This window comes from Heteronotia binoei, unplaced genomic scaffold (assembly GCF_032191835.1).
Source record: "Heteronotia binoei isolate CCM8104 ecotype False Entrance Well unplaced genomic scaffold, APGP_CSIRO_Hbin_v1 ptg000721l, whole genome shotgun sequence".
NCBI lineage: Eukaryota > Metazoa > Chordata > Lepidosauria > Squamata > Gekkonidae > Heteronotia > Heteronotia binoei.
This window is the reverse complement of record NW_026800077.1, coordinates 1-62939: the sequence shown is the minus strand read 5'-3', so window position 1 is coordinate 62939 and position 62939 is coordinate 1. Positions and strand designations below refer to the sequence as shown.

General features: G+C 49.8%; 1 protein-coding gene across 1 annotated transcript; it reads right to left on the bottom strand.

Moving 5' to 3' along the window:
* Positions 1-16164: 16164 nt before the first annotated feature.
* On the bottom strand, positions 16165-51795 carry LOC132590779 (protein ENTREP2-like; the record flags this gene model as incomplete). Its single annotated transcript, XM_060263700.1, has 2 exons — positions 16165-16272; positions 51664-51795. Coding segments are annotated over 2 exons (240 nt in total), but the record flags the coding sequence as incomplete, so codon positions are not given.
* Between the last annotated feature and the right edge of the window lie 11144 nt (positions 51796-62939).

The following is a 62939-nucleotide window of genomic DNA, read 5'->3' as shown; positions in this document are numbered from 1 at the left end:
GAGCAAACAAAACTCGCTTACAGAAAGTTGGAAGATAGAAAGAATTCTTGTGATTGGTGTCTCAGCTCAAAGGTGGGCATTTGACTTGTCTAGTCCGGCCTCCTTCCCCTCTGACTTGCCAAGGCTGAAGAAGTCCTGAGACCCATTTCCCACTCGCCTTACGCCGCCGCTCTCGCGCTCCTCTTCTCTCTGCGGGGCTTCGGTCGGATTTCACACTATCTGCCCCCCCGGGCTGCAACAAGCTTTGCCTTTTTTGCATTGCAAACAGAAACTGGTTTTTAGAGGATCTTGTTTGCTGTGTGAAAGAGGGTGAGTGAGTTGCAGCCCCGGGGAAAGATCGTGTGAAATCCAAACTGAAGCCCCGCGGAGAAGAGGACGGTGAGAGGGGCATAAGGGTGGCGGGGAATCGGTCTCAGACTTTTCCAGCATCCCACAGTAAGGACCACTGAAGAAACCATGGACTAGTTGGAAGGAAACTGGGAACGGGTGAAGGTTGGAAGGGGAGGAGGAATAAATTGTATAAAGAGTTGGAAGTCTTCAGTTTCATCCTGGGAAAGATTTTTGAATGGGGGTTACAGGCATAAGAGTTGGCTCATGCCTCTACAGAAACCACAACAGGCTTCAGGGATGTAGGCTGCAATTCAAGAGCCTTCTGGATCAGATCAATAATGCATCTAATCCCACCAGCCCGTTAACCACTGTGCAAATCAGGTATACTGAGAACCAGTTTGGTGTAGTGGTTAAGTGCATGGACTCTTATCTGGGAGAACCGGGGTTTGATTCCCCACTCCTCCACTTGCAGCTGCTGGAATGGCCTTGGGTCAGCCATAGCTCTTAAGTGTGCAGACTCTTATCTGGGAAAATCGGGTTGGATTCCCTACTCCTCCACTGCAGCTGCTGAATGGCCTTGGTCAGCCAGAGCTCTTGCAGGAGTTGTCATTGAAAGGGCAGCTGCTGTGAGAGCCCTCTCAGTCCCACCACCTCACAGAGTGTCTGTCGTGGGGGGGAGAAGATATAGGAGATTGTAAGCCGCTCTCAGTCTCTGATTCAGAGAGAATGGCGGGGTATAAATCTGCAATTCTTCTTCTTCTATTACTGCCTCTTTGAGCCAGGTTCATTTAGCTAACATTGCTAATGTCACTGGATCCTTCTCCTCTGTAAATATCCCCCCCCCCCCCCGGATTTTCCTCACTTTGATTCTCTGATGCTGGCTAGCCAAATGACTCTGGGAAGAAGAAGAAGACTGCAGATTTATACCCCATCCTTCTCTCTGTATCAGAGACTCAGCGCGGCTTACAATCTCCTATATCTTCTCCCCCCACAACAGACACCCTGTGAGGTGGGTGGGGTTGAGAGAGCTCTCACAGCAGCTGCCCTTTCAAGGACAACTCTTGCAAAAGCCATGGCTACCCAAGGCCATTCCAGCAGCTGCAAGTGGAGGAGTGGAGAATCAAACCCGGTTCTCCCAGATAAGAGCCCGCACACTTAACCACTACACCAAACTGGCTCCAAAATTCTCACAGGGCAGCACAAAAGTCCTCCCCACTACCAGTATTCTGTTTGTTCTCATGCCTACTTAAGTCACTCACAGAGTTATCCCTCTGAATGTATCCAGAACTTCCTTAAAGCCATCTAAAGCAGTGGGGTCCTCAGCAGATCATGTGGCAGTGAGTTTCCACAAGTTAACTAGGCCGTGGTGTGGGACAATGTTTCCATTTATCTGTTCTGAACCTGCCGTGGTGCAAACGGGTAATATTAATTATCCCCATAAATGCTTCACTATCTTCGCTCAGGGAGTTATTCTTAATGAGGACCAGAGAAAACCTCACCAGGTAACAGATCCTGCAGTGTGTTAAACCTTCCTTGCACAATTTTAAAATATTGGTGAGCATTCTGTCTCTACGTTCAATCCCCTCAGCGTGCAGCTCTGCCATAAACGTTTCATTTGACACCCAAAATCCGTGACCCTCCGTCTAAAAGGTTAGTAACGGCCTTGACAGCTATCTGTGGATTTATACTGCTGGAAAAAAAGGACTGCGGTATTTGAAATTAAAACAGAAGATCACCTTGATCTTGTCAACAAAACATTAACTGTGTGAGATAAAGGCGCATAGCGAGTGTTTGCGTAGCCTACTATGAAAAGGAAGAATGAAAAACCCAAATGTGATTTACGACCGGCTCAGGCTACTACAAGAGGTTTCAGGAACTGGAAAAAGATTTATGTATCCCCACTGGAGGTCCTGCATTCTACCCAATTTCACCCCGTTGTCCTGGATAAGCTAGAAGGAAATCCCTGGCAGGCGGTCAAGTCTGATTCACATGCAACTGGGAACCATCTTTGCTTTCTGCCAGTCTCAGCTGTGCCAGCAGAACTATGGCTCAGTGGTAGAGCATTTGCTTTGTGCACAAAAAAAATACACAGGTTTGATCCCTGGAACAGCCAGTTAAGAGGCTCAGGGGACGTGAAAAACCTCGAACTGAGACCCCGGAAAGCTGCTGCCAGTCAGAGTAGTCTTGCTAAGTATCCGAGTTAGAATGGATAAAAGGAAGTCTTTCTTCACCCAAAGGGTGACTAACACGTGGAATTCACTGCCAGGAGGTGGTGGCAGCTGCAAGCATAGTCAGCTTCAAGAGGGGATTGGATAAACAACTGGAGCAGAGATCCATCTGTGGCTCTTAGCCACAGCATATGGTTGGGACTCTCTTTCTGGGGCAGTGATGCTCTGTATTTGTGGTGTTGGGCAGGGCCACAGTGGGAGGGCTTCTAGTGTCCTGGCCCCACTGATGGACCTCCTGATGGCACCTGGTTTTTTTGGCCACTGTGTGACACAGAGTGTTGGACTGGATGGGCCATTGGCCTGATCCAAGATGGCTTCTCTTGTGTTCTTATGTCTGGGGCAAGTGATGCTCTGTATTCTTGGTGCTTGGGGCGGGGAGGGGAGGGGCAAAGTGGAAAGGCTTCTAGCCCCACTTGTGAACCTCCTGATGGCACCTGGGTTCTTTGGCCACTGTGTGACACAGAGCCCAGTTTCCCACAGACTGGATGGGAAACTAGCCTGATCCAACAGGGCTTCTCTTCTGTTCTTAGAGTGGAAAATCAACACACCGCGGGTCTTACGGCTTAAACGGCATCTTCCTGGGTTCAGCCAGACCCTGGCTGAAACCCAGTTGCACAGAAGTAGGCCCATTTTCCATGGGCTTGGAAAAGATCAAACCTGGCTGATATAAGAGCTTTGAAATAGAATGTTGGCAAAACCAGGTGGGGGGAGAAAGGCCCATTTCTTGAAACACACTTCCTCGAAACAGCTGCCCTCTGTGAATTATTGCTCTGGCTGACAGGAGCAGTAATTAAATGGTGGGGTTCCCATGTAGGGTTGTTAAATACTTCCCTTAACTATATATATAAAGAACAAGTTGCTTCAAAGTACACAGCCCACTGCTGGGACGGGGACAGTGATCAAGAAGAGACACGGAGGGCTGGGAGATGCCACGGGGAACACCTTTGTGGGAGATCATGGATCAGAAAGAGGCAGAAGGGCACAGCCCAGAACAGAGGGCTGCCAACCCCCCAGGGGAGGGCTAAAGATATCCAGTTCCCACCTGGTGGTTAGGTAACCCTGCTTTGCCAGTTTAAGTTGACTAGCATTTCCCATTTTGATTTGCAAGCAAAAAGCAAAAGGATAATAAGTGCTCCAAAAGAGAGCTCAGGATAACTTGAAGTGGAAGGTCTACTAGAATTCCAGGCCTGCTGGTGGACCTCCTGATGGCCCCTGGGTTTTGGCCTCTGCGTGACACAGAGTGTTGGACTGGACGGGCCATTAGTCTGATCCAACATGGCTTCTCTTATGTTCTTATGTCTGGGGCTGTCATGCTTTGTATCCTTGGTTCTTGGGGGGTGGGCAACAGTGGGAGTGCTTCTGGAGTTCTGGCCCAGTTGGTGGACCTCCTGATGGCACCTGAGTTTTGGCCCATGTATGACACAGAGTGTTGGACTGGATGGGCCACTGGCCTGATCCAGCATGGCTTCTTTTATGTTCTTGTGTCTGGGACACTGGTGTTCTGTCTTTCTGCTGCTTGGGGGCAAAAGTGGGAGGGCTTCTGGAGATCTGGCCCTGCTGGTGAGCCTCCTAATGGCTCCTGGTTTTTGGCCACCGTGTGACGCAGAGGAACTGGATGAGCCACTGGCCTGATACAACATGGCTTCTCTTATGTTCTTGTGTCTGGGACAGTGATGTTCTGTCTTTCTGGTGCTTGAGGGGCAACAGTGGGAGAGCTTTTGAAGTTCTGGGTCCACTGGAGGGCTTCCTGATGGCACCTGCGGTTTTGGCAGCTGTGCGACACAGAGTGTAGGACTGGATGGGCCATTGGCCTGATCCAACATGGCTTCTCTTATGTTCTTCTGTCTGGGGGCAGTGATGCTCTGTCTTCTTGGTGCTTGGGGGGGGGCAACAGTGGGAGGGCTTCTGGTGTTCTGGCCCCACTGATGGACCTCCTGATGGCACCTGAGTTTTGGCCGCTGCATGACACAGAGCGTGGAACTGGATGGGCCATTGGCCTGATCCAACAGGGCTTCTCTTATGTTCTTATGTGACACAAAGTGTTGGACTGGATGGGCCACTGGCCTGATCCAACATGGCTTCTCTTATGTTCTTCTGTCTGGGGGCAGTGATGCTCTGTCTTCTTGGTGCTTGGGGGGGGGCAACAGTGGGAGGGCTTCTGGTGTTCTGGCCCCACTGATGGACCTCCTGATGGCACCTGAGTTTTGGCCGCTGCATGACACAGAGCGTGGAACTGGATGGGCCATTGGCCTGAGCCAACAGGGCTTCTCTTATGTTCTTATGTGACACAAAGTGTTGGACTGGATGGGCCATTGGCCAGATCCAGCAGGGCTTCTCTTATGTTCTTATGTGACACAAAGCGTTGGACTGGAGGGGCCATTGGCCTGATCCAACAGGGCTTCTCTTATGTTCTTATGTGACACAAAGTGTTGGATGGATGGGCCATTGGCCTGATCCATCAGGGCTTCCCTTATGTTCTTGTGTGACACAGAGTGTGGGACTGGATGGGCCATTGGCCTGATCCAACAGGGCTTCTCTTATGTTCTTTTGTGACACAGAGTGTTCCACTGGAGGGGCCATTGGCCTGATCCAACAGGGCTTCTCTTATGTTCTTATGTGACACAAAGTGTTGGATGGATGGGCCATTGGCCTGATCCAACATGGCTTCCCTTATGTTCTTATGTGACACAGAGTGTGGGACTGGATGGGCCATTGGCCTGATCCAACAGGGCTTTTCTTATGTTCTTTTGTGACACAGAGTGTTCAACTGGATGGGCCATTGGCCTGATCCAACAGGGCTTCTCTTATGTTCTTATGTGACACAAAGTGTTGGATGGATGGGCCATTGGCCTGATCCAACATGGCTTCCCTTATGTTCTTATGTGACACAGAGTGTGGGACTGGATGGGCCATTGGCCTGATCCAGCAGGGCTTCCCTTATGTTCTTATGTGACACAGAGTGTGGGACTGGATGGGCCATTGGCCTGATCCAACAGGACTTCTCTTATGTTTTTATGTGACACAGAGTGTGGGACAGGATGGATCAATGGTCTGATCCAACATGGCTTCTCTTATGTTCTAATGAAGTAAAATCCTTTATCTGAGGGGGGGGGGGAGTTCTCCTGCGATAACAATAGGCAGATTGTGAGAGGCAGGGCAAGAAGGGATGATCCAATGTTCTGGCCTCACGGCCCTTTCTTACCTGCCCAGGGTGATGCCAATTGCTGCTTTGGGTTCAAGAAGGAATTTTCCTCCAGGTCAGAATGGCCCAGGGATCCTGGAGGGTTTTTGCCTTCCTCTGGGCATACAGCAGGGATCACTGGAGGAGTGTCAGAACTTAAGAACTCCAGGCAGATCCCATACTTAGTTTCCAAGCTAGGATTTTATTAGAGAGAACTAAGAACTGTTAGATACAAGGTACAAGATAACAGTGATGGCGAGAGCCAGCACTGGCCCAGTTTTATATAGTAAAACAAACAACCCACAAAGCTTTAATTCACACCGTTACAGGCACATCTGTCTTCCCACCAGTGCTATCAGCAAAGACATTGCCTCCTTACTCTGAAGGCCACACGATTCGGCTTCAAAGGGTGTCAGTGTGAGAAAGTACAGAGATACAACATTATTCAGTCCACAGCCCCCAAATACTTTGGATACCATCGGGGCAGGGTTAACTACTACTCAGGCACTTCAGGTTAAGAAAGGTTACAATATGGGGTCGGTCTGGTTCAACGTTCAGGTCCACTCTATGCATACTTGCCAACCATCAATTATACTGGTTCTACATTAAGCTAGCAATAGTAAAGTTACAAGTTCTGACATACTGCCCCCCCTAAGCGCCCTCCCCCGGGGGGTGGCGGCTTGGGCTTGTGCGGGTACAGCAGGTGAAACTTTTTTAACAGTTGCGGCGCAGCTACGTTCTGAGATTCGACCCATTCATCACAGCTCGGGGGGAAGTGCTTCCACCTGATTAAGTAATACAGCTTCCCCCGTTTGACTTTGGAGTCCAGGATTTCGTGGACTTCATGGTGACTCTGACCCCTCACTGTCGTCGGAGGGGGCGGCGGAGCCCTGGGATGGAAGGACGTGGCACCAGGGTCTTTCCGGAGTAAGCTGCAATGAAAAACAGGATGGATTTTGCTTAGAGACTTGGGCAGCTCGAGTTCTGCAGTCACTTTATTGATTACTCGTTTGATCCTAAAAGGCCCAAGAAACTTCAATGCAAGTTTGCGGCAGGGCTGAGGAAGGGGGAGGTTTTTTGTGGACAAAAAGACAGTGTCTCCCACTCTCAATTCCCATTCAGGAGAGTGTTTTTTATCAAATTGTTTTTTGTAAGCCTTTTTCGCTTCCTCCAGGTTCTCCTGAATTCCCTTCCAGCTCTCCCGAAGGCCCTCCCACCATTGTTGGCACGATGTGGGTTCTGAGGAGGTGGCAGGGAGGGGAAGCGTTGGGAAAGGCTTGCCCTCATAGCCATTTATGATTTGGAAAGGAGAGGTTTTAGTAGAGCTGTGAAGGCTGTTGTTGTAGCCGTATTCAGCGAATGGGAGTAGGTCCACCCAGTTGGACTGTTGGAAGTTAATGAAACAGCGGAGGTACTGTTCTAGAAGGCTATTAACCCTCTCCGTCTGTCCGTCCGACTGGGGGTGGTAGGCTGAGCTGAGGCCCTGCTCAATACCCGCAAGCTTGCAAAACTCCCGCCAGAAGTTGGCAACGAACTGCGTCCCGCGGTCGCTAATGACCTTGTCTGGGAACGAGTGTAGGCGTACAATGTGTGTAAAGAAAAGTTGGGCAAGTTTTTTAGCCGTGGGGAGCTGCTTGCAGGGGATGAAGTGGGCTTGTTTGGAGAACGTATCGACCACTACCAAAACAACAGTTTTGCCCTGCGACGGCGGGAGCTCCACAATGAAATCCATAGACACTACCGACCAAGGCCGGGTGGCTGTTGGGAGGGGCACTAGGTGGCCGGGAGGCTTACCCCCTCTTCGTTTAGCCATAAGACAGGTGGGACATGAGAGGACGAATTCGGAGACATCTCTTTTGAGCCTAGGCCACCAAAACTGTCGGGTAATGAGGTTGAGGGTTTTGACATAGCCGAAATGGCCCGCCAGGCGGCTGGAATGACAATGCTCTAAAATCTGCTTGCGGAGGGAGGAGGGCACATAGATCTTTTCGTTGTGCAACAGGAGGCCGTCCTCGCTTTTACGGAGGTTCGGTGGTTGGTCTGCCTCCCGAGCAGTCTCCGCAACTAACTGAGACAAGAGGTCCGGCTCCGGGGGGCCGATCCTCTTCCCGGAGCGGGTGGTGACCCCCCCCGCGATGGCCGAAGGGGGGATAAGGGAGTCCACCACCTCCTCGCGGAGGCTCTCGTGCTGTGGCAGGCGGGAGAGGGCGTCCGCCAAGAAATTCTTGGTACCTGGGATGTGTTTCAGTACAAAGTCGAATTTGGCGAAAAACCCAGCCCACCGGATTTGTTTTGCAGTCATTTTGCGGCGCCCGGTCAATGCCTCGAGATTTTTGTGGTCAGTCCAGATTTCAAACGGGACTCGGGCCCCCTCAAGCCAGGAGCGCCAGGTTTTCAAGGCAAACATGACTGCAAAAGCCTCCTTGTCCCACACTGACCAATTTTTCTGCTCGTTCGAGAACTTTCGTGAAATGTAGGCGCAGGGGCGCAGAACCCCGTTGTCCCCCCTTTGCATTAGTATGGCTCCGACGGCGGCGTCGGAAGCATCACATTGAACCACGAACGGTTTTAACTCGTCAGGGTGGGCTAACACGGGCTCCGAGGTGAAGAGGCGTTTCAATTCTGTAAAGGCTTTTTGACACTCGGGCGTCCACGTTAGGCGCGCGCCCGGCTTTTTTGCCTCTGCCCCCTTCCCCTTTGTTTTAAGGAGCTCCGTAAGGGGTAACATGATGGTGGCGAACCCCTTTATGAAGTCGCGGTAAAAATTTGCGAACCCGAGAAAACTTTGGAGCTGTTTGCGGGTTCGTGGGGGCTCCCAGTCTAGCACCGCTTGAACCTTTGCTGGGTCCATTGACAACCCTTCCCCCGATACTCGGAAGCCTAGATAGTCAAGTTCAGTCTTGTGAAATTCACATTTTGATAGTTTGGCATACAACTTGTGCTTGCACAGGGTGCTCAACACTTTTCTGACTAGGGGTACATGTGACTTGAGATCTGGCGAATAGATAATGATGTCATCAAGGTACACCACCACCCCCTTAAACAGGAACTCTCGCAGAACCTCGTTGATAAAGTTCATGAATACCCCAGGGGCCCCCTGTAGCCCGAAAGGCATAACCAAGTACTCAAATTGTCCTAGCGGGGTATTGAACGCGGTCTTCCACTCGTCCCCCTCCCTGATGCGGACTCGGAAGTACGCGTCTCGGAGGTCGAGTTTTGTGAATATTTTCCCTGTGGCCACAGTGTTCAATAGGTCCTTAATCAATGGGATCGGGTAGGCATTAGACATCGAAATCCCGTTTATCGAGCGAAAATCTGTGCAAAGTCTAAGCGACCCATCCTTTTTCTTTCTGAAGAGGACGGGGGCGGCATGGGGGGCTGTTGCCGGTCGTATGAACCCACGCTTCAGGTTTTTGTCCAAAAATTTGCGGAGTTCCGCTTTCTCCGCCCAACCCATGGAGTACAGTTTCGCCTTTGGCAGTTGCTGCCCCGGGATCAGTTCGATTGCACAGTCCGTGGGGCGGTGAGGTGGTAACTCATCCGCCTCCTTCTCACTAAAGGCCAGTTTTAAGTCCCGGTATTCCTTGGGGATCGAGGCGACCTCCTCGAGGGTGAGGCAGGCTCGCTCATTCCGGGGAGGCGGATGCGGCCCCCATTCGGGGCGCCAATGGTGGTGTTCGCACCTCCAGTCCGGGAATCGGACGATCTGCTCCTCCCACCTTATGTCTGGCTGGTGGCGGGCGAGCCAACCCGAGCCCATCACCACATCAAACGAGCAAGAGGGGGCAATTACAAAAGTTTCGATCCCCCAATGCTCTTCGGTCCCAACGGGGACCGCCTGCGTTTCTAGCTTACACGGCTCTCCCCTCATGGGCCCCCCGTCCATCTGCTGGAAAAGCATGGGTAGCGGGAGGGGGGACGTGGCTAATCCTAGCGCCTCTACTAGGCGGGGGGTGATTAAGTCCCGGTTGCACCCCGAGTCGATTAGTGCTCGGGCATGCATGAACCGTTTTAGGTTCGGGTTGAGAAGGGTTACGGCCATAAACAATAAACCCCCAGTGGCTCTCACCGTGAGGAGTGCCGGCTGTTGCTGGACCTGCTTCGCGGCACCCATTAAAGCAGGTCGTTGTCGTTTCCCGCCGACTCGGTGTCGTCCGACTCCCCGGTCGATTCCTCCACGGTTTCTGGTTCGGCGGTAAAATCCTCGTCAGTCGCCAAGGTGGTGGCGACGGAGCCCCGTCCGGGCTCTTTCGGCCGATTACTCTTTTTCTTCTTGGGCCCCGATGCGGTTGGCCTGGCTGTCGGCGGGGTGGACCCCGCTTTGGCTGGGCAGTTGGAGGCGAGGTGGTCCGGGTCGCCGCACCGGTAACACTTTCGGGCAGTGGTGGGGGTCGATGTTGTCGGGACCCGTCGCCCCTCCGCCTTGGTGGGTGTGGATTTCAACCCCTTCTTCGCCAGTTGCTGTCGGCGAAGCCCCACGTGCTGGATGTTGGTCTCGACCTCTCCGGCTAGCTGGATCCACCCGACCAAGGTGTCGGGTCGCCCGTGGCTGTAGCAGCGGTCGAGGACGTTCGGGTTCAGCCCGTTACAAAAAGCAGTATACTTCATAATCTCGTTCCACCCTCTCACTGCCGCGCAGTAGCCCAGGAATTCCGTGGCATACTCGCGAATGGATCGGTTGCCTTGTTCGATGCGCTGGAGGGCTGCGATGGCTTTCTCCTCGCGGAGCGGGTCGCCGTACTGACGGAGCATTGCGTGCAGGAACCCCGCTACGGTTGCTAGCTCGGGCTTCCTCGCGGTGAACAGCCCGACGTACCATTTGCGGGCTGGACCTCTCAGTCGGGACGCAATGTGGTACACCCGGCTGGCTTCGGTCGGGTAGTCCGCACCCCAGTGGGTAAAGAACGTGTCGCACTGTATGGTGAAGTACTCCACGTCTTCTGGACTCCCGTCGAATGTAATTTTCAGCTCTCTCCCCCCCCCTGTGGCCGGGGGTGCCGCGGGTTGGGGCACCGGGGCCGGCAGGGCCGGTAGGGCTGGTGCAGCTGGGGCCGGCGGCGCCGGCGGTGCGGGCACGGGGACCGCCGGGGGCGCCGGAACTGGCGGCGCCGGGGGCGCTGGGACCGGCGGCGCGGGGGCCCCCGGGGCCGGAGGCGCCACTGGTTGTGGGGCCGGTGGGGCTGGAGCGGGCACCACCGGCGGCGCGGGAGCCAGCGGGGCCGGTGGAGCCACGGGCGGTTGCCCCAGCGGCAGCCCTCCCACGGGGATCCCCAGGACCGCCGTTTGCAAGGTGCGGAGCTGGTCGTAGATCGCGCCAAGGTTCTGTTGCATCTCCTCGGCCATCATAACTCGGGAGGCGTGTACGTCGTTGTGAATTTCCCGTACATAGTCGAACAGGTCGTTGCGGAGGCTCCGGACCGGGTCGTCCCCGCCTCGCGGTTCTGGACCTTCGCCCTGGTCGTCGTCTCCGTCTCCGCTTGCCCCGTCGCCCAGCATACTTCTGTACCGCTGCTCCGCCGCGTCGATCGCCGCTGTGGACTTCCGCGGGCTCCAGGATCGGGGTGCGGCGGACGCGTCCACCGAGAAAGGTGCGGGCACCTTAATCTTGCGCCTCACCCCCGTCACCTTCGGGTCGAGCGGCGGGTCCTCCGTTGGAGTGGTGGGCTCTCCGTTGTCTGGAACCTTTGCAGCCATCGGGCTGGGTTTCCAGTTCAGATAAGCTCCAAAACAATAGCATCACTGTTATAATGTCAGAACTTAAGAACTCCAGGCAGATCCCATACTTAGTTTCCAAGCTAGGATTTTATTAGAGAGAACTAAGAACTGTTAGATACAAGGTACAAGATAACAGTGATGGCGAGAGCCAGCACTGGCCCAGTTTTATATAGTAAAACAAACAACCCACAAAGCTTTAATTCACACCGTTACAGGCACATCTGTCTTCCCACCAGTGCTATCAGCAAAGACATTGCCTCCTTACTCTGAAGGCCACACGATTCGGCTTCAAAGGGTGTCAGTGTGAGAAAGTACAGAGATACAACATTATTCAGTCCACAGCCCCCAAATACTTTGGATACCATCGGGGCAGGGTTAACTACTACTCAGGCACTTCAGGTTAAGAAAGGTTACAATATGGGGTCGGTCTGGTTCAACGTTCAGGTCCACTCTATGCATACTTGCCAACCATCAATTATACTGGTTCTACATTAAGCTAGCAATAGTAAAGTTACAAGTTCTGACAGTGTGTGGGAGAGATAACTGTGAATTTCCTACATTAGGGGGTTGGACTAGATGACCCTTTGGGTCCCACCCAACTCTGTTTCTAATAATAATTAATAATAACTCAGATAGTGCTCCTGAGGGAGAAACCGTCTTAATAACGAGTTGCTCCCTAAAGACCATGCTTGGAAATATTAACTCTCTTCTTTTGCAGAATTCCTATTGAGCTGAAAATTCCTTTCTTCTCCGTCTGTTCTACAGAGCGAGGCCTCTGATTGTGGATCAGGAGCAGCCCTTGAGGAGCGAAAGTGCTGTCAGAATAAAGCAAGAACTAAAATGTGTTTTTCCTCCCCTCTTCCTCAAGGCTCAGAGAAGGAACTTCAACTAATCCTCTTCCAATTTCAGAAATTCAAGGTGAGGCGAGAATAATTTCCAGCCGGTTTGCGTCTCCCGCTGGGTAGGGTCCTGAAACGACCAGCCCTGGGTTACATGCGAAGCACCGCAGAAGATTTAAGGATTTTCTTTTTAGAAGGGGGGGAGGGAGGGGAAAAGAAAAAGAATCGGCCCAGTTGGGATGGAGTGAGCCTGCAAGTCATAAAGACTCAGAAAACTCGGGAAACAGAATCCGTGGGAGCTCTGGGTTGCTAGGGAACAGAAGGATGTGCTGGTGGAAAAAGACACTGTCCATGAGGGAAGAAGAAGAAGATGATATTGGATTTATATCCTGCCCTCCACTCCGAAGAGTCTCAGAGGGGCTCACAATCTCCTTTACCTTCTTCCCCCACAACAGACACCCTGTGAGGTAGATGAAGATATTGGATTTATATCCCGCCCTCCACTCCGAAGAGTCTCAGAGTGGCTCACAATCTCCTTTCCCTTCCTCCCCCACAACAGACACTGTGAGGTAGAAGAAGATATTGGATTTATATCCCGCCCTCCACTCCGGAGAGTCTCAGAGCGGCTCACAATCTCCTTTCCCTTCCCCCCCCCACAACAGACACCCTGTGAGGTAGATGAAGATATTGGATTTATATCCCGCCCTCCACTCCGAAGAGTCTCAGAGCAGCTCACAAACTCCTTTCCCTTCCTCCCCCACAACAGACACCCTGTGAGATAGATGAAGATATTGGATTTATATCCCGCCCTCCACTCTGAAGAGTCTCAGTGGCTCACAATCTCCTTTCCCCTCCTCCCCCACAACAGACACCCTGTGAGGTAGATGAAGATATTGGATTTATATCCCGCCCTCCACTCCGAAGAGTCTCAGAGCGGCTCACAATCTCCTTTCCCTTCCTCCCCCACAACACACACCCTGTGAGGTAGATGAAGATATTGCATTTATATCCCACCCTCCACTCCGAAGAGTCTCAGAGCGGCTCACAATCTCCTTTCCCTTCCTCCCCCACAACAGACACCTTGTGAGGTAGATGAAGATATTGGATTTATATCCCGCCCTCCACTCCGAAGAGTCTCAGAGCAGCTCACAATTTCCTTTCCCTTCCTCCCCCACAACAGACACCCTGTGAGGTAGATGAAGATATTGCATTTATATCCCGCCCTCCACTCCGAAGAGTCTCAGCGGCTCATAATCTCCTTTCTCTTCCTCCCCCACAACAGACACCCTGTGAGGTAGATTAAGATATTGGATTTATATCCCGCCCTCCACTCCGAAGAGTCTCAGAGTGGCTCACAATCTCCTTTCCCTTCCTCCCCCACAACAGACACTGTGAGGTAGAAGAAGATATTGGATTTTTATCCCGCCCTCCACTCCGGAGAGTCTCAGAGCGGCTCACAATCTCCTTTCCCTCCCCCCCCCACAACAGACACCCTGTGAGGTAGATGAAGATATTGGATTTATATCCCGCCCTCCACTCCGAAGAGTCTCAGAGCGGCTCACAATCTCCTTTCCTTTCCTCCCCCACAACACACACCCTGTGAGGTAGATGAAGATATTGCATTTATATCCCACCCTCCACTCCGAAGAGTCTCAGAGCGGCTCACAATCTCCTTTCCCTTCCTCCCCCACAACAGACACCTTGTGAGGTAGATGAAGATATTGGATTTATATCCCGCCCTCCACTCCGAAGAGTCTCAGAGCAGCTCACAATCTCCTTTACCTTCCTCCCCCACAACAGACACCCTGTGAGGTAGATGAAGATATTGGATTTATATCCCTCCCTCCACTCCGAAGAGTCTCAGAGCAGCTCACAATCTCCTTTCTCTTCCTCCCCCACAACAGACACCCTGTGAGGTAGATGAAGATATTGGATTTATATCCCTCCCTCCACTCCGAAGAGTCTCAGAGCAGCTCACAATCTCCTTTCCCTTCCTCCCCCACAACAGACACCCTGTGAGGTAGATGAAGATATTGGATTTATATCCTGCCCTCCACTCTGGAGAGTCTCAGAGCGGCTCACAATCTCCTTTCCCTTCCTGCCCCACAACAGACACCCTGTGAGGTGGGTGGGGCTGGAGAGGGCTCTCACAGCAGCTCTGGCAGAGCTATGGCTGACCCAAGGCCATGCTAGCAGGTGCAAGTGGAGGAGTGGGGAATCAAATCCGGTTCTCCCAGAGAAGAGTCCGCACACTTAACCACTACACCAAACTGGACTCTGTTGCCTATATTTAATTTTTTTTCTTTTGCTCCTTGTTTCTTATGAAATGTGGTTTTAACTTCCATAAAAGGATGCCGGGGTGAAACTGCCTTATACATTCATGTCTGCTCAGCGCCGTTGCCCTGCTCGACTAAGCGTACTTCTTGTCATCGGGATCCGCAAAAAAGGGGGCCGCTCTCCCCGTCCTTACAGCAAGGTTTCCTGACCTAGACTTATTGGTCATCTTGATGTTCATTGCTGAACCCGCAGGAGAAGTTGAATGAGAAGGAAGATCTTGTCGATCTGTCTACTGACATTAAAAAAAGCTCTTTTCACTGGATGGCCAGGGCATGCCAAACTCTCGGTCGAAGTGTACTGTTATTCTCAAAAACCTCAAAGGCCCTGGGCCTGATTGCTACAATCTTTTCGGTTTGAAGATAGATCCAAGCGGGCAGCCGTGTTGGTCTGAAGCAGCTGAACAAAGCAGGAGTCAAGTTTCATCTTTAAGACCAACCTGTTTTTATTGAGAAGGTCAGCTTTCGTGCGTTCTTAAGCCCACTTCATCAGACGAGGAATCCAGCACAGGGAGCAAAGCCCTAGAGAGCTGAGCAGAGCCGTACATAGCTGGTAGCTCAGAATACCATGTTGCATTCTGAGCCACTGCCTACCAGGCTCTGCTCAGCTCTGTATGGCTTTGCTCACAGTGCCGGATTCCTCGTCTGATGAAGTGCTTACTATCAAAATCACGAGGAGTCCTGCAATAAGCGGTTCCTTACTTTCTCCGCACCCTCTGGAGTTGGAACGCGGAGTTGAAAAGTTTTCACCCACCTCTGTGCTTACTTGAAGAAGCCATTTATCAGGCTGTGGAAAGACTTTGTGGGGACATTTCATATATCGTATACTCAGTGTTCTGGACTTCTTGTTCTTTTCAGTTTTAAGAACATAAGAGAAGCCATGTTGGATCAGGCCAATGGCCCATCCGGTCCAACACTCTGTGTCACACAGTGGCCAAAAAAAATTATATATATACACATATATATATACACACTGTGGCTAATAGCCACTGATGGACCTCTGCTCCATATTTTTATCTAACCCCCTCTTGAAGCTGGCTATGCTTGTAGACGCCACCACCTCCTGCGGCAGTGAATTCCACATGTTAATCACCCTTTGGGTGAAGAAGGACTTCCTTTTATCCGTTTTAACCCGACTGCTCAGCAATTTCAGCAAATGCCCATGAGTTTTGCACTAAATATGCTCACACACGGTTTACGTGGGGTTTACAGTGCTTCCAGTGGTTTTCTTATATTGCTTACTCAATACACCGGCTCCAGTTGTGTTGATTATTTTCTCCAAGGGAAACTGATTTCTGCCGTCTGGAGATCAGCTGTCATTCTAGGAGACCTCCAGGGCTCCCCCAGAGATTGGTAACCCTAGGTGGCAGCATCAGGGATGCTAGTAGAGCAGCTGTCCCTTCCCACATTTCCCAGATCGAGCCATAGAAACGGAGACCAAGACTGGAGCCCCCCCCCCCGCCCGTATTCATTGCCCCACCCACAGAGGCAAAAGGAGGCGAGCGCCTAATTACGGACACTCACGGTCACGCACTCACCATTTGCAGCACATCCGAGGAGACCATTTGCATGCAGCACATGGCGGTGGCCAGAGCGCAGACAATCGTGGAGAGGATATTGAGGGCGCACACAGTAAACAACAGGTCCTAGGCAGAGGGAAAAGGGAGAGACAGGAGTCAAAACGTCACTGCTTATCACAGCCAAACAGACCAAGGGGACAAAGACTTTTCGGCTGATCGAGTACTAAAGGCTGTCGAGCGGTTATCTCCTTGATGTGGGTCTCTATTAGACCCCTCCCATCCCCCCCCCAGCACAACCCCTTTTTCAACTCTGGCTGCAGATATAAATACACAAAGGTTCACTGTGGGGTGGGGGAGAATTAGATCACCTCCCCCTTCCTGTGCCTCAAATATGAAATGCACCTTTTATACGATTCTGAAAGTTTCTTCAAGCAACACTGGAGAATCTGTCTATGAAGAAGAAGACGACTGCAGATTTATACCCTACCCTTCTCTCTGAATCAGAGCTCAGAGCGGCTTACATATGCCTATATCTACTCCCCCCACAACAAACACCCTGTGAGGTGGGCAGGGCTGAGAGAGTTCTCAAGGAAGCTGCCCTTTCAAGGACAACTCTGCGAGAGCTATAGCTGACCCAAGGCCATTCCAGCAGCTTCAAATGGAGGAGTGGGGAATCAAACCCGGTTCTCCCAGATAAGAGTCCCCACACTTAACCACTACACCAAACTGGCTCTTCATCAAAGATTAGTAAATGAAGCAAGTGTGGATAGGGGGTCCAGACGGCAGCCAGCAAGGCTGAACTCTCACAGCCAAAGAATGTGTCCAATGCTCAGCTTCTCTCACAGTGCGCAGACTGCAGAGTTTTATGTTAAGATAAGATTCATGGCCCAGATTCTGGTAACATAAGAGCCCCACTGGATCATAAGAACATCAGAGACGCCATGTTGGATTAGGCCAACGGCCCAGCCAGTCCAACACTCTGTGTCACATAAGAACATCAGAGAAGCCATGTTGGATTAGGCCAACGGCCCCTCCAGTCCAACACTCTGTGTCACATAAGAACATCAGAGAAGCCATGTTGGATCAGGCCAATGGCCCAGCCAGTCCAACACTCTGTGTCACATAAGAACATCAGAGAAGCCATGTTGGATTATGCCAATGGTCCAGCCAGTCCAACACTCTGTGTCACATAAGAACATCAGAGAAGCCATGTTGGATTAGGCCAACGGCCCAGCCAGTCCAACACTCTGTGTCACATAAGAACATCAGAGAAGCCATGTTGGATTAGGCCAACGGCCCAGCCAGTCCAACACTCTGTGTCACACAGTGGCCAAACCCCAGGGTCCCTCAGGAGGTCCACTAGCAGGGCTAGAAATTCAGAAGCCCTCCCACTGTTGCCCCCCAAGCACCAAGAATATAGAGCATCACTGCCCCAGACATAAGAGAAGCCATGTTGGATCAGGCCAGTGGCCCATCCAGTCCAACACTCCGTGTCACATAAGAACATAAGAGAAGCCCTGTTGGATCAGGCCAGTGGCCCATCCAGTCCAACACTCTGTGTCACATAAGAACATAAGAGAAGCCATGTTGGATCATGCCAATGGCCCCTCCAGTCCAACACTCTGTGTCACATAAGAACATAAGAGAAGCTCTGTTGGATCAGGCCAGTGGCCCCTCCAGTCCAGCACTCTGTGTCACATAAGAACATCAGAGAAGCCCTGTTGGATCAGGCCAGTGGCCCATCCAGTCCAACACTCCGTGTCACATAAGAACATAAGAGAAGCCCTGTTGGATCAGGCCAATGGCCCATCCAGTCCAACACTCTGTGTCACATAAGAACACAAGAGAAGCCCTGTTGTATCAGGCCAATGGCCCATCCAGTCCAACACTCTGTGTCTCATAAGAACATAAGAGAAGCCATGTTGAATCAGGCCAATGGCCCCTCCAGTCCAACACTCTGTGTCTCATAAGAACATAAGAGAAGCCATGTTGAATCAGGCCAATGGCCTATCCAGTCCAACACTGTGTCACATAAGAACATAAGAGAAACCATGTTGAATCAGGCCAATGGTCCATCCAGTCCAACACTCTGTGTCTCATAAGAACATAAGAGAAGCCATATTGGATCAGGTCAATGGCCCATCCAGTTCAACACTCTGTGTCACATAAGAACACAAGAGAAGCCCTGTTGTATCGGGCCAATGGCCCATCCAGTCCAACACTCTGTGTCACATAAGAACATAAGAGAAGCCATGTTGGATCAGGCCAATGGCCCATCCAGTCCAACACTCTGTGTCACATAAGAACATAAGGGAAGCCCTGTTGGATCAGGCCAGTGGCCCATCCAGTCCAACACTCTGCGTCACAGAAGAACATAAGAGAAGCCCTGTTGGATCAGGCCAATGGCCCCTCCAGTCCAACACTCTGTGTCACATAAGAACATAAGAGAAGCCCTGTTGGATCAGGCCAGTGGCCCCTCCAGTCCAACACTCTGCGTCACATAAGAACATAAGAGAAGCCATGTTGGACCAGGCCAGTGGCCCATCCAGTCCAACACTCTGTGTCACATAAGAACATAAGAGAAGCCATGTTGGATCAGGCCAGTGGCCCATCCAGTCCAACACTCTGCGTCACAGAAGAACATAAGAGAAGCCCTGTTGGATCAGGCCAATGGCCCCTCCAGTCCAACACTCTGTGTCACATAAGAACATAAGAGAAGCCCTGTTGGATCAGGCCAGTGGCCCCTCCAGTCCAACACTCTGCGTCACATAAGAACATAACAGAAGCCCTGTTGGATCAGGCCAGTGGCCCATCCAGTCCAACACTCTGTGTCACACAGTGGCCAAAACCAGTTCTTCTGTAGGTCCAACAACAAAGCATAGAGGTTCAGGCCTTCTGCTGATGTTGCCTTCTTCTACTGGAATTCAGAGGCTGACTGCTTTGGAACATGCTGGGTCCTTGTTAAATGCACGTGTTGGGAACTCTCTGGGGCCAACAGCACTTCCTGTTCCCTTTTCTGAACATTATGTATTTATTATGGCCAGGGGCTTGCTTATCTTCAGGACCACCTCTCCCCATATGAACACCCCCCACCGCACCCGGCTCTGAGGTCTGCTGCTCAACACCTCCTCATAGTCCCTTGTCCTAAGGATGCCCGACTGGCTTCAACGAGGGCCAGGGCCTTTTCGGTCTGGGACCCTACCTGGTGGAATGAGCTCCCACTGGAGATCTGGGCCCTGCGGGACTGATCAAGGTTTCGCAGGGCCTGTAAGATGGAGCTCTTCCACCAGGCTTTTCATTAATCCAGCAGGCGTCGTCTGAAAGTCATCGCTTCTCCCATGGTGTGATGCTGTGCTGTCAGCCATCAGCCGCATGCCATTTACCGCCTGTGCCCACAAGATTGTTTACTGTGCTGCTCTTGCTTTGTAATGTCTATTTTATGATATTATTTTAACTCTGTTGTTTTATTGTTGTAAGCCGCCCTGAGCCCGCTTGCAGGATAGGGCGGGCTATAAATCTAAAAATTAAATTAAATTAAATTGATTTGTTTACAACATTTTTGTTAGCCACCTTTCTCCTTTGTGGAACTCAAGGCGGCTTACAACATAAATAAAACAAGCAGTATTTTTCTTTTTCTTTTTTAAAAAAAACCCACCCAAATGACCACAATTTAAAATCTCAATTAGGACTGCCAATTAATAAAAACTAAAATATTAATATCCAGTCCACCTGCCTCCTGAAGGTTGACAGTGAGGGGGTCAGGCACACCTCCTAGGGGAGGTTGTTCCATGATTGTGGGGCAGCCACCAAAAAAGCCCTGTCTCGTGTTTTCACCAGGCGGGCTTCTTTGATTGGCGAGACAGTCCGAAGGGTCTATCCCTGCCATTTTAATTCCAGGGACATGAACACATTGGAGAAGACAGTCCTTCAGATACCCCAGTCCCAAGTCACATAGGGCTTTTCATTTCAGAAACAACACCTCAATTTGGGTTGGGGAGCAGGTTTGAAAACCGGTGTAATTGCTGCACTACCAGGGCTGCATGCTCCTTGTTGCTGGTCCCAACCAGCATTCTAGCTGCAGAATTCTGCACTTGCTGAAGATTCCGTACAGTCTTCAAGAGTAGTCCCAAGTAGGATGCACTGCAGTAGTCCAGCTGAGACGGAACTAAGGCACAGATCACTGTGGCTTAGATCTAGGAACAGAGGCTGCTGATGTACCAGCTGAAGCTGGGCAAAAGCACCCCGAACCACCACAGCCACCAGGTTTTTCTAAGGTGCCAAGCTGTCGTCCCCAAATGTGAAGCTGACTTTCCGAGTGCTTCACCCAAGCGCTTCTGGGAAAAAAACAAACAAACAGTTCCAGCACCGTTATCGAACCCTTCGCTCCTTATCTCCAAAAGGCACCGATATCATGATTCCATTAAGGTGCTAATGTATTTAAATTTAATCAATCCACTAATTGGTTGACGAGCAGATGGTTAATCAACTAAAACTGCATTAACTGGCTGGCGGCCCTCTGCGCGCACACAGCCCTCCCCCCCCCAACCGCGTCTGCGCAATCCTTTCCTTCCAGGCCGGGAGGACACCATGACGCTGCAAATGGGAAAGGGGTTTCTACTGCCTTGCCCTTCTACATATTGCACCTGCGGGCAAACCGGTGACTCTTTCTGGGATCTTACGGTTCCGACCTCACTCACACTTACAACACAAACAAGCAAGCAAAGCAATGGGGTGCAAGGAAAATCCACAGGGAATAGAGGAAAACGTTACGCTAACCAATACCGGGCAGCAGCAAGAATGGAGGAGAGGGGTAGAATGTCTTTGTCTAAAAGACAGCCTCCGTTCCCATTCCTTCCAACTGCCGACGTAGGGTTGCCAATCCCCAGGTAGGGGCAGGGGATCCCCCGGTTTGGAGGCCCTCCCCCTGCTTCAGGGTCATCAGAATGTCTGCTGAGCACTCCATTATTTCCTACGGAGACTTATTCCCATAGAAAATAATGAAGAATTGATCCGCGGGTATCTGGGGCTCTGGTGGGGGGGCTGTTCTTTTAGCTAGAGGCACCAAATTTGACATATAGCATTCACGCCCTCTCCCCAAAATGCCCTCCAAGTTTCAAAAAGATTGGACCAGGGGGTCCAATTCTATGAGCCCCCCAAAAAGGTGTCCCTGTCCTTCGTTATTTCCTATGGAAGGAAGGCATTGAAAAGGAGTGTGGTCCCTTGAAATGTGATGGCCAGAACTCCCTTTGGAGTTCAATTATGCTTGTCACACCCTTGCTCCTGGCTCCGCCCGCAATTTCTCCTGACCCCACCCCAAAGTCTCCTGGCTCCACCCCCAAAGTCCCCAGATATTTCTTGAATTGGATTTGGCAACCCTATGCCGACAACCTCTATGGGGTTGTTGCTGTTCAGTCGCCCAGCTGAGTCCGACTCTTTGTGACCCCCTGGACCAAGTCACGCCAGGCCCTCCGGTCTTCCACCGTCCTCCGAAGTCTGCTCAGATTCATTTTAGTCACATCAGTAACGCTGTCCAGACATCTCCTTTTTTGCCGTCCCCTTCTTCTTTTGCCTTCTGTCTTTCCCAGCATCAGGGTCTTCCCCAGTGAGGGCTCCCTTCTCACTTGGTGGCCAAAGTATTTGAGCTTCAGCTTCAGCATCTGAGCTTCCAGGGAACAGTCTGGGTTAATTTCCCTTAGGACTGACTGACTGGATCTTCTTGCAGTCCAAGAGTCTTCTCCAGCATCACAGCTCAAAAGCATCTATTCTTCTGCGCTCGGCCTTCCTTATGGTCCAGCTCTCATAGCCATACATTACTACTGAGAATACCATCGCTTTGACTATACGACCACGGGGTTGCAGCCAGCTAATGCAGAAAAACAGAAAGCTCATGCGTCTCTTTCGGGCTTACGCATGTCTCTGAACAGCTGGCGTCTGCTGGTGGAAAGTTGCCAACTTCCAGGAAGCAGGCTGAGTCCAGAAAAATGTGTCAGTGGGTCCCTGCCGGTTGACAGCAGCCTGGGCCGGCCTTGCTGCCTTCTCAAACAACACGGAGGAGTAACAGATCAATTAGGAGGCTGCAAGAGAGCAGGAAGGAAGGTCCAGAGAGTGGGTGGATGCAGGTCTGCAACTCCCTCCTTTAGAGACAAGGGAAAGCTCGGCTGACCAAGCTTCAAGGCAAGGCAGCTCTTCAGAAACACAAGGAAGAAGGGAAAAGATCTGCACAGTCTTAAGGGAGGCGTGATGGCTCTGTAGCAGAGCATTTGCTTGGGATGCAGAAGGTCCCAGGTTCAATCCCCAGCATCTTCAGTTGAAAGGATCAGGTAGGAAGTGAAGAGGAAGACCTCTGCTTGAGACCCTGGAGAGCAGCTGCCAGTCTGAGTAAACAAGACTGGCTGTGATGGACCAAGGTTCTGATTATAGGGAGGGATGGTGGCTCAGTGGTAGAGCATCTGCTTGGTAAGCAGAAGGTCCCAGGTTCAATCCCTGGCATCTCCAACTCAAAAGGGCCCAGGCAAATAGGCGTGAATAACCTCAGCTTGAGACCCTGGAGAGCCATGAATGGGGCTGTGGGCTCAGCGATAACAGCATCTGCTTGGTAAGCAGAAGGTCCCAGGTTCAGTCCCTGGCATCTCCAACTAAACACGATCCAGGCGAGTAGATGTGGAAAAACCTCAGCTTGAGACCCTGGAAAGCCGCTGCCAGGTTAAGTAGACAATACTGACTTTAATGGACCGAGGGTCTGATTCAGTATAAGGCAGCTTCATATGTTCATATGTTAGGTATAGTGGTCAAGTGTGCGGACTCTTATCTGGGAGAACCGGGTGTGATTCCCCACACATCGACTTGCAGCTGCTGCAATGGCCTTGGGTCAGCTGTAGCTCTGTCAGAGCTGTCCTTGAAAAGGCAGCTTCTGTCAGAGCTCTCTCAGCCCCACCTGCCTCACAGGGTGTCTGTAGTGGGGGAAGAAGATAAAGGAGATTGTCAGCCACTCTGAGACTCTGATTCAGAGAGAAGGGCGGGGTATAAACCTCTGGCCTTCTTCTTGGTATATGGCAGCTTCATTTGTAATGTAATGTAATGTAAAATTTTATTTATATCCCGCCCTCCCCCGCTGAAGCAGGCTCAGGGCGGCTAACAGCATTTCAAGTAAACAATACAATAATAAAAACATTAAATTCACATTAAAATTCACATTAAAACCAGTCAATAGTCAATAATTAATTAAAACATTCCTAAATTAACACTGGCGGTAAACGTTATTAATCTGGCGGTAAACATTAATTCAGTTATTGGTGAACGCCTGTTTGAAGAGGGCGGTCTTGCAGGCCCTGCGGAACTGGTCTAAGTTCCGCAGGGCCCGCACCTCCTCTGGGAGTTGGTTCCAGAGTTGTGGGGCCGCAACGGAAAAGGCCCGAGTGCGGGTGCTTTGAAGTTTAACTTCTTTTGGCCCAGGGATATTCAGTCTGCTTTTCCCCACTGACCTCAGTGCTCTCTGGGGCTCATATGGGGAGAGACGGTCCCTCAGGTAGGTCGGTCCTTGGCCATATAGGGCTTTAAAGGTTATGACCAGCACTTTGTACTGGATCCGGTATACGATTGGCAGCCAGTGCAGTCCGCGCAGCCCCGGCCGTATATGTTCCCATCTTGGGAGACCAAGTAACAGCCTGGCCGCCGCGTTCTGCACTAGCTGCAGCTCCCGGGTCCGGTACAGAGGCAGCCCCATGTAGAGAGCGTTACAGTAGTCCAATCTTGAGGTGACCGTCGCGTGGATCACCATTGCTAGGTCCCGACGCTCTAGGAAAGGGGCCAGCTGCCTCACCCGCCTCAGGTGGAAGAATGCTGATTTTGCATTACAGGGAGAGGCCGTGGCTCAGTGGGTAGAGCTTGTCACGTGGAAAGTCCCAGGTTCAATCCCCAGTATCTCCACTTTAAAGGACGAGGCTGACTTTCAAGCCTCAGCTACTGAAAAAGCGCTTCATTCCTGGGCCCCCCGTTTTATGTTTCCCAATTTCACCATTTGTTTTAGAGCGCGCACACTGGAAATGTAATTATTAAAAAGGGGGCTCAGAATGGTGTGGGCTAGATAGTGGAGATATCGGTGCCGCACTTCGCACAGAGAGGATCACCCCTGCTCTATTTTAATGGCTGCGGCACCTAATTAAACAGAGCCGTCACTAAAGTTAAGAGGCACAAGAAATGTTTGGGAAATTAAAGCCATAAATAACCCCTCTCTCTCTCTCCCTCTCTCTCTCTCCCTCCCCTCTTCCAACAGATTTTAATTAACATCTGTCTATTTTTCAAGCACTCCGAATCAAGTTCAGGCATTTGTTTTCCTCAGAGACACAAGAGACAAAGCTAGCTTCGTTTAAGCATACCAGCCCAAGTTATTTATTTTTTTGTTTGTTTTAGAAGGCATACTGCGCACCTTCTAAGCAAGGGTGCTCTGCACAGAACGAAGCAAAAAGAAAAGTCTGCTGAGAAAAATTTGAACTCTCTAACCCAGAGTTGTCAAACGTGCAGACCAGAGACCAAATCAGGCCCTCGGAGGGCTCCTATCAGGCCCCCGAGCAATTGGCTGTCATCTGCTTCCTTCTCCCCCTCTCTTGCTTCCTTCTGCATCACAGCTTGCTTGGCCAGGCTTGCTCAACTGCACAGGAGCTACAGAGCAAAGCCTCTATTTTCTCCATTGGCTGAGGCTCCTCCCTTGTGGGGGGGAGGCACAGCTTGTTTTTTTAGGCTCAATCACACAGCAGAGCTATGGAGCCAAGTCTCTCTTCCTTCCATTGGCTGAGGCTCCTCCCCCTCCTGGGGAAGGAAGGAAAGAGCCAGAGCTTCCTTTGCCCAGTTCCCTGGATCCCATAAGAGAAATACAAAGAAAGCACCTTTAAGACCAACGAGTGCTAATGTTTTAAGCATGTTTTAAGGTTGTTGTTTTTTTTAAATATTGAATTGTGTTCGTCCGTGTCCTTTATAAAGTTTGTATCTTTGCTCCCTAATCTTAAATAGGTGTACATATAGCCTGGCCTGACATGGCCCGGCCCAATAAAGCCTCTTTTATATCAGATCCGGCCCTCATAACAAATGAGTTCGACACCCCTGCTCTAATCTGTATATCAATAGGGTGGGAAATCTCCTGGCACGGGCAGCAGTTCTCCTCCCATTATTGCAACTCAGATGCCAAGATCGACAAGGAGATCGACAACAGGCTGGCAAAGGCAAACCGTGCATTTGGCCGACTGCACAAAAGAGTGTGGAGCAACAAGCATCTGAAAAAAGGCACAAAGATCAATGTTTACAAAGCGGTTGTGATGACAACCCTCGTCTACGGCTCCGAATCGTGGGTTTTATACCGTCATCACCTGCGACTCCTCGAGCGCTTTCATCAGCGCTGCCTTTGCACCATCCTCAACATCCACTGGAGTGACTTTGTGACCAACACTGAAGTCCTCAAGCGGGCAGAGGTTACCAGCATCGAGGCACTGCTGTTGAAGACGCAGCTGCGCTGGGCAGGGCATATTTCCAGGATGGAAAACCACCACCTTCCCAAGATTGCTCTGTATGGCGAACTTTCCACCGGCCATCGAAATAGAGGGGCACCAAAGAAGACTTTTCCCTGCAGCCACTGTGGCCGGATCTGCCTGTTCCGCATTGGTCTTGTCAGCCACCAGCGAGCCTGCAGCAGACGTGGACTACTGCACCCTTCTTAAATCTTCGTTCGCGAAGTCAAGCCAAGAGAGAGAGAGAGATTGCAACTGTTCTCCAGGTGACCAAGATCAGTTCCCCTGACGAAAATGGCTGCTTTGGAAGGCAGGCTCGCTGGTAGGATTGCCCACTGAAGCCCCTCCCCCCAAAAACCCTGCCCCCCTAGGCTCCACCCTCAGAATCTCCAGGTCCTCCCCAACCCGGAACTGGGAACCCTTGTGGTAGATAAATAATAAACGTTAAATCTACTATCTGTCCCCGGACCAAGGGAGGCCAGACTGTGCTCCACATGGGCCAGGGCCTTCTCAGTGGCAGCACCAACAATGTGGAACGCCCTCCCAGAGGCCATAAGGACCCTGCGGGATCTCTCCCAATTCCACAGGGCCTGTAAAACAGAATTATTTCTACATGGGAGATTTCTAAATGGGAGAAGACTGCCAGCCCACACTGCTGAGCGACATCACTCGGGAGGTGGTGGGCTCTCCTTCCTTGGAGGTTTCTAGACAGAGGCTGGATGGCCACCTGACAGCAATGAAGATCCTCTGAATTTAGTGTGTGTGTGGGGGGGTGTTTGTGAGTTTCCTGCATTGTGCAGGGAGTTGGACCAGATGACCCTGGAGGTCCCTTCCAGCTCTATGATTCTATGATTCCACTAAACATTAGGAAGGGCATGTTTAGCCTGGAGAGGAGGCAGCTGAGAAGTGATAGGAGCATCATCTTGAAGGGCTGTCCTCTAGAGGATGGTGTGGAATTGTTTTCTATGGCCTCAGAAAGTAGGACCAGAACCAATGGGTTGAAATTAAATCAAAAGAGTTTCCGGCTCAACATTAGGAAGAAGTTCCTGACCATTAGAGTGGTTCCTCAGTGGAACCAGCTTCCTCCTCGGGAGGTGGTGGGCTCTCCTTCCTTGGAGGTTTTTCAACAGAGGCTAGATGGCCACCTGACTGCAATGAAGATACTGTGATTTTAAGGGAAGGTATTTGTGAGTCTCCTGCATTGTGCAGGGGGGTTGGACTAGATGACCCTGGAGGTCCCTTCCAACTCGATGATCCTAGGATTCTATGAGGAATTACGATTACTATAGGATCGCTGTCAGAAGAAAGAAAGTCATGATCCCGCCTATACTGAGGTTCTGAGCAGGACCATGAAATGTATTTTAATTGTTATTTTATTGTTTTGAATTGTAACCTTAAAATGGTTTTTAGATTGACTGTTAGCCGCCCTGAGTCTGCATGCGGAGAGGGCGGGATAAAAATCTAAATAAACAATATAATAGACTTAGGAGCAGAAGCTAAAATCGTCACCTGTGCTTTGCCACAAAGCCTTCCTCTGCGTTACGGAGTTGTTGTTTTTTTAAATCACGTAAATAAAATAAACTCTTTAAAAAGCTGTAAGCCAAATATCACGCTGGCTGTTAGGAAAACACAACTGGCCTCTTCCCGGTTGGGAGCCCATCATGGGCTTAGCGGATCTAGCTGATAAAATTACGGGAAACCATTGGGGAGCTTTAAAAATTAAGAACTCCCTAAGACGAAGAAAGGGTCTTATTGCCAAACGTCCCAAAGAGCAAAAGAAAACACACTGCCCTGGGTTCTTACAACCTTTCCTCCAGTGCTAACTGGCAAACTAACATGGCCATGGAGGTAAGAGAAATTCAACCACCAAAAGGCACTCCGATGCTGAATTTGCCCTCTTCCCCAGACCTCAAGCTGAGAAGTCTGTGGCTCAGTGGCAGAGCCTCTGCTTGGCCTGCAGAAGGTCCCAGGTTCAGTCCCCGGCATCTCCAGTTAAAAGGATCGGATAGGAGGTGATGGGAAAGACCTCCGCCTGAGATCCTGGAGAGCAGCTGCTTAATGTCAGAGCCGCCCCCAAATCTCCAGGAATTTCTCAACCCGGAACTGGCAACCCTGTTAGGAAGGAGCTTGGGGTCACAAGCAATGTTCCTTCTATGCTGCAGAGTCTTGTGAGCAGAAATTCTACTTTGTGAACGACTGGCATTAAAATCGTGAGCTCCTGCGTAAATCTGTTTGCTCTGGGGCCATTTTTTGTGAGCTAAGGCAAAAACGTGTGGGCCAGAGCTTTAAAAACTGTGAGCTAGCTCACACCAACTCAGCTTAGAGGGAACACTGGCCACAAGCAGTGTTCCCACTAAGGTGAGTTGGTGTGAGCTAGCTCACAGTTTTTTAGCCTCCGGCTCTCACGTTTTTATCTTAGCTCAGGAAAGACGGCCCCAGAGCAAATAGATTTTATGCAGTAGCCAAATGGCAGGCTCACAACTTTAATGCCAGGAGCTCACACAGTCGAATATTTGCTCACAAGACTCCACAGCTTAGAGGGAACATTGCTCACAAGAGACCAGGATCTAGAGCAGGGGTGCCAAACATCTGGCGTGGGGGCCGAATCAGGTCCCCGGAGGGCTCCTATCAGGCCCCCGAGCAACTGGCTGTCATCTGCTTCCTTCTCCCTTCTCTCTTGCTTCCTTCTACGTCACAGCTTGCTTTGCCAGGCTTGCTCAATTGCGCAGGAGCTACAGAGCAAAGCCTCTATTTTCTCCACTGGCTGAGGCTCCTCCCTTGGGGAAGAAGGGAGGGAAGGAAGAGCTTGCATTGCCAGGTTATTACAATCGCACAGCAGAGCAGCAGAGCCCAGCCTGTCTTCCTTCTATTGGCTGAGGCTCCTCCCCCTCCTGGGGAAGGAAGGAAAGAGCCAGAGCTTCCTTTGACCAGTTCCCTGGATCCCATGGGAGAAATACGAAGAAAGCACCTTTATGACCCACGAGTGCTAATGTTTTAAGCATGCTTTAAGCTTTTTTTAAAAAGGTCTTTGTGTTTGTCAGTATCCTTTATAAAGTTTAAATCTCTGCCATATAAAATAGGTACACATATGGCCCGGCCCAACGCGGCCCGGCCCGACAAGGCCTCATTTATATCAGATCCGGCCCGCATAACAAATGAGTTTGACACCCCTGCCCTAGAGGAGGTTCTGAAGCTGTTTTAACAGCCGCCAACACCTACCAGTTAGTACTTCTAACAACAACAAGAACAACAGCACGATGGCACCTCTCGTTTTCCCCCTTCTATTCTTTGCCTTCGTTATGAAAATGCAATTTGACAGAGTTTTCCAAACGGCGGCATCAGCCTCTGCCGAGAGCCCCTGCCCGCGTATCTCGGGTGCCGCAGAGTCGCCCTCCAAACCGAAACCTATAAAAAGAAGCTAAAATTATCCAGCAGCAGCTCAGAGAGGTTAAACGCTTCAGCGAGAGGCCTCGGCAAGCGATAACAATAATAAGAAAAATATCCCAAAGACGTCTTTTGCGCTCTTGGAAAATCTAAACGGGCAGAAGTCGTGTTTTTCGCACGGCGAGTCCCGCCTATCGTTCGCCTAAATCCGATTGCACCGTAACAATGTCTCTTCGGCACAATGACGGCTTAATACTGCAGGCGCCGTTCTTTCACAACCCTTAAAACTTGACCCCTGAGATTTTTTAAGAATAGAAAAGAGAAACGCACACCCCTCGTGGCTTCTTCAAGCATCTTGCATACAGTCTGAGAACCTGCTCATTCGAAACATGTTTACTTCTCTTCAAAGGAACTCCTTTTAGAGTTTCCATAGATGAGCATTCTCTATAATCTTGGGAAATTACAATGATCTGCAAACAATCAGATTCTTCTGACAACACAATTCTAGCAAGCCCTGGATGGTGGGGTAGGGTGGAAAATTAACTCAGGTGCCATTTCGTAAATATTAAAGAAACACGCTCCTATCCAAAGGTGAGTCTTATAGAAGAAAAAGAAGAATTGCAGATTTATGCCCTGCCCTTCTCTTTGAATCAGAGACTCCGAGCGGCTTACAATCTCCCATATCTTCTCCCTCCACAACAGACACCCTGTGAGATAGGTGGGGCTGAGAGGGCTCTCACAGCAGGTGCCCTTTCAAGGACAACTTTTGCGAGAGCTATGGCTAATCCAAGGCCATTGCAGCAGCTGCAAGTGGAGGAAGAAGAATTGCAGATTTATACCCTACCCTTCTCTCTGAATCAGACAATTCTCTCTGAATCAGACAATCTCCTATATCTTCTCCCCCCACAACAGACACCCTGTGAGGTGGGTGGGGCTGAGAGGGCTCTAATAGCAGCTGCCCTTTCAAGGACAACCTTTGCCAGAGCTATGGCTAACCCAAGGCCATTCTAGCAGGTGCAAGTGGAGGAGTGCGGAATCAAACCCGGTTCTCCCAGATAAGAGTCCACGCATTTAACCACTACACCAAACTGACGTCTTCTTCCCCAGATCTCTGTTCTACGAACGCAAACTTCTCCCACTTGGAATCTGTGTTTCTAACAGAGGTGGAATTCTAGTAGGAGCTCCTTTGCATATTAGGCCACACTCCCTGATGTAGCCAATCCTCCAAGAGCTTACAAGGCTCTTTTTTGAAAGCTCTCGGAGGATTGGCTACATCAGGGGTGTGTGGCCTAATAGGCAAAGGAGCTCCTGCTAGAATTCCACCCCTGGTTTCTAATATGTAACTCAAAGCGATGATTGACATTTCTGCATTGAGGGGATATTAGGAGACAGGCGGGAGGCTGTTAGAGGGGGCTCACCGGGGAGCTGAATAGAAGACTGCCTCAAGTTATTTCAATCCCCTCAGCAAAACCGTGGTGGTGGACCTAACAGCACCCCGTAGGACTTTCCAGACAAGGCGGTTTGCCATTGCTTGCCTCTGCAACCCTAAATCTCCCATCCAAGTTATGGCCAGGGGCAATATTCTCTCTACACTGTGGAGTCTTGTGAGGCAAAATTCTACTTCATGAGCTACCGGCATTAAAGTTGTGAGCTACTGCATAAATTAGTTCGCTTTGGGCCATTTTTTCCTGAGCTAAGGACAAAAACGTATGAGCTGGAGGCGACAAACCTAGCTCACACTCACTCAGCTTAGAGGGAACACTGGATGGGGAAAAAGAACAGTCCCCTGTGCAAGCACCAGTCGTTTCCGACTCTGGGGTGACGTTGCTTTCACAACGTTTTCACGGCAGACTTTTGACGGGGTGGTTTTGCCACCATTGCCTTCCCCGGTCATCTACGCTTCCCCCCCCCCCCAGCAAGCTGTGTGCTCCTTTTATCGACCTCAGAAGAACGGAAGGCTGAGTCAACCTCGAGCCGGCTACCTGAAAAACCCGGCTTCCGCCGGGGATCGAACTCAGGTCGTGAGCAGAGCTTAGGACTGCAGTACTGCAGCTTTAACACTCTGTACCAACCTCGGAAGGATGGAAGGCTGAGTCAACCTCGAGCCGGCTACCTGAAAAACCCAGCTTCCGCCGGGGATCGAACTCAGGTCGTGAGCAGAGCTTAGGACTGCAGTACTGCAGCTTTAACACTCTGTACCAACCTCGGAAGGATGGAAGGCTGAGTCAACCTCGAGCCGGCTACCTGAAAACCCAGCTTCCGCCAGGGATCGAACTCGGGTCGTGAGCAGAGCTTAGGACGGCTGTACTGCAGTTTCAACCCTCTGCGTCATGGGAGTAAGGTTTTATTACTCTGCACCACTGGATCGGAGTAAGGTTTTATTATGACCATTCTAATCCAAGAAGCATTTAAAGGGAGAGGTTGAGCTGATGTAAGTTAGCGCACCTTCCGGTGATGTCAGGGGCGTGTGGCAGGTGCCTAGGGGTTATGCTGATGAGCTCTGGCACCTCTTTTCCCACAAAATGATGCCCAGCTACACTGCAGCTGCAAAGCACAGCATCCATGCTTCCGCCCTCCCGTTTCCTGCTTCCCCAGCAGAGCAACTCCAAAACAGGCTGCAGCCTGACTGCTGAACCGCACAGGCGAGGAATTCTCATTGCCGCTGTGCCATTTTCCTCCGAACTCTAGCCAGAGGAGTTGCTGATTCCAAGACAACAAGGTTTGATTGTCAGCCTGGAGGGGGGGGGGGAATGCACAACAGGGCTGGGAAAACCTCTGCTGAGCAAATGACCCTGCAAAAGGGATCGAGGAGTGTCACCGGAGGAATTCAGGGGATGTCCTGCGTTAGAGAGAATTGCTAGAAATAAGTGCAGAAGAGACCGGGGTGGGGGGTGTGGGGTGTGGGGTGGGATGTCACGCTGGCCTGGGTTCAAAGAAAACAGGATGGTTCAGAGTATCTGAAATGGGGGAAGGGGGGGGGGGAGGAAACTAACATAAAATTAAAACTAATAAATAGAAATCTACATGTATTAATAAAAATAAATAGAAATCTACATGCAGTGTCCTTGCTGCTTATCCTATGGCCGGGGTGGCCAACGGTAGCTCTCCAGATGTTTTTTCGCCTACAACTCCCATCAGCCCCAGCCAGCATGGCCAATGGCTGGGGCTGATGAAAGTTGTAGGCAAAAAAAACATCTGGAGAGCTACCCTGCCCTATGACACTGATTTCTCGCTCAGGCTGGTCTATCATTCTTTTTTTAATTTATTATTTCAAACGTGAGCTGCCTTCCTCTCTTATAGGACCTCAAGGCAGCTTACAATGTAAATAACAAAGCAAGAGAGATGTAAATCTGCCCAATTGTTTTGTGGGGGCGGGGGGGGGGCGGAGAACTGCACCGCTACCAATCCAAGAAGGGGGCCTTTCTCTATCAAAAGCATTCCAGAACGCAGTCTGCCTTGCGACGCTCGATCCCATTTTTATCCCCTGGGCTTCATCACGTTGGCTTCCAGAGTGAAAACATTCTGCTGTGCTCCCTTGTCCCATTCAGTTTATGGATGAGCATGCAGGATGAGGAGCTGTGAAGGTGCTTACGACACTCCACTTCCTCTAGCGGTTACGTCCTTTAGCTTTCTCCCTCCTCCCCCAGGTAGCTTTGACGACAGCAGGGAAATGGATACTGTGAGCAGGGCTTTTTGGGTAGCAGGAGCTCCTTTGCATATTAGGCCACACCCTCCCGGATGTAGCCAATCCTCCGGGAGCTTGCAGTAGGCCCTGTACGAAGAGCCCTGGAAGCTCCAGGACAATTGGCTACATCAGTGAGGTGTGGCCTAATATGCAAAGGAGTTCCCGCTACAAAAACAGGCCCTGATGGCGAACATACCAATGGAAGCTCTATGGGAACTGTGATTGACTCAAGTTCACCCAGCTGGCTGCATGTGGAGAAGGAATGGGGAATCAAACTCGGTTCTCCGGGTGAGAGTCCGTTGATCTTAACCACAACACCAAACTGACTCTCTTGTTTCCTGCACTATGGCTGGACAGATCTCTGCTGTAAGCGCTACACGCCATTGTACTACTTTACCTCTAGAACTGACAATTCGCACTAACCCATCCATGGTTAGAGTGCAGTACACTCTAAGCGACTCAACATTAAGCTCTTGAGTTCTATAGCGATAGCGGCCCCGTGGCGCAGAGTGGTAAAGCAGCAGTACTGCAGTACTGTGATTTGAACTCTCTGCTCATGACCTGAGTTCGATGCCCGGCGGAAGCTGGGTTTTCAGGTAGCCGGCCCGAGGTCGACTCAGCCTTCCATCCTTCCGAGGTCGGTCAAATGAGTCCCCAGCTTGGTGGGGGGAAAACGTAGATGAGTGGGGAAGGCAAAGGCAAACCACCCCGTCAAAAGTCTGCCGTGAAGACGTTGTGAAAGCAACGTCACCCCAGAGTCAGAAACGACTGGTGCTTGCACAGGGGACCTTTCCTTTCCTCTATAGCGATACCAACATGGCTGACTCCACTGAAACACTATCGACTCAACAGGAAGACACTGCGCCAGATTTCCATGCATAACAGATTGGCTCCCTGCAGAGAAATGAGATTCGCTGCTCTTCTCCAAAAGCCGTTTCCAATTACCTTGAACTTTGGGAGGCTCGTTCGGCAAACATGGAAAGGGCAAAATTAGTGGGTGCCCGACGCTGATTGACATCCTTGTAATCTATCCCCCAAACGCAACCCCCCAACATCATTGCGGACGAAGGTTCCAAGGCCTGCCTGGCTCAACGACGCAGTAAAAGAAGACTTCTTTTACCCTTGATTGACTTCAATTACAGCGCGCCATTGCTTATGTGCCCACAAAAACCGGGGGAAGGAAAGATAATGAACAATAAAGCCTTTTCACCCATGAAATTGCTCTCCGCATACTCCTTTTTACGTGGGAAACTCAAGGATGGCTGTGCTTTTTTAAAAAAAAAAGAATCAAGATTTTAAATGAAGACGGTCCCTCTGGTTGGGGCTGAAAGAAGCAGCCACCCAAAGGGAGCCTGAGTTCCAACAGCTACTCAGTAAGGGACTCTCTCGGAAGCGGAGTTCTTGTTTATTCTTCTGTATTTATTTATTGGATTTATATCCCGCCCTCCCTGCCGAAGCAGGTTCAGGGTGGCTCACAGCAATAAAGCAATCAGAACAATAAATAACCCTTTAAACAATTCATCCGTTCTAAAAATTGACAGTTAAAGCAAATTAAACAACAAACAGTTCAAACAATTTTGGTGCTTCAAAACTTGAAAGGTTTTGATGCAAATAGTACTGACTTTGGCAGTCTAAAGGTAGCTGAGGTTGTATCTCGGGGTGAAACGTAAAAACATTTTCGTTCACCTTGGAAGCTTTTTTGCAGCATCCCTGATTTCCCGGTTAAGGTGAAAACGCTGTTCCAACAAAGTACAAAGACGACCTGACTCCAGTGGTCACAAGGGACAGAAATTTTACTTGCAAAAACAGAAGCACATCTTATGTGACCCATTCATGTGGAGGCATTATTGTGAACAGATTAACTTCCAAAAAGGGTTAACATTACAGCTCCAAGCCTGGATAAGAGAGAAGAAGAAGAGAGAAGTCCCACATAAGATGAAGCAGAAGACAACCACAGGCCAAAGAGAAGTCCTATATAAGCAACATACAAAGAGAGATCCTCTCTAAGATGAAAACAGAAGGCAAGCAATGGCCAAAGAGGCTCAGCATCTAGAGAGCCAGTTTGGTGTCGTGGTTAAGTGCTCAGACTCTTATCTGAGAGAACCGGGGTTGATTCCCCACTCCTCCACTTGTAGCTGCTGGAATGGCCTTGGGTCAGCCATAGCTATCCCAGGAGTTGTCCTTGAAAGGGCAGCTGCTGTAAGAGTTCTCTCAGCCCCACCCACCTCACAGGGTGTCTGTTGTGGGGGAGGAAGATAAAGGAGATTGTAAAGCACTCTGTGTCACGGGCTGGGGCCGGGTCAGGCAAAGTCCAGGGACAGTCCAAGGTCTGTAGCCGGTGAGCAAAGAGGGTCCAAGGCGCAAAAACCAAATCACAGTCCAGGTATCGCAGGTCAGAGGTTCAGAAGCCGAAGTCAGGGGGTCCAGGAGTCAAAGCCAAAGTCAGGGGGCCCAGAAGCCAAAGTCAAAAGCCGAACGTCAGGTAAGTGACTAGTTGCTTCCACAAAGCCTCCTCCCAAAGCCCACACCTATATAGCCCTCTGCTGTCTGTTGCCCATTTGGGCTGATTGCTGGCTCAGAGAGGCAGCCAGGATCCTGCTGAGACTCAAGCATCCTCACTCCTAAAAGGGCCAGAATCCTTTCAAAACTCAGGGCTCAGGGAGCGCCTTGCTCGTGAGCGTGCCGCCCTCCTCCCATCCCTGAGGTCCTGACGGAGGCGGTCACGCACACGAGCCACCCGAGAGGGCGAGGCAGGGGGGCTTGGATCTTCTCCAGCAGGAGGCAGGGGCACTGGTGCAGGTGGCAGGGGCCCAGTTTCTTCTGCAGGCTCAGCTTCTTCTGCAGGGTCCCCAGCACCCATGACACTCTGAGTCTCTGATTCAGAAAGAAGGGCGGGGTATAAATCTGCAGTCTTCTTCTTCTAACTGATGAAAGGGTGGGGCCAATCACCAAGTCTCCCTGAGAAAGGCAATTCCCTCAACTCTTTCCCTCTAGATCCCCTGGCATGCAGAGTTACAATATCCAACAGGAGCTGGATTCAAATCCAGCAGCACCTTATAGACCAACAAGATTTTCAAGGATTTGGAGCTCATACTCCAAAATTCTTCTTGGTCTCTAAGCAGCAAGCGGACTAGCTCTTTGACTGCACACCAACACAGATATCCTCTGAAACTATAAGGGCCGCCAGCTCTGGGGTGGGAAATATCTGGAGATTTGAGGGGGTGGAGTCTGGGGAGGGTGGGGTTTGGGAAGGGCAGGGTCTGATGCCACAGAGTCCCCCCCCCCCCAGGCAAGGCAGCCATTATCTCCAGGGGAACTGACCTTGGTTGTCTGGAGATCAAGTGTAATAGCAGGTCTCCAGGTGCCCCCTGGAGGTTGGTAGCCCAAGAAACTACCTTGGGTGGGGCACATGCACACTCTCTCTCCTAAGTTCGAGGCTCAACTGATAGTTATCCTGAAATGCTTTCCCAGAAGTCTTATTTAGTTCTGCAACAGGGCCAGTGGAAGAAGAAGACTGTAGATTTATACCCCGCCCTTCTCTCTGAGTCAAGAGTCAGAGCGGCTTACAACCTCCTTTCTCTTCTTCCCCCACAACAGACACCCTGTGAGGTGGGTGGGGCTGAGAGAACACTTACAGCAGCTGCCCTTTCAAGGACAACTCCTGGGATAGCTATGGCTGACCCAAGGCAATTCCAGCAGCTGCAAGTGGAGAAGTGGGGAATCAACCCCTTTCTCTTCTTCCCCCACAATAGACACCCTTGTGAGGTGGGTGGGGCTGAGAGAGCTCTCCCAGAATCTGCCCTTTCAAGGTCAGCTCTTGCAAGAGTGATGGCTAACCCAAGTCCATTCCAGATGTTCTGATAAATAAATGTTTGTGGGGCTCTCAGGTATGTAGGTAAGTCACATCATGTCAATTACTACAAAATAGAATCATGCACTAAACAAACAAACAAAGGGAGGAGGTTTGCAACAGAAGCAAACGCCACTGCTAACAAAACAGATCCACCAGATCATGGGTCCTCAGGCCTAGCTGGATCACTGTATCCACAAAGAAAATACTATTTCTCACAACTCGACACCAGGTTTTGCTTGCCCTTAAGAGTGAAACTTTTTGTGAGGCGTAGCACCGACTGAAACCTGGGAAGATCTTCCGGATAAAGAGCCAGTGGGTTTACTGGTTAAAAGTGCTGGACTCATAGACGGAAGACCCAGGTGCAAATCCTGACTCATGCCACAGAAATTCACTGAGTGACCTTGGACCGGTCATATGTTCCCATATGTCTAACCTACCTCCCAGGGTTGTTGTGAGGGGAAAATAGGAGAGGAGAAGGATGCAAATAAATAAAATAAAATTAGAGGGTTCAGCTTCGGGCCAAAGAGGGCCAACTGGCTATTTCTGGCTTGGAGCAATCCCAAACTGAAATCATTTCGGAGCATTAACAGCGGGAGAAATACCAAAGGAGCCAAATTAAAGCATTTCTTTTTGCTTAATATCTAGGAAGATCTGGAGTTATTCCATAATATAATTTTGATGCAGCGCTGTTACAGTTCCTCAAGGGACTCTTTTCCTTTTAATAAAGCCCTTTTTTAACCCGAAAAGGAGGGGGAACACATTTTAGTTCACCGCTTAATGATACAAGAAGGTCTCTGAGGAATTAGAAAAGTTAACATTTAGGGAGGTTTTTTACATAATAAAAATGTATATATATATTATTTTTAACTAAACCTTCGAGCTGCATGGAAATGCAATTTCATTTATTTTCCCTATAATTAGCCATACTAAATTTTTTTGGGAGCAACAAGGAAAGAAGATAAGGGGGTACCTTCCAGTTAGGGGTTCTCTCCCCCCTCAGCCCCACTGAAATGAATGGGAGATCCAGGAAAGTCCCTGTTTCCAAGGGGCGTGGACCGGACAAAATTCCCACAGATGGTGCCCCAAACCATAAGTGTTTCCCGTGATGTTCAAAAACGTTTAGCGTCACCCACTAAAGAATTATCCCTTGGACTTCAGTGCTGAAGATTCTGGAGCACATCCCAAGATGCTGCCCTGTCTAACTTGTTTGATTTCATTTTTAAAATATCTGCCTTCTCTCTGAATCAGAGTCTCAGTGCTGCTTGCAATCTCCTTTATCTCCTTCCCCCACAACAGACACCCTGTGAGGTGGGTGGGGCTGAGAGAGTTCTGACAGAAGCTGCCCTTTCAAGGTGGTTTCCCGTTGCCTGTCTCTGCAGAGCAACCCTGGGCTTCCTTGGTGCTCTCCCATCCAAGCACTAACCAAAGCCAAACCTGTTTAGCTTTGAAGATCCCACGAGATTAGGCTAGCCTGAGTTATCCACGTTAGATCAGACAAACAGAGGCGGATCGAAGAAGACGAAGAATTAAGAACATAAGAGAAGCCATGTTGGATCAGGCCAATGGCCCATCCAGTCCAACACTCTGTGTCACATAAGAACAAAAGAGAAGCCATGTTGGATCAGGCCAGTGGCCCCTCCAGTCCAACACTCTGTGTCACATAAGAACAAAAGAGAAGCCCTGTTGGATCAGGCCAATGGCCCCTCCAGTCCAACACTCTGTGTCACAGAAGAACATAAGAGAAGCCATGTTGGATTAGGCCAATGGCCCCTCCAGTCCAACACTCTGTGTCACAGAAGAACATAAGAGAAGCCATGTTGGATCAGGCCAATGGCCCCTCCAGTCCAACACTCTGTGTCACATAAGAACAAAAGAGAAGCCCTGTTGGATCAGGCCAATGGCCCCTCCAGTCCAACACTCTGTGTCACAGAAGAACATAAGAGAAGCCATGTTGGATCAGGCCAATGGCCCCTCCAGTCCAACACTCTGTGTCACAGAAGAACATAAGAGAAGCCATGTTGGATCAGGCCAATGGCCCATCCAGTCCAACACTCTGTGTCACAGAAGAACATAAGAGAAGCCATGTTGGATCAGGCCAATGGCCCATCCAGTCCAACACTGCATTACACAGTGGCCAAAAATTTATATATATATACATACATATATATACACACTGTGGCTAATAGCCACTGATGGACCTCTGCTCCATATTTTTATCTAACCCTCTCTTGAAGCTGGCTATGCTTGTAGCCGCCACCTTCTGTGGCAGGGAATTCCAGATGTTAATCATGATTTATACCCCGCCCTTCTCTCTGAATCAGAGTCTCAGTGCTGCTTGCAATCTCCTTTATCTCCTTCCCCCCCACAACAGACACCCTGCGAGGTGGGTGGGGCTGAGAGAGCTCCGACGGAAGCCGCCCTTTCAAAGGCAACTCTGCCAGAGTTATGGCTGACCCAAGGCCATTCCAGCAGCTGCAAGTGGAGGAGTGGGGGATCAAACCTGGTTCTCCCAGATAAGAGACCGCACACTTAACCACTACACCAAACTGGCCCTTTCAAGGTCAACTCCTGCCAGAGCTGTGGCTGACCCAAGGCCATTCCAGCAGCTGCAAGTGGAGGAGTGGGGAATCAAACCCGGTTCTCCCAGATAAGAGTCTGCGCACTTCACCACGACACCAAACTGGCTCTCTTGCTATCACCTGCCTCTGCGTAGCAACCCTGGGCTTCCTTTGTGGTCTCCCATCCAAGTACTTGCTAAGGCTCACTCTGCTCAGCTTCTGAGATCTAAGATGGGGCCAGCCTGGGCCATCCAGGTCAAGGCATGAGACGTCCAGAGGTGGTATTGCCAATGTCTGCCTCTGCAGAGCAACCTTGGACTTCCTTGGAGGTCTCCTGTCCAAGGACTAATCTGGGCCAACCCTGCTCAGCTTCCAAGCTCTGATGACATCGGGCTAGCCTGGTCCATCTGGTGGAAAGTGTCCTGAAGGAACAGCCAATTTATCGTGACCTGGTAGGGCAGGGGTGGCCAACAGTAGCTCTCCAGAGGTTTTTTGCCTACAACTCCCATCAGCCCCAGTCATTGGCCATGCTGGCTGGGGCTGGTGGGAGTTGTAAGCAAAAAAAAAAACTTCTGGAGAGCTACCGCTTGTCAGGCGTGGGCTCATTGAAGCTCACAAGTAAGCAGACTTAGTATTTGAAACAAAGGTGCATTCATTGGATACTTCAGAGTTACTCCAGCTAGAAAGGCATTGGAACTGATGGAGATCAGCTCGAATCATTGGCATTTAACCTTCTACATCAAAGCAATCTTTCCTACCCCTCATTTCCCAAAACAAAAGGCTGCTTTTTGCATGTGAGATTTTTCCCAACGCTCCCCCACCCCTTATCTCTTCAGTTGGTGCTTGCATTTCCCGGAGACAATGTCCTCGGTGCCTCTGGAGAGGAGGTGAGAATCTGGCACATACCGGCTACTTCAAAGAGACCTTGGCAACCTTTGATATTCCTGGGAAGCTACTCTCTACTTTCCCCCCTCCCTCCTTGCTACCCCGGCCTCCGTGTTAGTGAGCCTTTCTAGGCATTGATCAATACGGTTAGTAACAGCTTTCATCAATGTTGTAAATGAACAGAGCCCGACACCGCTGGCCACCCCTGCTGGAGGGTTTTTAAGGTGGTTTGCCCTTGCCTGCCACTGCAGAGCAACCCTGGGCTTCCTTCGTAGTCTCCCGTCCAAGTACTAAGCAGGCCCTGGTCAGCTTCGAAGATCTGATAAGAAGGGGCCAGTTTCAGGCACACAAGCCAGGGCTCGAATACAATCCGAGAGAGGTCACTATAATGGGTAACGCAACAAAAAATGCAAGCTGGTGACCAGTTTACTAAGACGTATATAGAAATCAGTCCAAATGTCCAAAACGTGTATATTCAAGTCCCAAAGCGGTGTGGTGACAAGCCAATCGATGAAGTACTTGTTTCTTTCCAATCTTCATCAGACCTGGGACCAAGGTTGATTCAATTATATAGATTCTTTACACAATTTTCAAAAAAAAAGAGAGGGGCGCAGAGCGTCTCCAGCAGCCATTTCACATCAGCTACAGCTCAGTATGTGGCTTCTTGCGCCATTGCCAGCCTCTGCATAGCAACCTTGGTCTTCTTTGGTGCTCTCCCATCCAAATACTAAGCTGGCCCTACTTAGTTTCCAAGATCTGACGGGATCGGGCTAGCCTGTGCTAACCAGGTCACGGCAGATAAGCAGAGGTGGTTTCCCATTGCCCGCCTCTGTATAGCACCCCTAGAGCTCCTTGGAGGCCTGGGCTCCCACCCAAATACTACACAGGCCCTGCTCAGCTTCCAAGATCAGGCCAGCCTGGCCCATCCAAGTCAAAGGTTCTACCGGACTCTAATCTTGTTCAGCGCTTTCCTGTAACTATTAAGTTGCAGAAGATGGCCGGTCCTTTTTTGTGCTGGTCCATCATTCTTTCCTTGCATTTATATTTTACCATTCCACAAAGAATACATCAACAGGGATGATCCCATTTTCTTTCCATCACAGGCCAACCCTGCGAGGTAGATCAGGTTGAAACATGTGGGGTCAAGGTCAGTCCAATGTGCTTCATGGCCCTAGTTGAGAATTGAAAACCAGGACCGATTTCACACTAGGGCTTGTTCCGGGTGGAGAATCCTTTCCCTCCCGGTGCTTCTCTCCGTTTTCACACCAGCTGCCCCGAAAGCGCAGCGCTTTCCCTATTGGAGCTGGCATCAAGTGGAATCAAACTATTGAATTTTAAATTCTGATATATTAACGCTGTGAAATTTTCATTGTTTGTTGTGATATTATTGTTGTGAGCCGCCCTGAGCCTGCTTCGGCGGGGAGGGCGGGATATAAATAAGAACATAAGAGAAGCTATGTTGGATCAGGCCAGTGGCCCCTCCAGTCCAACACTCTGTGTCACATAAGAGAAGCCATGTTGGATCAGGCCAGTGGCCCCTCCAGTCCAACACTCTGTGTCACATAAGAACATAAGAGAAGCTATGTTGGATCAGGCCAATGGCCCATCCAGTCCAACACTCTGTATCACATAAGAGAAGCCATGTTGGATCAGGCCAGTGGCCCATCCAGTCCAACACTCTGTGTCACATAAGAACATAAGAGAAGCCCTGTTGGATCATGCCAATGGCCCCTCCAGCCCAACACTCTGTATCACATAAGAACATAAGAGAAGCCATGTTGGATCAGGCCAGTGGCCCCTCCAGTCCAACACTCTGTGTCACATAAGAACATAAGAGAAGCCATGTTGGATCAGGCCAATGGCCGCTCCATTCCAACACTCTGTATCACATAAGAGCATAAGAGAACCCATGTTGGATCAGGCCAGTGGCCCCTCCAGTCCAACACTCTGTATCACATAAGCGCATAAGAGAAGCCATGTTGGATCAGGCCAATGGCCCATCCAGGCCAACACTCTGTGTCACACAGTGGCCAATATAGACACACACACACACACACACTGTGGCTAATAGCCACTGATGGACCTCTGCTCCATATTTTTATCCATTCCCCTCTTGAAGCTGGCTATGCTTGTAGCCATCACCACCTCCTGTGGCAGTGAATTCCACATGTTAACCCCCCTTTGGGTGAAGAAGGACTTCCTTCTATCCGTTCTAACCTGACTGCTCAGCAATTTCATTGAATGCCCACGAATCAAATAAAGTAAAGTTTCCCACAGAAGCGAGAGCCTCTTACAAGCGGTTTCTGTTGGCCGTGGAAAAGCGGCGCGCCAACTCGCAGTTCTGGGGCAGCTTGTGTGAAAACGGAGAGAAGTGCCGGGAGCAAAAGGCTCTCTCCACCCGGAACAAGCCCTAGTGTGAAATCAGCCCAGGTCTTTCTAGCCAAGCAACCATACACGGCTGCATCCCATTACTGAGCTTCTCCTCACTGAAGATGCCTTAGTCTTAGTGAACTTTGGAGGAACCCCATGGTTTCCCAGAGTAGTTTGAAAAAACCACTGAAGGAATCCATTAGTTCTTTATTTACTAGAGGGGTTTTTATCTGGATGCCAGCTCAAAAGCCTGCACGATCCAGAACCAATAAAGACGAACCAGCTGCTTTGAAAATATGCAGTTGTAGCTCTTCTATCTTTCACGAGCCAGTATGACGCACGCTGGATTATTGTTGTTTTTGATGCTGCGGCCAAGGCTTTCGAGCACTGGGGTTCCTCGCTCATTGCAACATCAAGTTCTCGGAAGGCCAATTACTGGCAAGATAAGTCACCCTGTACATTGATAAAATAAATACAGAAAATGCCCTTGGCCACAGCTCAATGGTTCTCCTTGGAAACTCCGTCGCTGTGCGCTGGGCCATGTGTTTTGATGTAGGATCATTTATGTTCTCCCGATCCTTTCCCCCATCTCCCAACTTGCAGATGCGGTTGTGGGGAGTGCCTTCAAGACACAGCTGACTGACCGGCGACCCCACTGGGGTTTTCAAGGCAAAGGACAAACAGAGGTGGTTTGCCATTGCTTGCCTCTGCGTAGCAACTCTGGATTCCCTTGGTGGTCCCCCATTGAAGGACTATCCAGGGCAGACCTCGCTTAGCTTCTGAGATCTGGTGGTATCAGGCTCACTTGGCCTTCCAGGTCAAGGCAAGAGGAATGCAGAAGTGGTTTGCCATTGCCTGCCTTTGTGAGGACTTCCTCAGAGGTCTCTTATCCAAGTACTAGCCATGGCCAACCCTCTGCTTAGCTTCTAAGATCTGACGGTAGTCTCCCATCCGAGTACTAACCAGCGCTGACCCTACTTAGTTCCACAAGATCTGGCGAGACTGGACTGACCTCGGCTACCCAGCCCACGGTAAATATAATTAGATTATTAAAACATCTGCAAAAAAGAGAGATGGAGAAACCAACCGGTTTGTCTGAGTTATGCTACAAGGAGCAACTAGCCTGGTTGCAGGGCTTTCTTTGTAGCAGGAACTCCTTTGCATATTAGGCCACACGCCCCCTGATGTAGCCAATCCTCCAAGAGCTTACAGGGGCTCTTAGTGGAGCGCCTCCTGTAAGCTCCAGGAGGACTGGCTACCTCAGGGGTGTGTGGCCTAATATGCAAAGGAGTTCCTGCTAGAATCCCACCCCTGATTAGGCCACACACCCCTTACGTAGGCAATCCTGCAAGAGCTTACAGGGCTCTTCTTACAGGGCCTTCTGCAAGCGCCAAGAGGATTGGCTACCTCAGGGGTGTGTGGCCTAATATGCAAAGGAGTTCCTGCTAGAATTCCACCCCTGATTAGGCCACACACCCCTTACGTAGGCAATCCTGCAAGAGCTTACAGGGCTCTTCTTACAGGGCCTTCTGCAAGCGCCAGGAGGATTGGCTACCTCAGGGGTGTGTGGCCTAATATGCAAAGGGATTCCTGCTAGAATTCCACCCCTGATTAGGCCACACACCCCTTACGTAGGCAATCCTGCAAGAGCTTACAGGGCTCTTCTTACAGGGCCTTCTGCAAGTGCCAGGAGGATTGGATACATCAGGGGTGTGTGGCCTAATATGCAAAGGAGTTCCTGCTACCAAAAAAGCCCTACTTGGTTGGATGTCTGCCATCCTTTCATGTGAGCAATGATGGGCACCTCTGTGCTGTCCAGATTTCTCAGTCCATAGCGGTAGTGAACATATGAACATATGAAGCTGCCTTATACTGAATCAGACCCATGGTCCATCAAAGTCAGTATTGTCTTCTCAGACTGGCAGCGGCTCTCCAGGGTCTCAGGCTGAGGGGAATGAACATAAGAGGAGGGGAATGAACCTATGAAGCTGCCTTCTACTGAATCAGACCCTTGGTCCATCAAAGTCAGTATTGTCTTCTCAGACTGGCAGCGGCTCTCCAGGGTCTCCAGCTGAGGTTTTTCACACCTATTTGCCTGGACCCTTTTTTGGAGATGCCAGGGCTTGAACCTGGGACCTTCTGCTTCCCAAGCAGATGCTCTACCACTGAGCCACCGTCCCTCCCCAGTGATGCCTCACTTGTTTGAGGAGGTTGCGCAAAAACCCAACACATTATCTCACCCTGAGGACGGGGATGAATGAGTACCGGGAGGTTCAGCCTCTCTGCTCTGCGGGATTATATGGTGGTTTTCTCACTCCCTGCTCCAGCAAGGCCGCACAATCAGGGTCTTACTCTAGAGTGTCATTGACTTGGGGGTTAATCTGGCCTTACCAGTTGCATTTTTCAAAAGCACAGGAAGCAGGAATTGCCACAGTATTACAACAATACAAAGAGGGTTTTCTGACCCAGGAACCCTTGAAGGGATGACCGGAGCAGAAGTCTGAGTATTACTTGTCATGAATGACCGAGAGAAGCAGAATCTACTTCTATTCCTTCTTCTATGCAAACATTTAAAAGTGTACTTTGTACTTCTGGCATTTCCGCAAGTGTGCATAGAGAGAAGGGCTAAGATAACAGCTCCCCAAGACATTTAAGAGAATATCCAAAGGCTGACTCAATATTTCAAATTCTGCGACACCGGCAAAAGATTTATCTTAGGGAAGAAGCAAGAACTAACAGAGCTGTCTGATTCTAAATCGCCAGACTGCCCCTGAGATACTCAAACAGACTTAATTTGGTTGCAACCAAGGGAATTTCTCTCCCAGGAGACCCAAGTCAGCTTTTGATTAACTCAGTCTGTAGCACAAATGTGAAGACTTTTATCAGTGAGAACGTGCATTTGGTATACCCTTGTGTGTTCTATCCAGAAGGTGTATCCCCACATGGGAAAAGTAACAACCGAAGCGCAGAAATGAGCATGCCCAGGTGGCTTAGACCCTAGAGCAACCTGTTTTTCTGGGCTGAAGTTGTCTCTTCCTCCTTTTCTGGTCGAGCAGGAATCCCCAATACCTTTCCTGGTGGCCACCAAATAATCTTAGAGAGTTGGTGGGACTTTTGGTCAGGAGAACTGATTAGATGCGCAGATTTAAAAAAAAACCTGCCACAGTACAAAACTTTTGAGGGCTTCTAGTGTTCTGGCCCCACTGATGGACCTCCTGATGGCACCTGGGTTTTGGCCACTGTGTGACACAGAGTGTTGGACTGGATGGGCCATTGGCCTGATCCAACATGGCTTCTCTTATGTTCTTCTGTCTGGGGCAGTGATGCTCTGTACTCTTGGTGTTTGGGGAAAGGCACAGTGGGAGGGCTTCTAGTGTCCTGGCCCCACTGATGGACCTCCTGATGGCACCTGGGTTTTTTGGCCACTGTGTGACACAGAGTGTTGGACTGGAGGGGCCATTGGCTTGATCCAACATGGCTTCTCTTACATTCTTCTGTCTGGGGCAAGTGATGCTCTGTATTTCTTGGTGGGCACAGTGGGAGGGCTTCTAGTATCCTGGCCCCACTGATGGACCTCCTGATGGCACCTGGGTTTTTTGGCCACTGTGTGACACAGAGTGCTGGACTGGATGGGCCACTGGCTTGACCCAACATGGCTTCTCATGTTCTTTTGTTTTGGGACCCCCCCTCCCCCCCCCCGGAGAAGCTGGAGCATCAGAAGGGGAAGGGCTGAGTTTCCACTCTGTCTTAAAGCTTGATGGGTAACCCCATCTTTCAGATTATCTACATGACAAGGTGGTTGTTGAGGATAAAACAAGTTCCTGCTGATGTAAACCTGACTGAGCTCCAGCGCCCTCCCTGTCAAGTTGGGGGTCTCGCTCTTGAACCAGCATTCTTGGTAGGGAGTGGGAAGTAATTCCTATGAAGAAGAAGAAGAGGAGAAGGAGGAGGAGGGGGAAGATTTATACTCCACCCTTCACTCAGAATCTCAGAGCAGCTTACAGTCTCCTTCCCTTCCTCTCCCTACAACAGACACCCTATGAGCAGTGCTCCCTCTAAGCTGAGTTAGCATGAGCTAACTCACAGTTTTTTAGCCTCTAGTTCACACATTTTTGTCTCAGCTCAGGAAAAAATGGCCCCAGAGCAAGCTAATTTATGCAGGTAGCTCACAACTTTAATGCCAGCAGCTCACAAAGTAGAATTTTTGCTCACAAGACTCCACAGCTTGGAGGGAACATTGCCTGTGAGGTAGGTGAGGCTGAGAGAGCTCTCCAAAGACTGCTCCTGACAGAACAGCTCTGCGAGAACTGTGACTGATCCAAGGTCACCCAGCTGGCTACATGTGGAGGAGTGGGGAATCAAACCCGGTTCTTCCCAGATTACAGTCCGCCGGCCCTAACCCCAACACCACACTCCTTCCCTTTAGTCTCTGCATCCCGTTCTAGGCACCTGGCTGAGTGGACGCCACTCCGTGATACGGTGCACTCAGCCGCCTGCCGTAATTTTGCTCGTCTCTGTCGCTCCCTTTTCCCAGCCACAGCAGACTGAGCATGTGCAAGAGCCCGTTTCCCTCTAAGCTGCCTGCCGCAATTACTAATCATAATTATGGAAGGTGGGCATGACTGTTGTCGGCGTTCCTCTGATTAACAGCGATGTCTCTGAGAGAACCGCCTTAGAGGGCCAGGAGCTGAAAAGCAATGCTTGTACAAACAAGAAAGGGGGAAGAGAGATGCTAAGCATGGAGTAGATCGTTCAGGGATGGATTTCAGTCTCCTCCTCTGATCCTCTTGGTCAGAAAGAGCCAGACAGAAAGCTGCCGGCTAGGCAGTTTGCATTTTGTGCAATCCACTGGGATTCTCCGGAGCCCAACCGCTTGACCTCTCGAAAAATGCTGGGCCAACTGACAGAGCAAATAATAGTCCAGTGTTTAAAGGACCGGAACAAAAACAGAGAGGTGCATTCCAGCTACAAGACTCACGGAAACTGCCTTCTACCAAATCCAACCACAGATCTGTCAAGGTCAGTCTCCTGAAACTCCTGATAGCACTCGGGAGTTTTTTGGCCACTGTGTGACACAGAGTGTTGGACTGGATGGGCCACTGGCCTGATCCAACACGGCTTCTCTTACGTTCTTCTGTCTGGGGCAGGGATGCTCTGTATTCTTGGTGTTTGGGGGGGGGGGGCAACAGTGGGAGGGCTTCTAGAGTCCTGGCCCCACTGGTGGACCTCCTGATGGCATGGGTTTTTTGGCCATTGTGTGACACAGAGTTTTGGACTGCATGGGCCATTGGCCTGATCCAACATGGCTTCTCTTATGTTCTTCTGCCTGGGGCAGGGATGTTCTGTATTCTTGGTGCTTGGAGGGGGGGGGGGGGGACAGTGGGAGGGCTTTTAGTGTCCTGGCCCTTCCTTGAATTAGATTCCTCAAACCTCTCAGATTGGTTTACTGTTATGCAACGAAGCAAAACCCTACGCTATTGTGATCAGTTTGGGGAAGGGCTGGGGAGAGTAGGAAAGCATCTGCTCAGCGTGCGGAAGGTCCCCGGTTCAATCCCCAGCATCTCCAGATAAAAGGACCAGGCAGGAGGTGATGGGGAAGACCTCGGCCTGAGACCCTGGAGAACTGCTGCCAGTCTGAGTAGACAAGACTGACCTATTAACACACGGAATTCACTGCCAAAGGAGGTTATGACAAGAATTAAAACAATTAAAAACAAGATTAAAAGTACAAGTAAGATGAATTAAAATGATAGGAAGTATGTCTTAAAAGAAAGTACTTCTTCACCCAAAGGGTGATTAACATGTGGAATTTACTGACACAGGAGGTGGCGGCGGCTACAAGCATAGCCACCTTCAAGAAGGGATTGGATAAACAACTGGAGCAGAGGTCCATCAGTGGCTATTAGCCACAGCATATTGTTGGAACTCTGTCTGGGGCAAGTGATGCTCTGTATTCTTGGTGCTTGGGAGGGACAACAGGGTGAGGGCTTCTGGTGTCCTGGCCCTGCTGATGGACCTCCTGATGGCACCTGGGTTTTTTGGCCACTGTGTGACACAGAGTGTTGGACTGGATGGGTTTGACTTGGGTCTCCTGGGAGAGAAATTCCCTTGGTTGCAAGTCAAACCGGGTTTGATTCCCCACTCCTCTGTGACACAGAGTGTTGGACTGGATGGGCCATTGGCCAAATCCAACAGGGCTTCTCTTATGTTCTTACATGGAGCAGAGGTCCATCAGTGGTTATTAACCACAATGTATTGTTGGAACTCTCTATCTGGGGCAGTGATGCTCTGCATTCTTGGTGCTTGGGGGAGCATAGTGGGAGGGCTTCTAGTGTCCTGACCCCACTGATGGATCTCCTGATGGCACCTTGGGTTTTCTGGCCACTGTGTGACACAGAGTGTTGGACTGGATGGGCCATTGGCCTGATCCAACATGGCTTCTCTTATGTTCTTATGATGGACCAAGGATCTGCTTCAGCAGTAGGCAACTTTATATGTACATACATCCAATCAGGGCTATTTTGTGGGAAAAGGCCCAGCAGGGACTCATTTGCATATTAGGTCACACACCCTGATGCCAAGCCAGCTGGAACTGTGTTCCTGTGCGTTCCGGCTCAAAAAAAACCCTGCATCCAATTATCACCAGCAGTGAAACACAACTCTGAATGTATCTTGTCTATCACATTCCTGTCCCGCCTTTCCTTCGAGGAGGTCATGACACTCCTCTCCTCTTCTCTACTTCACCCTCATGAGCATCTTACAAACTAGGTTAGGCTGAGAGTGGGTTAGGTTGCCCAGCAAAGCTTTATGGTTGAGTGGGGATTTGAACCTGGCTTTCGCCTGTACTTATCTGACACCCTAACCCACGATACCGCAAAGCCAACAACACTGAAGAAGTCAAACAGCATTAACAAATGTTAATTAACAAAGAAGTTACAGCAAATGAGCATGAGTGGGAATTCAAAAGGTTGCCTGCAAATCTGTCAGGGTTATACGGCACGGAGTAAGAAACGCTGGAAGAGAAGCGCGCCTGAATCTAGCAATGCTTTCTGACAAATAAATCGTGCAATTAAAAAAAGAAAGGTGGCCACATAGAGAAACACATTCTGGATCCCAAATATTATTAAATTGTAGGTTAACTCCGGAGTTGAGTCTGTGGGTGACCTTTTTGATTCAGACACAGCTGCCGCAAAATGGCTGCTGCTGGAGGCGGAATTAGGGTTGCCAAGTCCAATTCAAGAAATATCTGGGGACTTTGGGGGTGGAGCCAGGAGACTTTGGGAGTGGAGCCAGGAGACGTTGGGGCGGAGCCGGAAGCAAGGGTGTGAGTGACAAGCACAACTGAACTGCAAAGGAAGTTCTGGCCCTCACATTTAAAAGGACCGCACATCTTTTAAATCCCTTCCCTCCATAGAAAATAATGAAGGATAGGGGCACCTTCTTTTGGGGCTCATAGAATTGGACCCCCTGGTCCAATCTTTTTGAAACTTGGGGGGTATTTTGGGGAGAGGTACTGGATGCTATGCTGCAAATTTGGTGCCTCTACCTAAAAAAATAGCCCCCCCCATAGCCCCAGATACCTGCGGATCAATTCTCCATTATTTCCTATGGGAATAAGTCTCCTTAGGGAATAATGGAGTTCCCTCCCCTCCCCCCGCTTTCTCCCTCTCACTCACACACCCCCTTAACTGTCTCTGGTGCCTCCACAATGAGGTCTGGAAAGTACAGGGGCTACGCTGCCCTCTTTTACACACACCCTCACTTGTCTGAAACGAAAGCAAAACGACGAGGGGCTACACTCTGACGAGGTCTGCTGTTGCTAACCCTTCCCCATGAAGTACTTCCTGCTCCAATTTAAAGGAGCACACACATTTTAAAACCGGGCCTGTTTGCAGGTCCTGCCGGAGATCTAGAGGTACATGGTGGCTGTGGGGGGAGGGGCTTCCCCGCCGGCCAGCTGGCTGGGGGCGGGGAAAGCCTGTAAAACCGGGGGATCCCCCGCTGGGACCTGGGGATTGGGAAGCCTAGGCAGAATCAGTCACAAAATGGCTGCCACAGCTTCCCTTCAGTCACAGAGGGAAGGTTCCTGAGCTGTGGTGGCAGCTGTTGCCACGGCTATGCTTTTAAAAATCTGCAGTCAATCACATCTCCAGTGGCCAATCAGAAGCCTTATTGGGCAAAAGTTCCAACTGGCCCTGCCCACTTTCTAAAAACATTTAGTGGGCACAAGGAAAGGTGTTGGTGGGCACCATGTTGAGGGCTCATTTTTAGTACTGTGTACAATTCTGGTCACCGCACCTCAAAAAAGATATTATAGCAGGGCTGGCCAACGGTAGCTCTCCAGGTGTTTTTTGCCTACAACTCCCATCAGCCCCAGCCATTGGCCATGCTGGCTGAGGCTGATGGGAGTTGTAAGCAAAAAACATCTTGAGAGTTAACGTTGGCCACACCTGTATTATAGCAGGGCTGGCCAACGGTAGCTCTCCAGGTGTTTTTTGCCTACAACTCCCATCAGCCCCAGCCATTGGCCATGCTGGCTGAGGCTGATGGGAGTTGTAAGCAAAAAACATCTTGAGAGTTAACGTTGGCCACACCTGTATTATAATATTGGGAAAAGTGCAGAAAAGGGCAACTAGAATGATTAAAGGGTTGGAACACTTTCCCCATGAAGAAAGGTTAAAATGCTTGGGGCTCTTTAGCTTGGAGAAACATCAACTGAGGGGTGACATGATAGAGGTTTACAAGATAATGCATGGGATGGAGAAAGTAGAGAAAGAAGTACTTTTCTCCGTTTCTCACAATAGGAAAACACGTGGACATTCAATGAAATTGCTGAGCAGTCGGGTTAGAACCGATAAAAGGAAGTCATTCTTCACCCAAAGGGTGATTAACACATGGAACTCACTGTCACAGGAAGTGATGGCGGCTGCAAACGTAAGACAGCTTCAAGAAGGGACTGGATCAACATCTGGAGCAGAGGTCCATCAGTGGCTATTAGCCACAGCGTATTGCTGGAACTCTCTGTCTGGGACGTGATGCTCTGTATTCTTGGTGCTTGGGGGGTGCAACAATGGGAGGGCTTCAAGTGTCCTGGCCCCACTGGTGGACCTCCTAATGGCACTTGGGTTTTTTGGCCACTGTGTGACACAGAGTGTGGGGCTGGATTGGCCTGACCCAACATGGCTTCTCTTATGTTGGGGACCCCTGAATTAACTGGTAATATGGATTATTCACCAGTCGAACGGGGCCACCAAACTCGGCCCAACAGGCAGTCTCAGTTTTCACCTTGAGCGTGAGCCTGACCACGTTGCAATCCTGCAGAGGGTTCAGTTTCAGCGTCTCACCGAGGTTGCTGCAGCCCGAGGTCTGATGTTGCAGCTCGCAGCAGACGCAGACACCATCGCTATCGAATTTTATCTGGCAAAGAAAAAGAAAAGGAGGCGTGAGAAACTGGCCAGACGTTACGGCTGCAGGTTTTGCTGGCACCCATCTTACCAAAGAAACAAATCCTGACTTAATCGCAGCACACATTTGTATAGTTTAGTTTTTAGTTTAGTTTATTTACGATTTATATCCCACCCTTCGCACCAAGGTGGCTCAGGGCGGCTCACAGCACTTCCAGTGGGAGAAATCTTCCTTCAGCTGCCTTTAATGCCAACCCCTTCTTCGGTTTTGCTACCAAATAGGGTTGCCAGCCCCCAGGTGGGCAAAGACAACACAACCGAAGTTACAGGCCTCTATGATCGGCCAATCCACATCTTCTGACCGTCCCTGGCCCAAAAGGACGTCCGGCTTGCCTCGACCAGGGACAGGGCCTTTTCAGTCCTGGCCCCAACCTGGTGGAATCAGCTCCCCAAGGAGATGCGGGGCTTACCGGATTTATTGCTATTTCAGAGGGCCTGTAAAACGGAGTTGTTCCGCCAGGCTTTTGGCTGAGGCAGACGGGCGTCCTCACTAGGGTTGCCAAGTCCAATTAAAGAAATATGTGGGGACTTTGGGGGTGGAGCCAGGAGACTTTGGGGGTGGCACCAGGAGACATTAGGGGTGGAGTCAAGATCAAGGCTGTGACAAGCATAATTGAACTCCAAAGGGAGTTCTGGCCATCACATTTAAAGGGATAGCACACCTTTTAAATTCCTTCCTTCCAAAGGAAATAATGGAAGATAGGGGCACCTTCTTTTGGGGCTCATAGAATTGGACCCCCTTGTCCAATCTTATTGAAACTTGGGGGGTATTTTGGGAAGAGGCACTAGATGCTATACTGAACATTTGGTGCCTCTACCCCAAAAAACAGCCCCCCCCAGTGCCCTAGATACCCGTGGATCAATTCTCCATGATTTTCTATGGGAATAAATCTCCATAGGGTATAATAGAGTTCCCAGCAGACATTTCCCTCCCCTCCCCCCGCTTTCTGACGACCCTGAAGCAGGGGGAGGGCCTCCAAACCGGGGGATCCCCTGCCCCCACCTGGGGATTGGCAACCCAAGTCCTCACACCAGCTAATTGGCCTTCTTGCATTGACCGCATCCTGTGTTCCAATCTGTGAAGGATGGTCATATCTGTACACTGACGCTGCCTTATTTTATTTCGTTTTTAATGGTTTTAACTGTTTAAATTTAATTGTCTTATGATGTGATTTTAATTATTATTTTTTATGTTGCAATCCGCCCTGAGCCCGACCTGGGAAAGGGCAAAATAGAAATCACCAGAAATAAATAGAATAAAATAAATAAATAGTGACCAAATAACTAAGAATGTATTGAAACAAAATCATACAAAGACTAAACAGCAATAAAAATTCCCCCAAAGTTTCCCAGTTCCATCAAAGGAGTCCCAATGAACAGGAGATCGACTTGGTTAGTCCTGCTTCAAATCTTCTTCTAGAACTGGGAAACAAAACCAGTGGGAAAATATCACAAAATCCCCCAAAGAAACACACTGAAGTCTGATGACTATGCGGTAATATATTAGATACAAGAAAAATAAGTTAGTCTATAACAATCTATAAGAGCCCTGTGGCACAGAGTGGTAAAGCTGCAGTACTGAACATAAGAACATAACAGAAGCCATGTTGGATCAGGCCAATGGCCCATCCAGTCCAACACTCTGTGTCACATAAGAACATAAGAGAAGCCATGTTGGATCAGGCCAGTGGCCCCTCCAGTCCAACACTCTGAGTCACATAAGAACATAAGAGAAGCCATGTTGGATTAGGCCAATGGCCCCTCCAGTCCAACACTCTGTGTCACATAAGAACATAAGAGAAGCCATGTTGGATTAGGCCAATGGCCCCTCCAGTCCAACACTCTGTGTCACATAAGAACATAAGAGAAGCCATGTTGGATCAGGCCAGTGGCCAATCCAGTCCAACACTCTGTGTCACACAGTGGCCAAAAAAAAATTATATATATACACACTGTGGCTAATAACCACTAATGGACCTCTGCTCCATATTTTTATCTAACCCCCTCTTGAAGCTGGCTATGCTTGTAGCCGCCGCCACCTCTTGTGGCAGTGAATTCCACATATTAATCACCCTTTGGGTGAAGAAGTACTTCCTTTTATCCGTTTTAACCCGACTGCTAAGTAATTTCATCGAATGCCCACGAGTTCTTGTATTGTGAGAAAGGGAGAAAAGGACTTCTTTCTCTACTTTCTCCATCCTATGCATAATCTTGTAAACCTCTATCATGACACCCCACAGTCGACGTTTCTCTAAGCTAAAGAACCCCAAGCATTTTAACCTTTCTTCATAGAGAAAGTGTTCCAAACCCTTAATCATTCTAGTTTCCTTTTTCTGCACTTTTTCCAATGCTATAATATCCTTTTTGAGGTGCAGTGACCAGAATTGTACACAGTATTCCAAATGAGACCGCACCATCAATATATACAGAGGCATTATGATACTGGCTTATTTGTTTTCAATTCCCTTCCTAATAATTCCCAGCATGGCGTTGGCCTTTTTTATTGCAATCGCACACTGTCTTGACATTTTCAGTGAGTTATCTACCACGACCCCAAGGTCTCTCTCTTGGTCAGTCTCTGCCAGTTCACACCCCATCAACTTGTATTTGTAGCTGGGATTTTTGCCCCCCATGTGCATTACTTTGCACTTGGCCACATTGAACCTCATCTGCCACGTTGACGCCCACTCACCCAGCCTCAACAGATCCCTTTGGAGTGCCTCATAATCCTCTCTGGTTCTCACCACCCTGAACAATTTAGTGTACTGCAGTCGGAGCCCTCTGCTCACGACCTGAATTCAATCCCAGCGGAAGCTGGTTCAGGTAGCCGGCTCCAGGTAGACTCAGCCTTCCATCCTTCCGAGGTCGGTAAAATGAGTCCCCAGCTTGCTGGAGGGAAAGAGTAGATGACTGGGGAAGGCAATGGGAAACCACCTCGTAAAAAGTCTGCTGTGGAAACGTTGTGAAAGCAATGTCACCCCAGAGTCAAATACGACTGGTGCTTGCACAGGGGACTACCTTTACCTTTATAACAATCTATACTATAGCAATAGCAAACTTGTTATTGCTACAGATCGTTATAGACTAACATTCTTGTTCTATGTAATATATTACTGTATATTCATCAGACTTTGGTGTGTTTCTCTGGGGGATTCTGTGATCATCTCCAGGTGGTAGCTGGAGATCTCCCGGGATTATTTTTATTTTATTTTTGTAGATTTATACTCCGCCCTTCCCCACAAACAAGCTCAGGGCAGATTACAACAGAATCAGACAATTAAAATCAATGGAACATAACAATAAAACTGTTAAAAACCACCTGATGGCAGAGCAGGTAACAAACTAATTGACAAAGCAGGAATCCAATAGCACCTTGAAGACCCACAAAGTTTTATTCAGAACGGAAGCTTTTGTGTGCATGCAGACTCCTTCAGACGCGGAATGAGGTACAGTAAAGCAGAGCTACATATACACTGTGGGGTTTAGAACGCAACATGGTACATTCTAAACACTACAAACTATATGTATCTCTGCTCACTGTACCTCGTTCCTCGTCTGAAGGAGTCTGCATGCACACAAAAGCTTCCGTTCTGAATAAAACTTTGTGGGTCTTCAAGGTGCTACTGGACTCCTGCTTTGTTAAGAACAGAAGAACATAAGAGAAGCCATGTTGGATCAGGCCAGTGGCCCCTCCAGTCCAACACTCTGTGTCACATAAGAACATAAGAGAAGCCATGTTGGATCAGGCCAATGGCCCCTCCAGTCCAACACTCTGTGTCACATAAGAACATCAGAGAAGCCATGTTGGATCAGGCCAATGGCCCCTCCAGTCCAACACTCTGTGTCACATAAGAACATAAGAGAAGCCATGTTGGATCAGGCCAGTGGCCCCTCCAGTCCAACACTCTGTGTCACATAAGAACATAAGAGAAGCCATGTTGGATCAGGCCAGTGGCCCCTCCAGTCCAACACTCTGTGTCACATAAGAACATAAGAGAAGCCATGTTGGATCAGGCCAATGGCCCCTCCAGTCCAACACTCTGTGTCACATAAGAACATAAGAGAAGCCATGTTGGATCAGGCCAATGGCCCCTCCAGTCCAACACTCTGTGTCACATAAGAACATAAGAGAAGCCCTGTTGGATCAGGCCAATGGCCCCTCCAGTCCAACACTCTGTGTCACATAAGAACATAAGAGAAGCCATGTTGGATCAGGCCAATGGCCCCTCCAGTCCAACACTCTGTGTCACATAACAACATAAGAGAAGCCCTGTTGGATCAGGCCAATGGCCCATCCAGTCCAACACTCTGTGTCACAGAAGAACATAAGAGAAGCCATGTCACCCCGCAGTCGATGTTTCTCCAAGCTAAAGAACTTGTTCTACTGCTTCAGACCAACACAGCTGCCCACCTGGATCCATCTCTAAACTAATTGACAATTGGATTTACAACTCATCTCCAGGTGAGAGCGCTCAGTTCGCCTGGAGAAAATGGCTGTTTGGGGAGCTGGACTCTCTGGCATTGTACCTCACTCATGTCTCTCCCCTCCCCAAACCGTGCCCTCCTCAGGATCCCCCCCCCCAAAAAAAACCCCTCCAGGTATTTCCCAGCCTGGGGCAAACAACCCCAAATACGATCCAACAACTTCTGCTGTACAAAGCTACAAACAGGTCAGGGTGTTTTTTTTAGCAGGAACGCCTTTGCATATTAGGCCACACCCCTCTTATTTATCCAGTCCTCCAAGAGCTTACAGGGCTCTTAGTACAGGGCCTACTGTAAGCTCCCGGAGGATTGGCTACATCAGGGGTGTGTGGCCTAAAATGCAAAGGAGTTCCTGCTAAAAAAAAAAAAAACCCGTATAATCGGCTCCCAAACTGTGTTGCAGCCTCCAGAGAAGGGGGCTAGAGGAGGAAAGGGCCTTGGGTATTATGGCACAAAGTCCACCTTCCAAAGCGGCCATTTTTTCCAAGTTCCCTGTTGCCTGGAGTTCAGCTGTAGTAGCGGGGGACCTCCAGTCACCTCCTGGAGGTTGACACCCCCAGCTGTGAGCCCCCTTGGCGTGGGAGCCCCGCACCGCGGAATGAGTTGGCAACCTGGGTGCTCCGTTCAGGGCTTGTCGGATTCGGTGTCTGGAAGTCTATCGCATCCCCAGATCAAGTAGCAGGCCGTGAAGTCAAAATCGATACCCGCCTCAGCTGGAAGAGGCGAGGAGGAAAATGCATTTCAGAGAGAGCTGTCGGCCCCTAGATCAGTTAGGCCTCGGCAGAAGGACGCAAAACGCTCTCCCCCACCAGACGCGCTGTCTCTACCTGACACTCTTAATGCGAAATATAGATCCAAGGTCCACTTTAATCCCATACAAGGAGAAAGGATCACATCGCCGCTGCTAGGAAACAAAGCACAGCGGCCTCCCCAAGGAGAAACTCACCCTCCCAGCTACGTTTCTCGATTTATGGTCACACGGGAGTTTTCAGACCCCAGCAGATGGGATATAGTTGCCAACCTCCAGGCGAGAGCACTCAGAATCGTAGCTGATCTCCAGATAACAGAGACCAATTTCCCTGGAGAAAGTCGCTGTTTTAGAGGGTGGGCTCTCGGCTGAGGTCCCCCTCCAAACCCTGCCCCCCCCACATTTCCAGGTAGGGTTGTCAAGTCCAATTCAAGAAATATCTGCGGACTTGGGGGGGCGGAGCCAGGAGACTTTGGGGGTGGAGACAGGAACAAGGGTGTGACAAGCACAATCAAACTCCAAAGGGAGCTCTGGCCATCACATTTAGAGGGACCACGCACCTTTTCAATGCCTTCCCTCCATCGGAAATAATGAAGGATAGGAGCACTTTCTTTTGGAGTTCATAGAACTGGACCCTCTGGTCCAATCTTTTTGAAACCTGGAGGGTATTTTGGGGAAAGGCACTGGAGGCTATGCTGAAATTGCTGTGCGTCTACCTAAAAAAACAACCTCCCCAGAGCCCGAGATAACCGCAGATTTCCAAAGGGTGATTAACATGTGGAATTCGCGCAGCTTCAAGAGGGGATTGGATAAAAATATGGAGCAGAGGTCCATCAGTGGCTATTAGCCACTGTGTGTGTGTGTGTGCGTGTTTATGTATGTATATATATATTACATTATATAATATATATTATATAATATATATATAACATTATATATATATAACATTATATAATATATATATATTGGCCACTGTGTGACACATAGTGTTGGACTGGATGGGCCACTGGCCTGATCCAACATGGCTTCTCTTATGTTCTTCTGTGACAGAGTGTTGGACTGGATGGGTCACTGGCCTGATCAAACATGGCTTCTCTTATGTTTTTATGTGATACAGAGTGTTGGACTGGATGGGCCATTGGCCTGATCCAACATGGCTTCTCTTATGTTCTTCTGTGACACATAGTGTTGGACTGGATGGGCCATTGGCCTGGTCCAACATGGCTTCTCTTATGTTCTTATGTGACACAGAATGTTGGACTGGATGGGCCATTAGCCTGGTCCAACATGGCTTTTCTTATGTTCTTCTGTGACACATAGTGTTGGACTGGAGGGGCCATTGGCCTGGTCCAACATGGCTTCTCTTATGTTCTTATGTGACACAGAATATTGGACTGGAGGGGCCATTGGCCTGATCCAACATGGCTTCTCTTATGTTCTTATGTGACACAGAGTGTTGGACTGGATGGGCCATTGGTCTGATCCAACATGGCTTCTCTTATGTTCTTATGTGACACAGAGTGTTGGACTGGATGGGCCATTGGCCTGATCCAACATGGCTTCTCTTATGTTCTTCTGTGACACATAGTGTTGGACTGGATGGGCCATTGGCCTGGTCCAACATGGCTTCTCTTATGTTCTTATGTGACACAGAATGTTGGACTGGATGGGCCATTAGCCTGGTCCAACATGGCTTTTCTTATGTTCTTCTGTGACACATAGTGTTGGACTGGAGGGGCCATTGGCCTGGTCCAACATGGCTTCTCTTATGTTCTTATGTGACACAGAATATTGGACTGGAGGGGCCATTGGCCTGATCCAACATGGCTTCTCTTATGTTCTTATGTGACACAGAGTGTTGGACTGGATGGGCCATTGGTCTGATCCAACATGGCTTCTCTTATGTTCTTATGTGACACAGAGTGTTGGACTGGATGGGCCATTGGTCTGATCCAACATGGCTTCTCTTATGTTCTCCTGTGACACAGAGTGTTGGACTGGATGGGCCATTGGCCTGATCTCTTATGTTCTTCTGTGACACAGAGTGTTGGACTGGATGGGCCATTGGCCTGATCTCTTATGTTCTCTGAGGTTCTTATGTTCAGATCAATTCTCCATTAGACCCTATAGGGATTGATCTTCATCAGGGATAAGAGAGTTCCCAGCAGACATTTCCCTCCCCCCGCCGCGCTTTCTGATGACCCTGAAGCAGGGGGAGGGCCTCCAAACAGGGGCATCCCCTGCCCCCACCAGGGGATTGGCAACCCTATTTCCAGGTATGTCCCAACCCAGAACGCCTAGAGTATCACAGTGAAAGACTGAAACGAAGCAAAAACTGTGAAGTAATTAACGAAAAAACTCAGTGCACAACTTAATAACCTCATCACAACATTTTAAAGGCAAAAACTTATTAACTGAATTACACTTCCTTAAAGATATGCAACACAAGGAATGTTCACAGGCAGCCCACCTCTGTGGGTGAGGGCGATCAGTAAGGGACCACCGTCCCCCTCTTGTATGGCCTGCAAGCTCCCTGAACTAGAGAGCATTTTGGCGTGATCCTGTGGGGGTTTTCTAAGCCCATTGCAGTGAAACAACAACGATGCATCTCCTCTGTTCAGCAAAGGGTGCTCTGCTGGCCGCGGCAGTGTAGTGGCTGGAGTGCTGGGCCATGATCTGGAAAAGCCAAGTTCGAATCTGCACCCTGCCGCCCAGCTTCACTGGGTGACCTTAGCTGGTTAAACCCTGTCAACCTAACCCAGTAAAAGAGGTAAAACCGGGGCCTTTTTTTTTTAGCAGGAACACACGCAGTCCTGGCTGGCTTGGTACTAGGGGTGTGTGGCCTAATATGCAAATAAGTTCCTGCTGGGCTTCTTGTGCCCCCCCAAAAAGCCCTGGGTAAAACACAGCAGAGAGGAATACTGCTGGTGAGAAAGACAGGGTAGACACGAAATAAGTACAAAAATGAACACAGGGAGGGTAGCACTTAAATGTATTTACTTTATTTGTATCCTCAGGGCTTTTTTGGTAGCAGGATCTCCTTTGCATATTAGGCCACACAGTCCTGATGTAGCCAATCCTCTTGGAGCTTACAGTAGGCTCTGTGCTAAGAGCCCTGTAAGCTCCAGGAGGATTGGCTACATCAGGGAGGTGTGGCTTCATATGCAAAGGAGTTCCTGCTATAAAAAAAGCCCTGGGTATCTCACTTTTCTCCCCAAAGGGGACCCAAAACAACTGACATTGTCCTCCTCAATTCCATTCTCTTCTCACAACAGCGCTGTATGGTAGGTTAGGCTTAGAGTTTGTGATTAGCCCGAGGTCTCACCCGATGAGCTTACACAGCAGATCAGGGATTCAAACAGGAGGCTGGACTAGATGGACCCTCAGTGGTCTGATCCAGCAGGGCTCTTCTGAGGTTCTTCTCAGGGGAAGGCCTCAGCCTCTCTGCCCTGTTGATGGCCCTCCAGAGGAACTGGCTGGCCACTGTGTGAGACAGGAGGCTGGACTAGATGGACTATTGGTCTGATCCAGTAGGGCTCGTCTGAGGTTCTTCTCAGGGGAAGGCCTCAGCCTCTGTGCCCTGTTGTTGGCCCTCCAGAGGAACTGGTTGGCCCCTGTGCGAGACAGGAGGCTGGACTAGATGGACCCTCACTGGTCTGATCCAGCAGGGCTCTTCTGATGTTCTTCTCAGGGGGAAGGCCTCAGCCTCTCTGCCCTGTTGATGGCCCTCCAGAGGAACTGGCTGGCCACTGTGTGAGACAGGAGGCTGGACTAGATGGACCCTCAGTGGTCTGATCCAGCAGGGCTCTTCTGAGGTTCTTCTCAGGGGAAGGCCTCAGCCTCTCTGCCCTGTTGTGGGCCCTCCAGAGGAACCGGTTGCCATTGTGTGAGACAGGAGGCTGGACTAGATGGACCCTCATTGGTCTGATCCAGCAGGGCTCTTCTGAGGTTCTTCTCAGGGGGAAGGCCTCAGCCTCTCTGCCCTGTTGCTGGCCCTCCAGAGGAACCGGATGGCCCCTGTGTGAGACAGGAGGCTGGACTAGATGGACTACCTGGGTGACCCAGAGTAGCCTGCTGACTTAGGATCCTGGAAGCTAAGCAGGGTTGACCATGGTTCGAATTTTGGATGGGGGGCCACCAAGGAAGCCCGGGGTTGCTATGCAGAGGCAGGCAATGGTTAACCAGTTCTGTCTCTTGCCTTGAAAACCCTACAGGGTCACATTAAGTCAGCAACAACTTGAAGGCACTTTAGACACACACACACACACACACACACACACACACAGAATGCATAAAAAAAAAGTCGCACGACAGCTGTTATGAATGGGAGAGGAAGGAAAGACCTGTCCCCCATCCCTTGAACACAGAACAGCTCCCAAGCCAGGTTGTATATGAAGTCTACCCAAGGGAAAGCCGTTTTGTCAGAATCAAGAAGCATTCTGGGAAGCAAACCAAATCCTGCTGCCTCCATCAAGTTTCTGTAATCAAAATTAAAACCCAGAGGGACTCATTTCTGCGGCAGGATGATGAGGCCTCGCTGGCTACCGCATTGGAGGGGAAAAGTCTGTGCGCGGATTTCCAGTGCGTGACAAGGCGTGAGAATTCTCGGCTGCAGGAAATCATGCTCGCGCTCCTTGGCTGTGTCCCTGTGTTAGAACAAGCTCCCTGCTCTTACAACTCCCGATCTGCAGGATTTGCAGAACGGTTCGCGTCATTACAATTGGTCATAAAAGAAGCTTTCTTTTCTCCCACCCTAAAAGCGTGGATTTCAGGGTCTCTCTCAGCTGCCCCCAAAGCCTTTGGAAAGGTTTAACAGTCTCATGAAAACTCCTTCCCTCCCCTCTTCCCCCCCCCTCCAGTAAAAATGAATAAACGGGACAGAAATACGCCAAGTAAAGATGAGTGCTTATTGGATCTGTGCTTTGAGACCGCCAGCTTTTGCCAGCATTTATGAAGAACAAAATGAGATTTGGCTTATTGGCTCGGTTTGTTGTCTTCCTGGGTTTCTATTTTAAGAAGCCGCACGCAGGAGGAGAGCAGGGGGGAAATGAACCACTAGACTTTCACTCAGCAATTTGTTTTTAGAAAAGGATGCAACGTACAAAGGCGGCATCAGGAACATATCCCCCCCACCCACCCCGTTCACAAGTTACCACAAACAGACGTCTTCTTTATATACGCCCTGCACAGTTCTTGCTGTTACATTCAAGGTGTGCACAACTGAACAAGTTTTTATTTATTTTTATTTTATTTTTTTAATAGTCTTGTATTCCGCCTTTTCCCGTAAACGGGCTCAAGGCAAATCACAACATATAAAAATAACAATAAAAGCCTATGTATCAAGGTTAAAACACCAATTTACCACAAAGAGACGTCTTCTTTATATACGCCCTGCACAGTTCTCGCTGTTACATTCAAGGTGTGTACAACTGAAGAAGTTTTTATTTATTTTTATTTTATTTTATTTTATTATAATAGGCTTGTATTCCGCCTTTTCCCGTAAACGGGCTCAAGGCGAATCACAACATATAAAAATAACAATAAAAGCCTACGTATCAAAGTTAAAACACCAATTTAAAATTAACAGTAAAAATAACAAATAAAACGCACCACCGGCGGACAGGGCACAGCGCATCAATAACCAGTTGCAGGCCCACCTTATACCATGGTAATAACGATAGGATAGCACTGGAATAAGCATGATGCCACCACAAGGGAGGCCAAACGATGGAATAATAGGACGCCCGTTGCCTCAACCATAGGCCCGGCTGAACAGCTCCGTCCTGCAGGCCCTACGAAATGGCAGTAATTCGGGTAGGGCCCGGATCTCCACAGGGAGCTGATTCCACCAAACCCTACATTCATCC